This window comes from Lichenostomus cassidix, chromosome 3 (genome assembly GCF_008360975.1).
Source record: "Lichenostomus cassidix isolate B80296 chromosome 3, HeHo_3.0, whole genome shotgun sequence".
Taxonomy (NCBI): Eukaryota; Metazoa; Chordata; class Aves; order Passeriformes; family Meliphagidae; genus Lichenostomus; species Lichenostomus cassidix.
Window position 1 is genome coordinate 73,827,015 of NC_139483.1, and position 72,089 is coordinate 73,899,103.

General features: G+C 37.1%; 1 protein-coding gene and 2 long non-coding RNA genes across 6 annotated transcripts; all 3 read right to left on the reverse strand.

The window, feature by feature from the left end:
• Positions 1-13,638: 13,638 nt before the first annotated feature.
• On the reverse strand, positions 13,639-39,864 carry LOC146440003 (uncharacterized). 2 transcript variants are annotated; one of them, XR_014851003.1, is made up of 4 exons: positions 38,206-39,864; positions 37,289-37,494; positions 35,056-36,601; positions 13,639-16,186 (listed from the first exon to the last, which is right to left on the reverse strand). It is a non-coding gene; the product is annotated as an uncharacterized LOC146440003 (long non-coding RNA). The 2 variants fall into 2 exon arrangements; XR_014851004.1 differs by lacking the exon at positions 13,639-16,186 and adding an exon at positions 33,090-33,898 and having other exon boundaries at positions 36,560-36,601; positions 37,289-39,864.
• Positions 16,193-25,185, reverse strand: LOC146440004 (uncharacterized). Of its 2 annotated transcripts, XR_014851006.1 has the most exons (4): positions 24,019-25,185; positions 23,234-23,298; positions 19,191-19,367; positions 16,193-18,749 (listed from the first exon to the last, which is right to left on the reverse strand). It is a non-coding gene; the product is annotated as an uncharacterized LOC146440004 (long non-coding RNA). The 2 variants fall into 2 exon arrangements; XR_014851005.1 differs by having other exon boundaries at positions 19,191-23,298.
• Positions 39,865-51,498: 11,634 nt separating the features above from the next.
• MANEA (mannosidase endo-alpha) lies at positions 51,499-69,465 on the reverse strand. Of its 2 annotated transcripts, none has more exons than XM_085056320.1 (5): positions 69,384-69,465; positions 63,607-64,199; positions 60,092-60,201; positions 57,712-57,788; positions 51,499-56,433 (listed from the first exon to the last, which is right to left on the reverse strand). In XM_085056320.1, exons 2-5 carry the CDS (start codon positions 64,154-64,156, stop codon positions 55,797-55,799), a joined length of 1,374 nt encoding a protein of 457 aa, XP_084912446.1. In that variant the 5' UTR covers positions 64,157-64,199; positions 69,384-69,465; the 3' UTR covers positions 51,499-55,796. The 2 variants fall into 2 exon arrangements, with proteins under 2 accessions (XP_084912446.1, XP_084912447.1); XM_085056321.1 differs by lacking the exon at positions 69,384-69,465 and adding an exon at positions 67,710-68,681.
• Between the last annotated feature and the right edge of the window lie 2,624 nt (positions 69,466-72,089).

Consider the following 72,089-nt stretch of genomic DNA (forward strand, 5'->3'; position numbering starts at 1 on the left):
TTCCTGTGGAATTTGAAAGCCCTGTCAACTTGCTTGTCTTTCCTACTAAGTGTAAGTATTGATATTAATGTAAACATGGGCTGATTAGATATGTAATAGATGCATACAAAGAGACACCTAGATAGATATAAAGAGGTGGATCTACAGCTAGATTTTTATCTAGACTCTGTGAGAACTTCCTAAACCAGGAGTAGTCATTACTTTTATCATGTCTACACATTGTAGAACAAAAAGGTACAGTCCCTGCCTTCAACAGTTTTCTAAGTATGTGTAAGGTCAGGACAACAAACGAACCAGGCACTAAAAAACAGGAGTTAAAAAAATAACTCCAGATATAATCTTTTCTCAAAGTCAAAGGCAGTAATCTAAGTACTGTCAAGCTTGCAGTCACTGTGACAAAAAAAGGATAATAAACAGCTCTGCTGATGGTATGAGAAGTAAATCTCATACCATCAGCAGAGTTTGGATAAAAAGATCAAAGTTTGTGAGGTTTTTGGTTTTTTTGGTTTTTTGTCTGTTTGTTTGTTTTTGTGTTTGGTTTTCCGTTTTTTAAAGCCAAATGTTCGAGAAGCTGACTTCTCAAACTGACTGGAAGTGAGACCTGATATTTCAGCAATGAGTGAAGGCTTCATAGGTGAAGTGGAGATATCTGCAAAGGGCCTTGATGGTGAAGACCTGCAGCTTACCTTTGCTGGAAAACAGAAAAAGAATGATGTCTCAAGAGGGCTCGCATGGTTGCTGTGGTGGACTGAGAAAAATCCTGTCCATCAGAAAGCCAAGCAACGTGGAGAAGAAGCAGTTTCTTCTAGGCATCTTCTGGGACATTAACTATTTTATTGTTCTTTTCAACACTGTTCTTCACCAGTGCATCCAGCCCCTGTGAGGAATTTTGACATATTTAGATTTGTTTTTTTCTACCACTAGTTCCTAAAAGCATCCAAGATACCTGGAACAAATCGTAGCAAAGGATTAGAATAATCAATTTGTTTCTACAGACCTTGTCAAGTACAGAAAATGCTTGTATGAGCTTTCTTCAGCTCAAAATGTCTTCACTGAAATATCATTTTTTTCAGTCCTGGATGCTTGCAGCTTTACCCATTTTGACTCTGACCGTTCATTGTTTGACAAAAGCATTTATCTGAGTTGTTTGGATCTTTTTAAACAAGAGGGAAGGACATGGACCATGGGATTGGTGAGGTCTCAACAGATTCTGTGACTCAGAGTTTCTCTGGAAAATATATGAGGGGGTGGGGGTGATGGGGATGGGGTGGAGTATGGAAGTACAAGAAAGGAAGGTGTGAGGAGGTCACCAAGCCCTATATAAGATCTAAAACTTAAACCTTGAGTGGGGGAGAAAGAAAAAGTGTGAGTTAATAAATGTTGGTAAGTGCTCTGCAGAGAATGGTTTTACAAGGCTAAAAAGAATAAGGAAACTCAGAACCAAAGCAGGGGGAGCAAGGGGTATAATTCATACAAATAAGCTGGATGGTAGCTTCAGGAGAAAGGTAAAACCTTTATAAAATCTAATGATGTGTAAATACCACCTGCATTAATTATGCGGCACTGTTGAATGTTAAAAATCTGAAGCCTGGAGCTAGAATAATTAATCTGCCCTTGTGATTGCCTTGGAAGGGAGAGAAAGTTACTGTTTCAGCATTCAAGCTAGAGTTACAAATAAAGGAAAAGGGAAACTTATTGTGTTCAAGCTCTGCTTTTGACAACAAAAAGATTCTCAAGATAGTTTGCTGAAAGTCTAGGGAATAAAGATACTTTCCTTTAATTTTTTTTTTTTTTCCAAAGAACCTGAGCAATTTCAGCCTTAAATCCTTAAATCCTCAACTGACAGCAATTTTATTGGTGTTAGAGGTCTGATGAGCTGGGCTCCACACTCTCCAATAAACTTGCCCACAATCAAAACCAAATGTCTATGTTTATGGTATTCCATCACATCATGAAGGAAGTGCTATATTAAGTATATGTGGAAACAACAGGTTTCTGTTTTTATTGCTGGCCTAGAGAGCTTGTTTTCCTGTAATGTAATTTCTTTAAACAAGATCTTTTAAGCTGTGTATGCCAAAATGACATTTCAGTTTAGACTCAGTTGTTTACAATCTATCTTCCTGTCCTAAATATTCAGGAAATCAGAACAAATGGCTTTAGACATGGAGGCACTATTTGATGCAATTAATATGTGTCACCAAGAGCCAAAGGAAAAATCCCTCAGTTATTCAGAGGCATGTATATGAACAAGTTTATCACAATGAGAGATGTTCTGATTATCCTATTTTTTAATGTGAGAGTGAGAGAGAGAGATAAGCCCTGACTGCCACACCTGTAATTTCCTTAAAGTGACATTATTTTATGACATAGATTCATATTTTAAATAAGATGTAGCTTGGTTTTAAGGAGAAAAACTGTGATTTAGACTGTTTGGCCTTTCACAGAATCTAGTTTTTTGTTTTCAGGTACAGGTGCTCAAGGAATACAAAAGCAAAAATAAAGAAATGTGTTAATATAGATATAGAAATGACCTTTCTCCTCCTTATTTCATATAAGTCATAAAAGAATGCATGCCAGAGAGAAAATCCATCATCCATCTGCACCATACTGATACTCCTGTCTATGCACAGATTTATAAAATTTGTCTTCTTTATATGTTTTAAATAACAAGGAAGTTATGAACCCTTTGGGGAAAAAAATCAAATCAAGAATCCAGTGGGAAATGATCTTGCAGCTCTTGTCCACCTTTGACAACCTGGAAACATTGTAATTTTCTAGTATCCTGTCATATGAAGTATACCTGATTATTTTTTTAAATGGGAATGACATTTTCTGATAAAACATTTTCCAGTTCTTTTTTTTTTTTTTCTTTGTGGGAGGAATTGAAAATTAAATATTGATTCACTGCAGGAATAGATAGAAATAATGGGGCCTAGAATACGTATCAGGATGCTATTGCAGGAAGTTAATGCTATTACTTTTATTCTGGGGGAAATCTGTAGGGAATAAGGTCTAGCTGTCCAGGTTCAGATTAATAGACACTAATAGAAGTTTTCATAGATTAGTTTTGTAAAAAGTATATTGTTATCCAACACTAGGGACAGTGTATAGAAACGGTAAAGACATCTGGGTTTGTTTCTGACTGAAGCCTCTTTAATTATGAACTGTTGAGTTAATTTTCTACCCGTATCACTTGGTATATGCTTTTTTCCCCCCCTTGATTTATTTATCTTCTATCTCTAGAAACATATTTTTAATTAAATATATTATGTCTGTAAGAATCTGTGCATGTTTATGGTAAAGACAAATGTTGAAGCTATTAATACTGTAGGACACTAAATGACTATTGATCACAAAATCACTTTAAAATGTATTTATTCTTATTAATTTTCTTACCCTGAAATGGATATGACCTCACTCAAAAATCTCCTAACAGTTATGGAAGTTTCCCTTTGGTTCCTTATCCCTTGTCTGGGAGTGGCTATATCGTAAGATATCTTCAATGAGACATTTTATTTTCAAAATACCCATTTGAGGGTGAAATTGTAATTTCTCAGATGTTTAGACAAATAATTTATTGACCTTGAAAAGAAAAAATTAGAACAAGACTGGCATGTTAATAATGAGGAAAATATGGACTGAAATAAGATCTGTTATTTCAAATCTGTATCACAAACAGACTATTCCTTGAAAAGTGTGAGTTGTCTGGTCTGGCCTCAATCTGCTTGCATGGTCGCTAGCTTTCCTTTTCTCAAGGTTACATTTCTGTAACCAATGAGGAATGTGTAGGACTTCCCCACTCTCTCTGATGGTTGAATCATTTGAATATCTGTGAGAAATTCTGCTTCATATTTTTATTCTGCCAAAGGGAATATGAACCTGCCTCTTTCAGGTTACAGAGCCTCCAACAGGAGAGACTGAGGGAGTCTCTTCTCCTTTCAATATCTCCTAAACCAGTACCATAAGGTTCTTATAAAAACTGACTGCCCTTGAGCCTAAGTCCTTCTGTGTTTAGAGCTGAGACACATTTGAAATAAATTATCACACAGTAGTGACTGAGACATGAACCCATGGCCAATTTATTTATTATTCTCGAACTGTTCCACCTTGCATGGAATAATTGAAGATTAATTCAGATACAGAGAAAGAGAATCAGAAGAGCTGTCTGGGATGCTGCTCGAGGGATTTAAGTGAAGAGATAGCAAGTGAGAACACTTAGTTTCCAGTTGCTGATCAAAATAACTTGTAAATATTTTAGGCCAAATTGACCAGCCTGAAAGTAAAAGATGGAGAGCAGCCTACTCAGCTCTTTAGCAGCTGAGGCACCCTGCTTGGAAAGTTATATTCCCTAAGGCAGAGGAGAGAAATAAATTTGAGCTATATCTCTGGTTAGTGAGTGCCTTTGGGTAAAAAGTGAGGGACTTTTCTGTTTCTTTTTGTGTCTGGTTTTGGGGGGGAGGGGGGGGTTTGCTAAATATACCTCTTCATTTCCATTTCTTTGATCTGCTAAACTTACCTGAAATGAAATTGAAATATTTGGTCTTAGAATCACTTAAAGACATATTCCAGTTTTCAATTTTTACACAGGTTTTTTTGTTTTTTTTTTTTTTTAAGGGGAGGGGTAAGCTTATGTGATCATATTTTTGTTTCAGCCAACTCCTCAAAAAAAATAGTTTCACACAGACCACATTACTGACTGTTTTTCCTCCTTCTACTGTAAAATTTATTTCTCAGTATTCTTATGTAGTCAGGCTTCTACCAAAGTTCCCTAACTCAACTCATGCTACTAAAAAAAATTATGTATTAAACAATGGTCTTGTTAAATTTTCAACAACGTAGTAAACGGATCAAATGATTTAAATAATGTTTTTCTCGGATCTCTTCCAAATGAATCATTACAGTGCCTAAGACAGCATTAGAAAAAAATGAACAATTGTGGGAATAAACAAAACTTTCACATGGTGCTCAGGTAGATGAATACTTCAGACAATTAGGATATCAGTTGATAACTTAATTAGCACAATAAATCTTTGCACTGATTAGACTTTCTCAGTTAACTCTTCAATATTCAAGAGATTTTTGAAAGATTCAGCCAGAATTAAAAGGCATTACATCACTGGAGATTGCTGTGCAAATGCTGATTCAGGTGAGGATGCTCAAAAACCATCAAGGTCAAGGTTGGACTCTGTGCTAGATATTTTTTTTAGGCCTTCACCACATCGCTTTTGTTATACATCAGTCATTCCATTCTTCAGCAGCTGTATTTGTTTTCTGTTGTAGTCCAGCCCTACGAAAAACATCAAAATAATTAGTGATAAAATATTAAATTTCCATTACAAATTCACATTATGGCCTTTTGAATAAACACATGGGAACTTATTGCCAAGTTGCTACTGAAATAAGTTCAGGGTATTTTTTTTTCTTAAAAAACAGTTATGTATTTTTATTTATTCAAAAGTTAGTACTGTAGATTACAGTTTTAGGTGAGATCGAGGAACATAACATGTAGTTGATGTTTCCATAGTATGAGAAAACACATTTAGAATTATTATAAATTAAAGCTGTCATCACTCAAGAGTGAATACCTAGTAAATACTAAAGTGATTCTTTAATATATGCATCTATTCTATGGAGCCTCCCTATGAGCAGAATTTTGCAGATCCATAAGCAGCTGCTGAGTGTGATGCTCAGTTATTAATACTGTCTTCAATAATTCTGTCTTCCACCTGGCATGGATTCATTGTCTTCAATGCTCTCTTCATCTGATAAGTGTCTGTCTTCAGTACAGGTAACAGGGCTTGATCTGCTGCAATTCTTTCCTAGTAAAGTTGAGAATGGGCTTCAACTTGTTGCTCTCACATGCTACTTCTATTATGTGCAAGAGATTATGAGCAGAGTTTTGGCTTAGAGGGATAGATCTGATACTCCCTTTTGCCTCTGTGGATGAAAGGAAATCCTTAATGACAAAGTCATCCCTTGACTTTCAACACTAAGGTATACTCACCTTGAAATAAAATACACACTCTGGAAGGTTATAGGAAAGGAATGTACCCCATCCTGAAAATTTCTATCACTGTTGAGTGATGATTGCAGTCATAAATAAAAGTAGAGTTGAGGCATCTCCTTACCAAATTCTATGTACCCTAACACAGTTGCTCTACATTTCTCTGAAAACTACGCCTAATTCACTGCTCTGAGATTTTTTTCTTTCTTATTGCAACAGCTTTTCACACAACTCATTATATATTGTGCTACAGACACAGAACTAAATCAGATAATAATAACTGCTGTATTTTGTTACAAATCCTTAAGGCATATACTGCAGTGTGATTAAACATACTTATAAATAAAACCCTCAATTTAGTGAGCAAAAAAAGCTTGTGGAATCATATCTTTCAAAATAGTATCAAGTATCTATTTTAAATTTAACTTGAGCAAAAAGATCTTTTCAGATTCTAATTTCAGGGGATTTCGTGGAACAAACTTTATTTATTGGCCAAACTTTGCACACTTACACGAAGTAACCTTCCTGTCTTCAACACATAATGCCTGAAGTTGTTTTGTCATTCCTCTCTGTGTCTACATACTGCATACATGACTTTTAAAGTATGTTTCATTCAATGCATATATATCTAAAAGTCAGATTTTTTGTTTCAGGCATTGCACAAGCAATTAAAATGTGCTTGTGTTTATCGGACAACTAAATTCATAGCGGGAAAAGAGTCAAAATAAATGTGTAGAAAGACTCACCTGACCTTACAATGTAAATATAATCAACTCTATGTACATCCCCTAATAACATTTTGCAATTTTTGATTTGTTGAGCCACGGGTAAAATTTCAACTTTGTTCCTACAGTTGCTCATCTAGATTAGTTTCAGGATGCAAGTGGTCTCAATAATTTAATTGGAATACTGAAAGGCATATCAGGTGGTAACTTGATCCAGGATCTTGCATTGCATCATGGAAATTTGATTTAAGGGAAAGCACCAATGATTTAAAGACTGTCAGCACAAGCTGGTAAAAGCAACATTGCAAAGTTAAACAAGCAGTGAAAATAAGCAGAATAAGGTCTACTGTGTTGATGTTAAAATAAAAATGCATGGAAGAACACTGATAAGATAGAAAATTCCCTACCTCTGCAGGGGAGATATCCCATAAAGGACAGATTTATGCACATAAGGTGTAGATGGAACATTTGTGCCTAAATTCCAGACTGCAGAAGATAGGTATCTGTTTAACTCACTGGTGAGTCACCAAGATAGTATATAAAATGTGAGCAGCAGCAGCACAGGATAACATTGCTCATAAGTGAAGCCATGACTAGTCTGGCTTGTCCCTAGGTGCCTAAAATGTCATGCCTCTCAAAGAATAGATTCAGGACTCTATTAAGCAATTTATTTGTCTGTCTTTAAATAATCTACCAACCTTTTTTTTTTTTTTTCTCTTTATCTGCAACTCTTTGTGTCCAAATTTTACTGTAGTATCTTAGAAAATTTAAACATCAGGAATTAGAGTTTGGAAATAGGAGATCCAGATTGCTAGTTAGTACAGTGATTAGCCTAACTAGATGAACTGAAGTTTTCTTTATCACAAAGGTCTTTTTCCACAGCCTATGTCATCCTTTCATCTGGCTGACCTAGTTTCCTCCTCCCCTCTCAGGACTGTGTCTCTGTTTCCCTAGCTAACCACATGTACCATGTAGAGGGAAACTCCTGTCTGGTATACTGTTTGGCAGAAATTGTACCCATACTGTCATGCTATCACTGAAATGCTTAAATTTGCAAATCTAGGTTGTCTCTTTAATCATCATGTTATTTTTCATCCTGGCAATGTAGGAGCTGAAATAGCATGAACTTTGGTACATGAAATTCACATGTGGAAGGATATTTAATCTGTGGCTAAGGGCATTAGGTTGGTTAAATGCCATGATGTATTTTAACACTGAGGAATAAATGCCAGGAAGAATATCTTCTCAACCCTGGAACTTCTAATTGCTCCAGTGAGAAATCCAGCACATTTTATTTGTGCATCTGGATTAAATAAAAATACTTATGGAGAGACAAGTACCTCTAACCTACCATTATGCTGAATGTGCCGCTGCCTGGAACTAACTAGTTAAGAACAGCCTCACGAGGGCTCTTGTTTCTCATTACCCTACTCTGATTTGTTTGATAATAAATCAAATTAATTTTTTCCCAAGTCAGCTCTCTTTTGCCCGTGATGGAAATTGCTTACTGATCACTCCCTGTCCTTATCTAGCCCCATGAGCCTTTTGTTGTGTTTTTCCTCCCCTCTCCATCTTAGGAGAGGAGTGATAGAGCAGCTTTGGTGGGCAACTTTTGTCTGGGCTGGGTCAAACCCCCACAATGAGTTACCCAAAAGAGTTGAATGTATGTCTAAACAGAACAGAAAATACAATATATTCAATATATACATATATTCATCTATTACATGAATTTATGTCTTAACAGAACAGAAAATATTACACATAGTATATAGGCATATATTATTACATGAATTTATGTCTTAACAGAACAGAAAATATTACATGTATTATATACATATATATTCATATGTTATATTCTGCATTATGTTCTGCTGTCATTGATTTCACTATGTTAATGTGTGTGTTTATATGCATATATATAGCTGGCAGGCAAAGTGAGCTTGAACACTGAACCACCTGGGGCAATTACATATAAACTATCTCCCTGAAGTCAAAAGTAACAGGAACAGACATATATCATTGTCCCTGTAACAGCTCAAACTCAAGGATATTCAATTACTTAGTGACAGATGATGATTAGATTAGATATGTCCAGTAGAAAACTAAAGGTGAGAGAGGTTTTCATTATGAGAGAAATGCTCAGAAGCAATTTAATTTCTAATTATTTTTCCTGAATTATTATATTTTTCTTGTCTGAAAAGAGGGTGCTATGCATTATGGAAGGAATCGGACAATTACCATCATTTATTATCCACTGAGAAATGGGCCCATCTTTTCCTTGAAAAAACAATTATAGAAAGGGTTACTTTCATTCACTCTGATGGAAAGGGAGATCTGGAAAGATCATCTAGGTGAATGCATGACAACCACAGAAGCTAAATAACATCAGGAAGAGGCCAATAGCTTTAGTGCTTTGTGGTTTAATGAAAAACCAGCAGCAGGATGCTAAAGCTCTCTATGCTACATCTCAAAGAGAGCAGTAAATATGAACCATCTAAACCTTGAGTGAAAAAGCAGAAATAAAGGATTAAAAAATGGTCTGATTTTGATAAATATACCAAGTTGCAAAGACCTTTCCAAGTTGCCAACTGTATGACTGGTTCTAAAGATAAACTCTATTGTAAGTCATTTCTAGTTTAAGAGTACACACAAACTATACTTTGACAGTTTTCACGCCCTCTCAGAGTCTGAGTAGTTTTTGTGAGTGTCTGCCAAGGCAGTCAGATCATCATGTATGATATTTCTATTTCTTCTTAAAGAGGCAGAGACCAGACACAGTATGGTAACACCACAGCAGTCTTATTTCCATACTAATTCACTCTTGTTCTTATATCCCAGGTAAATCTTGCATCTAATGCCAGATATAAAGAGACATAAAAATTAGCAATTTCTTAAAGGATACTTTTATTCATGGATTATACAACAACAGTTTCTCCTGGATTGCTTAACTGAGTAACTGCCAGCTACAGTCAACACGAGATTATCAACAAATTAATTTTCATTTTTGAAACTCCAATGGATACGATAGGATTCAAAAAGAAAGCTGGAAGAAAGCCAGAATAGAAGTGTCACTGATGATTTCCATGTTCAAATACCTTGACTGAGTAAAAAGTCAGTCAGAGAAACCTTTGAAGGTCCAGGCCCATGAGCTTCTCCACAGAGTACCCTGGGAGAACTGGTTCATCAGCGAGGTGATCCAGTGATCACAAGAGGAACAGGGATACTCCTCCAGGATGATCTTTAAGGTCTCTTCCAACCCAAGCTATTCTATGATTCTATGAAACTCAAACACAATGGGACACAAGATTGAGGCAGACTCACTCCTACCTCATGTGCCTGAACTTCTGTATCTGAACTTTAGCTGCAGATCAGATGAGCTATGTAGCATAAGGTCTGGTTTCAAAACCAGGTGATGCTTCTGTTTCTGTGCAGTAATGTTACCATATCTTGCTGATCAAAGGAAAGGCTAAAAAAATATGTAGTCAGCAAGGAAGGTATTATATTACCAGCAAAACTGATATGTTGGTTCTTCAAAATGTCAGAATCATATTTCAACAGACCCAGCCAGGTGATGAATACGTGGTTATTGAGTAGTATTTAGGTAAACACAGGTACAACATGATACTTTCAGTCATCTTTAACACAGCTACCTTTTTTTTTCCTTGCAGTGAGGAGTAATCCCTGCCATTGGCATTTATTCACAAACATTAGTTTCTAAGAAATATTTTAAGACCTTTGTTAGTTAATGAAGCTGATTTTCTGTATGTTTTTTGCATTCTTTCATCTCTAGAAGGTTTTCCGTCTTTGGGAAAATATATGTTTACTATGGCCCAAAATTAAATTCTGTAAAAATTATACTTTCTCTATATTAAAATATCTCAGAACGCCTTAATAGACACTCAGTGCTCTGCTTCAGCCTCCCACACAAAACTTTGTGATTTGAAAATTTCTGTCTCAATATTCTGCTCTCTTATGGAACCACTGGGGTCTGAGGGTCTATACTGAAGGCTTTGGAAGTGAAGATTATTTCCCTAATTTGCTCTGATAAAACAATTCAATTTGTTTTTATCTGAAGTTTGCAGTCCACAAAGTATTTGCAATAGTACATACATGGAGTAGTGACTTCCAAAAGCATTGTTTTATGCACTTGTTCAGCCAGTGAGAGTTTTACTGAGGCAATAATGGCAGCAGATTGAGGGCATCAACAAATGTTTCTTCCAACTCGTTTTTCTTTTGAAAATCCCCAATACACAAGTAACAGCAGCCTTCTAAAGAATTCTCAGGTAACTTATTCCTGCAATATTTATATCATTGTGTGATACCATTCCCCTGCATTGCTACCTCTAGCCAAATAAAAGAACACACATTGTGCTTTAATCATGATGCCTGTTTTCTGTTTGTAATGAACATCCGTGAACTTCGCACATCAAGGAAAACAACAGCACAAAACTTTATTTATTTATCAAGGTATGTACTTTCCCCAGATGCATGAACAATTTCAAAAACCTCTCCTGCTAGTCAGATGGCATTATTAAAACCATGGAACCCAAAGGCTGGGAAACCTGATCTGTATTGTATTGTCATCCACACTTAGCAAAGGAAATGCTTTGAAGGAATATCTTGTCTTGAAGGATTCTGGTACTAATTTTATCAAGTATACTCAGATCAAAATTTTGTGTTTTATATGAAATTTACACTTCAATATCCAATTCTGGCTCTCCAGTGCAAGGGAGATACAGTCTTACTGGACTTAGCCCAGTGAAAGGCCAGTAAGACTATTAAGGGACTGGAGCATTTCACCTATGAGGAAAGGCTGAGAGAGGTGAGACTCTTCAGAATGGAGCAAAGTCAGGAGGATCTTATCAATGTACATAAACATCTGAAGGGAAGGAGCATGAAGGACAGGCCCTTTTCAGGGGTACCCAGTGACAGGGCCAAAGGCAGCAGGCACAGATGGAAACCCAAGAGGTTCCCTCTGACCATCAGGAAACACTCTTGTCACTGTGAGGATGACAGAGAATTGGTACAGGTTGGCTGGAGAAGTTGTGGAGTCTCCATCCTTGGCAATATTAAAAAACTGTCTGGGCATGGTCATGGGCACATCATTCTACGTGTCCCTGCCTTTGCAGAGGAGCTGGACCTGGGTATCTCCAGAGCTTTCTTCCAATTTCAACCAGTCTGTGATTTTGTGATTCTGTAAAGAAAGCCAGGGAAAATATGTAAGTGCATTTGTTCTTGTTAACCCGTAAATTTTTTGTCTGGCTCTTTACATTAGCAGTTTGCTCAGGTGACAGTATTCCCTGTCTTAGTTCCAGTTCTTTGGAACCTCTGCTCAGATCACCTGTAGCTCTGGCAACAATGCTGGTTTGATGGTCCCTCAGACATGACCACCCAGCATGGGTAATGCCATCAGCTACATCTGTGCCTTCAAAAACTACAAACGTGTTTCTCAGCTGGCTGCCTTTGTGTCACTAGATCAATGTCCAACAAGAATGAAAATACTGGTATTTCTGTTTCACATAAGAATAGAAAAAAAAAAGGAAAAATTTATTTTTTGTATTGATTACTCACAGCTTTTTCCCTCAAGAGTTCAAACAACTCTTCTAAAGTTGATATTCCACAATACTGCATTGGAAAATGATTGATTCTCTTATTAATCAAAAGACAGTGTTTCCAAGTAGCTTTTCCTTGTTCAGATTTTCTTCTTCCTATTTCTTTTGCAGCAGCTCTCTGTGTCAATCTTCTTCCCGGACTGAATCTGTCCACAGCCTCTATATTTCATTCAGTACAAGTAATTTAATCTTGATGTCTGTGTCCCACGCAAAAATCTAGCAGTAATGCAATGTTTTTCTGTCTTGCTTTAGGCCTCATGCTAGTAGAAAAATTTATAAGCCATGATTTATCATTGACTTTTTTTTTTCCATTTTGTAACTATATTAGAAGCTAAAAACTTTGTTGCAAGCAAAAAAAAGTCCAAATGGATATTTTATTTTCTCAGTCTTACTGCTGTGGTATCACATACCAAAAGGCTTGGAACTTTTTTCCCTGGTTGGAGACATATTATTGGAGGCCAAAAGTCAATGGACACATAATCAGGAATTTGTACTGGACATAAATGTTAGAAACAAACAAGAGTCCAAAAAGTTAAGAAAGCTTTGAGGCTACCCTTTAAAGTTTTGCCCTCTCCACACAGAAGATACAAGTAGCTGGTTTTCCTTCACATTTCAACTTTAATACACAGGGCTGCCATTCATGAATCAGGAATCATTGTGGGGTAGAAGTCTACAGCAGGGAACATTTCCACGTTTTGGTCAATAGTTTGCAGAAACGCATAGAGAAATACACAGTCCTGACAGCTCTGTGCTGAATGCACACTTTGTATCATCCAGTTACCCTAAAGCATTTCAAGCAAGGCTGCAACATATATCTTGTTTTTATCACTAAGCATGTGAACATCTGAATTAAAATAAAAATATTTTATCATTTTTCTCTCTTGATTTATATAGCAGAATCACATCTCAGATACCATGTTGATACTGTCTAGCCATCAAAAGTTGTAAAATGAATATCCTTATGCCTTCCAGAATCTGAGTATCAGTATTAACTGTTTCATAGAAAGACTGCAATTCTCACAAAGAGCTTGAACATCCCAGCTAAATTGAGACACACATTTAGGAAATGGAACAGCTGGTATAAGGAACTATTAGATTATCACTGGATATGGTTTATGTTTAGTTTAACTTATTGAAAAAATCCAATACAGTTGAGAGATGCAAGGGGGTAATCTGCCTTGTTCTCTCAAGGCCACTTTAATCCCAGTCTGATACTAATGTAAGAAGACCAGAACGTTTTCTTTTGTCAGTAGCTCATGCAGTCACAGAAATTCATGTGATTAATGAAAAGAAACAATTTTAAATTACAACATTGACATTTATTTGGCAGACATCATCACTGCTGATGAACTGAAATGCCTTTTCTGAGTGAAAACCATCAACAAGGTAATCATCTTGTACTGGAGTAAAAAATTCTTTCCATACATGTAGAGATGGGTCTCATACATGATTTTATGAAGCCTAACTTCAGCATTGATACATCTGCCCACTATCCTTGAGTAGATAATTCAACTAGATTCTTAGCACAGTTTACAAAAAGTAACATCTCAGATATGAAATTGCAGATGTTGCACAAGGTATTAATTTTGAGAATGAAGTGTGGAGATATATTCTAGAGGTCTCATGCTACCCCTACATCGTTATCTGTGTCAAACATACAGTTGCATTGTGCAGCTTTGGTTCAAAGTGGAGAAGGATAAAAGGCAGCTTTGGTGCTGGGACACAGAGAGCAGGCAGGTAGCCTGTTCTATCTTGTCTGACTGAGACAACACAATAGATCAGAATTTAAAATGTAATGTGATCCAGTCTGGGTTACTTTTGATAGAAGCAAGGAAGGATCTGTAACAGATTCTCCTTCTTTGGTCCATGAACTATAGTTAGAATGTCACCTCCGTTTGCTTTCTTCCCACTCTACACTGCTCTGGTGCAGTACAGTACTTCCTTGAGTACTGTCAGTTTTGGTTCTTCAATATAAGGAAAACACCAAACCATTTGAGTTTTTCCAGGGGAGGGCAGCAAAGATGGTGAAAGACCTTGAGGACAAACTTATGAGGAATGACTGAGGTAATTTGGCTTATTCAGCCTGGAGGAGAGAAGGCTGAGGGGTGACCTGATTGCAGTCACTGACTTTCTCAAGGGTGGAAATTGGAGTGGAGGTGTGCTGAGCTGCTCTCTCTGGTGACCACAGACAGGACAAGAGGAAATTAAATGAAGTTTCATTAGGGGAAGTTCAGGCTTGCCATTAAGTTCTTCACTGAAAGGGTGGTTGGTTTCTGGAACAGGCTCCCCAGGGAAGTGGTCACAACACCACTCTTGTCAGAATTCAGCGATTGTCTGGACAATGCTCATAGTCATAGGCTTTAGTTTTAGGTGAGAAACAGGGAGTTGGACTTGATGATTCTTATGGGTCCCTTCTAACTAGAGACGTTCTGTGATCCTGGATTTTTCTAGATCTGTATTACAAGCATTACAACCTTTCTTCAACACTGGAGACTTTTTTGGGAGAAACAACACTATGATGCTTCTTGGTCTCTGTTTAACCTTCCAAAAATTTACTAATGATGTTTCAGGCTCCAGTGCAATGAATGGCATCTGAGCACTGTGTTTCATTTACATAAGAGGGATGTTCCCCTGAGCTTAATGTCTTCCTGGGTCTGTAGACATTGTCCTAAGACAGGGCCATAGGAGTGAATTAAGCTCAAGTCAAGCTTCTGGAAGTTCAGGGCTCTGTCAGTTTCTCCAGTTAGTGAATAAACTGTAGTTTCTCTTCCATCTCTTTTAGTATTCAATGAACTTCACACTGATAGTTATTAACTTCTGGATAAATGTCAGATGCTTTCGTGGATTTCTTTATTCACAAGTGACTGTAGAAACTGTCATGACAAAATATTATCAATTTTCCAGTCCTAGCTAATGAATTTGATTAATCCTTCAGCATGAAAATTTACTGAGCACTGATTCAGAACTGAAAGTAGAGAATACTAGAACTTATCTGTACTTTAATACCAACTCCTGTCTGTAAATCAGGTCCTCGTAAAACTATGTGGCTATTTATTCCTTTTGGTTTGGCTGCTTTCAACTCTTTCTTTTGTAGCACAAGATAATCTATGTCAAATTTATCCTGGATAGAAAATAAATTTTCCTGGGTTGGTAGGGATAATATGAAGCATTACTTCAAATTGACCTCCAGTTTGTGATGGATATGGTTCATGGTTGAACCTTTTATTTAGCATCTTTCATTATACTTCCCAGACAGAGCTAGGTTTGCTGACTTCTTGTAAGTGGTTCTAGAAAAGAGATCATTTTTGGTGAATGCAAGTAATTCAGAGCTTTTGGTCTTTTAAAGCACTTGGAACCTGGATCATCCCTCTCACAGTATTATTTGCCTATTTTTTTCTTTTTGTTAATGTTTTGTTACAGAAGTGCTAACAACTTTAATGATAATGGACCTCAGCAAGAATAATCTGCTTTTCTGATGCAGTGGAGGACCTGTTTTTCATCTTCTTCATTGAAGCATTTCACATTTGTGCATTGTCACGTAGCATATTACATTTAATCAGCACTTTGCAAGACCCTTGTCCTTTCAAGTACTTTTTTCTCATGACAGATGACGCTTTCTGCCTCATTTGTTATAGATCCGCTTGAAATCTCTCGGTGAATTTCTAAAAGATGTTTTTCTTTTCAGTGTCATTGCTGTTTTGCATGTTTGACATAAAACCATCCCACAGCTTCTATTACAAACATTCTATAACATTTCCAGTGTTACTGGATCTATAGCATCTCACGCATAGTCACCAACAATCTTTATTCTTTAGTCAGACAAATTTAATATTTGTACTTTGAGCCTGAAATAAAAAATAAAGATATTGTAAAGCAGACCAAGGAAAAGAAAACAAAACAAAAAACCAACCCATCAGCACCATGGGAATGACAGTAGTGGTAGCAGATATGCAAATAAAAATGACACTGTGGGATACAATTTTCATTTTAGAGAACGTCTTTTGAAATTACTTATATGGAAAGGTCATTACATAAAACATATAGTAGAAATACAGATAAACTGGTATCATACAAATTTTGCTACTTCTAATGGTACCATTTATTTCCTCAGTTTGTGGACTAAATTACTTAGTTGATCTTTGTAATGGACAAAAGTCAAAAGAGAGAACAGATTGTGAAGTAGAGAAGAATATGCATAACAGCTGAAATTCCAAAACCTATGTACAATTTATCATAATGGGCCCCCAATTCTACACCACAAATGGGAAGAAATACACAGTTTATACAGATAGGTTTTTTTTTTAATTTCTATTTTATAGTACTCCAGTTCTGATGAATCTTTGTAACTTAGAAGGCCAAAATTATGTAGAAAATAAAGCCTGATGATGCAGTCAAATCAAATTTTTAATCAGGATATAAACCTACAAAACCAAATCCTTTGAATCATGTGATCTTGATAGCCAAAAAAAGACACAGCCTTGACCTCTCCACGTGGCATTTTGAGTAATTCTTTAGGCAGAATAAACCTTAATCTAATCCAGTATATCATAATTTGATCAGGTTTCTTTGTCCCCTAGAAATACTGCTCCCCACCAAAAGTTCAAAGTTTTAAACAACTCCCCAGAATTTTGGAATTTCTCAGTAAGGTGATGGTCCTGTTCTCAAGATTTACTTCATGCTTGACTACGCACTAGTATCCAGAATTACATAAAAATTGATGTAAAAATGAATTTTTGTGAAAGACATTTGGTGAGGCCAGAATGGGAGACAGGCTCACAAGTTAAGGAAGTCTGGCTAGTTAAAATGCAGCAGTTTCCCATTTTCTACAGAAAAGATTGTATTTGCCAATTCTGGAAAATTTACTCTTCTGTCATTGAACACGCAAGTGAGACTAGATAATTGCCAGAAAAGTTCAGAGAAAATGAATTTCAGGCTTTAACTTCACATTTATCCTGAGGCTGGTATTTAATGGGGAGGAGTAGGGGAGACTATAATTAATGCAAGGTGGTAGGAAGCCTGATCTCATTTTAATGAAAGATACAACGGGAAAAAGTAAGGGATGCAAGAAAAGATGGGAAGACCCTCTCAGACAAACAACTACTAGAAGGTGGCTTCTTTAGCCTCAAAGCAAGTCTGAGAGTGGGACAAATCCATACAAAACTTGTTGCTTTGTCTGGACATATCAAGAAGGTATCACAACTGGGGGAGAAATGCTTATCTAAACAAAGGAAATATTGGTGCAAGAAGAAGGTATATGTAAATCATATACTTAGAATGAAAATTAAAAAGACATATTCCTAGCCTAGGGTGAGATTCTGGAATTGCCTTCCAGTAGAAATAATATGATAAACTCCCATACATTTATTGTCATAACTAGATAGGTAGATTCTACCTGATCTCATTTGCAGCATTGGTCAGCCTTCCATCAAACTGCAACAGAATGAGATTTGGCAACTCGCTTTGCCCTCAAAAAAACCCCCCATTTTGATTTGCCTAAACAGGACTGGTTGAAAAACTAAATTCTCTCCCTAGTCAATATGCCAGGTATTGGATTGTTTTTATTGCAAAACAACAACAGTCAGAAACAATTAAGGGCTCTGTAACATTGAATTTATTTATGGTTTCTGATAGATATAGGCAAGCAAATGTCAAAGAATTCTCTTGATCTAAACTCCTAAGAACACTGGAATGAGAAAAATAATTAATATTATAAATGTTCCGCTCTTTGTAACTGGAGTGTAAGCTGAAGCTGGGACTCTTGAATTTCCAATCCAACACAAAAGAGAGCTGCAGAAGGAAGATAGATTGAAATATAGAAAATACTAGAATTCGTAGTTCTGTGGCAATTATTAAATTTTTCCATTTACAAACAAGAAATACTAAGAGTTAACAATTTTCCAAAATTCCCCATTTTGCCTTTTTCTGTTGTGGAGAAAGTAGAGAGGAGTTCATCTCTCTAAGGCTGGCTACTACTCTTAATATAAAGATATCTCAATCCCACCTTCTACAAGAGCTTATGTGACAGCACAACTGCAGTACATTCTCTGTATTATTTTTATGCCTGTGGGGAGACAAATTGTGCTGCTGGAGCAATAAATGTCCCCAACTGTCCAGAAAGCTCACATTCCTACTGGCCTCTTAACTATAAATTGCAGCAACATCCTAACTGGGCTTCACTGCATTGTGAAGCTGAAAATTTCTGCTGAAAATTTCCCCCAATAGAAGCTTGAGAAATAAGCAATAGTTGCATGGACTAACAAGGCAGGGAAAATATTTCCCTTTTCCAAGCTTTTATTCAATTTCCTTTCACTGTATTTACTACTAAATTTCAAGATGTGCTACTTCCTCCTGAATGTGGGAAAGAGGGCTCCTCTGCCTGGGCAGGACAGCAAGCCATGCTCTCCCAGTCTGCAACAGCGAGTATTTGCAAAAGTGAATGTCTAGGAAGCAGGTTATTGCAGCTAGTGTAAAAAAAAAAGATTTTTTTATTCTTCATACTGTCTGATGGGAGGATGTTAAGCACTGATATATTGGTATCAATAGACTCATAAATAAAGGCTGGAAATAAATAAAAAAATAAATAAATAAAAACAAACTAATAAATAAAGGCTGGAAAAGATTATCAAATCCAGCCATTAACCAAGCACTGTCAAGTCCACCACTAAAAAACTGTCCCTTAGCATTCTTTAAGTATTTCCAGGGATCACTTCCCTGGGGTGCCTGCTCTAATTCTTGACAACCCTTTTGGTAAAGACAGTTTCTCTAATATCCAATCGAAACTTCTCTTGCTTCCACGTGAGGCTGTTCTTTCTTATCAGTTGCCACCTGGGAAAAGAGAACAACACTCACCTCACTTCCACATCCTTTCAGGTAGTTTTAGAGAGCATGAGGTCCTGCTTCAGCCTCCTCTTGTCTGTGCTAAACAACCCCACCTCCCTCAGCTGCTCCTTATAACACTTGCTCTCCAAACCCCTCACCAACTCTGCTGCTCTTCTATGGGCATCATATAAAACAAGATAGATAGTACTACAAGAAAAAGGTGACATGGGGATATGTCCTGCTGGAACATTCTAGTCTGTGTTGTTTAATAAAGTTGCCTCTAGGTAACCTACCTGTTCAATGTCTTCTGTGCATTGCATTAAAAACTAAGGCAACCTCCCTCTTGCTCCTATGCTTTGAACAGCCATTTCCCTGATTTTGATCTACTAAACTGCATCTGAAGACAGTTTGAAATTCTAGTAAAAACCTTGTTATATTTTTCTCTTCATGCTGATTCTGTGAGAAGGCTTTTCATTATCCTTCTAATGCTTCTGATTGAATTGAAGCTCAAATATATTTTTTATCTTATTTCATTATGAAGCACAAAGTGCTCTGCAGCTTTCCAGTTAAAATTATTATAATAAGAAAGGGTAATACTAAAGGAGCTACACTGCAAGTGTGTGAGAGTATAAGTAAACCACACATGGTAAAAGATCACTGAAACATTGGATTAAAAAGATGTTAGATGGCCCAGGACAACTTCTTCCAGTGAGTATTTATGCATTGTTGCATAAAAACCAATTAATCTCATCATTTCCTCACTCATCTGCTAAGCCTGTAGCCAGAACTACAGACTCTTGTTCCTATGTTCTTGCATGGGATGCTGTGAACAAAACACTCACATGAAAAGTATAGAGAACACAAGGATGATGCTAGTTTGATAAGGATGCTGACAAAAGTAGGAATTTTGAAAATGATCATACGTATACTAAATAAGAGTCAACAAAAATGAGTCCTTTGGGGAAAGGCTAAACCTGGGTAGACTGACTGGGAGGAGAATATCACTGAAAAGGAAGAGAACTTGGAGTCAGGACTTTCTGAGTAAAGAGATCTAGACTCAGTCTGGTGGAACATTTATTATGGCACCTGTGGAGTTGTGCTGTCAGTTTTTCCACTTGTGTGATGTATGGTCATTTATGGAAAGATTGCTTTTGATGAGAAGTTTGATAAGATATGGAAGAGTACTTGAAAGCTCAGGAGAGTAGGGAGGGTGACAGAGGCAGAGAATATTCTGGATGAGTTTTCTTCCAGAATAGGTTGTACATATTTAATGATTTGATTACACAGAGTGCAGAATAGAAAAAGCTCAAGTCTAGTGCATTATTCAATTTTAAACCCAATATACATTGAAATTTGCTTAGCAAAATGTTTTGTCTATGGGAAGGTGTATGGTCAATGGGGTCTGTTCTATTATGTTTAGTTTATACCGTAGCAAGTCATGACAATATTCAGGTCTGATTTATTTGCTTGGAAGAGTACCTATTTTTGGTGACTATCATCTTTAGAATGATGAAGGTGGTTTTGTGAGTGCTCTTTGCGGACCAAATGCACTAGAGTATCTGTAAATCAGTACTTTTGGGGAGCGGATTTCTCTGAGGTAAGTATTCTGATCTTTGGTTATCTTATTTAATAATGCACAGCAAATAGATCACAGTGGTTTTGCTCACAGTAAACACCTAAACAAATATATTCTAGATTTTCATTTAGTGCACAAAATGGCATCCCTGACATTACTTGGATAAAAACACTCACCCACTGTGTATTAAAAAGAATTCACACATGCAATCGATGCAGGACATAAAAATACAGCTACCACTGGGAAAAACTTTTCCGCAGGCCAGCTAGTTTATCTTTGACAATTCAGTCCTGATACTCAGAGGAAGCTTAAAAAATACTTTCAAAATACAAACCTGGGAACTAAAACTCATAATTCTACCAGATACTTAAAGTCATAGAGCCAAAGAAATATAGTTTTGTCAATGCGATAAATAAAATTTCTTCCTTCTCTTCAGATCCTGAAGTAATTTCTCAATGTTTCTCATGATTTAGGTGATATTTCTTGCTCTTTTCCAAGACTGGGACCTAATGATCCTATCACCTATTCTCTTGCAAGCTGCATACTCTGCTCCACTTGTGCTTATCAGACAAGGGAAGTTCTTGCTTCTCATCTGGAGGAAAGGCTCAGGCTTTTTCCAAGCTCTGTCAACTGGTCTAATAAAATATATTATTTCTTTAATGCAAACTAGTCTTGTTCACATGTTTGGACAATTGTGGCTGTATCAGCTTTCTTCTTTATTGCCTATTATTAAATCATAACAATCTTCACATATACTAAATAACCCCGTGACCCAATTCATTATCCTGATAATTAGATTGTTAATGAATATACAGCAACCTTCTCATCCTTATAATATTCTAATTTTTCATGTTTTTATTTTCTCCTGGCTTTTTCCTTTCTCTGGAAACACTTTCAACTTTTTATCATGAAATACTTGTAACAAGAATTCAAGCTAACAAAGCCCACAAGCCTGGTTATAGCAGTGTCTTTCAGGAGCTCTGAGTTTTGCTGATGCTTGATTTAGTGCTGTGCCTTTTAGACTTGTTTAGAAACCAAGTCTTTGAATGGAGTACCAAAAAATACAGTACTCTTCCAGCACACCTGCCATCTTATCATTGACATGAACACACCTAAGACCACTCTAAGTTAGAGTTCTCTTTTTTCCCTCTAAACATGCAAAAATATTGTTACTATTTTTTTCCTTCCTTGACTGCTTCTCCGAATCCCAGATCACTTAATTTATCATTAGTTCCTATTTTCCTGAAATCTTCCTATGGGGAAAGGCCAAACTAATGAATTCTTCACTGGTTCAGGAATCTTTGGACAGAGAGATCATTACAGAATTAGAGCTTTGGGCCACGAATTTTAGGTACTTTAAGGTACTTTAAGGAATTTTAAGTACAAGCACCTCTGCAAAGACCTGCACTGAAGGATAGATTGCCTAGGACAGAACTGCTCAGAGATTTAATGGTTTTTACAGCGGCTGCCAGCTTAATGAAAAGAGGCTGATTGATAAACATCTGCCAAGAAAAGCTTGTAGGATAGAAATACAGCTCTATGAACCTCCAAAAACATTAGGCCAGCAAATGCAAAGCATGTCTGTGTTTCATAGTCAGAGGACATTTTTCAAAGGGAATATTGGATGGAATATTAGTGCTTTGCATCACTGGTGCTGTCAGCCAAGATGATTAGCACTTTGATCTGTATGCAATTATGACTACACATCTAATCAAGGGGATTTTTGTGCAGTAAGTGTGCTGAAAGTTGATTCTTTCTGTTTGCATGTAGAATGGAAGGTCCTTCTATTAAATCTCTTGTATATTAGGGCTTTACCTAATGATGGTAACAGTAACATAACTCTGAAGATTGAAATACAAAGAATGTTATGCCAAGACACAGGGTAAGGACGACACAAACTTCCTTGTCGTAACTCAGGAGAGATGCTGGAGCTGGGAAGGCAGCCTGATCTGCTCCCTGTGTAACAATGAGCACAACAAAGAAAAGGTAATGGGCAATAGTAGTTGGCAACTCTATTCCTAGAGGTGCAGAAGTGCCCATTTACTGATCTGGTGTGCCGTCTAGAGAGGAGTGCTGCTCACCAGGGGCTCATGTCAGTGTCATTCCTGAGACTGACGTGTTATACAGTCACTGATTATTATGTGCTGCTGTTGTTTCATGGGAGCACCAGGGATACTGCCAAGAGCACTCTGACAAGTATAAAAGATTACAGAGCCCTGAGAGCCGCAGAAAGGGACTCTGGAACACAGGCAGGTTTTCCATCAATCCTCCTAGTCAAAGGGAAATGGGTCTGAGAGGAGCAGTTGAGTCTGGCAAACCAAAAAATGGTTACAGGACTTGCACCACAGCCAGGGGTTCTGCTGCTTAGACCATGGGACTCATTTTGAGAAACCTGTTCTATATGGGGCTGATGGGGTCCATCTCTCAGAGAAGACAAAGTGTTATTTTCAGTCACAGACTTGCCAAGCTGGTCAAGAGGGCTTAAAACCAAAGTTACCAAGGGAGCGGAACCTCAATCCATTCCAATCCCAACAATGTGATGCCAGGGCCAGCAATAGATGCCTAGAGGATAGAGATCACAGGTCAGTGGGAGAGCTCCTGAAGAGTAGCACAGGAATTCAGAGAAGCACCAAATATTCTGAGCTACAAGAGACCCACAAGGATTGAGACCAACTCCTAAGTGAATTACCTATAAGGAGATCAATCCCAGGCCCTTGGAATTACTGGCACAATGCTCTAACCAAGTGACCTAATCTCAGGGTCATTCCAACCACTGCAATAATTCAGCTCCATTGGGGGCCTCTGTGTAAGCACACACAGCATGGGGAATAAACAAGAGGAGCTGCAGACATGCACATGCCTGCAGGGCTGTGATCTTACTGCCTTCAGGGAGATGTGGTGGGATGGCTGCTATGACTACAGTGTTGAAATAGAAGGATACAGACTCTTTAGGAAGGACAGCAGGGGAGACATGGGGAGTTGCACTTTATGTCACTGACCAGCTGGAGGGCATTTTCTTCTGGGAATGGATGAAGAGCTGACTGAGAGCTGTTGGCCAGGATTACAGGGAGGGCAGGGGTGGGTGACATCGCAGTGGGGATCTGCTACAGGCTGTCTGACCAGAAAAATTGAGTATATGAGGCCCTCTATGGGCAGACAGGAGCCCTGTCTTCACCTTCACATGCCCTGACCCTCATGGGGATCTTCAATCACCCCAATGTGTTGGAGGACAACACAGCAACACTTTTGCATCTTTTGACTTTGAGGACTTTTGACTTGTACCTTTTTGTCTGGAAATAGATTAGTCATTAACAGCCTTGTTCTCCAACTCAGGAGCCACTTAAAGATCCTTCTTGCTGCTTGCCAAAGAGTTTTGATTATTGCCTGCCAGAAGAGATTATTCTCTAGTGAGACTGCATTTAGTGTCACCACTCCCCCCAACAGCCCTTTCAGTGGGATGGAAAGCACATGCCTCCATTGCTAAGAACTCTGTAATTCTACTTCAATAACAAACTTGATGGCAGTTGTCAGCTCATTCCATGTACAGGCTGACTGTTGCCCTCCATTTGTGAGGTCACTCAGTGATAATGATTGTTAGGAAAGAAGCAAGTTAATTCTATCTATCAAGATAGCAAAAAATTCAAAAGCAATAATAGTAACAATGATAGTAATAATAAGAGAATTAAATTTATTTTACTAAATACTTAATTACAATTAACTGCCCCAAGAAATTGCAATGGAAAGATGTTTTATTAAATGTTGTTTCTGCCCCAATATTAGCTCTATTCAGTTGTTAGTCCAGTATCTTTCTATGGCAGTGTTTTTTAACTTTTTAAAACAAGGACAATGAATGCGAGCCAGATTCCTCTGCTCTCTAAACACTTTCCCACAGAGAATGCATCTTAAAGAACTGGCCAGGGGTTCTCTCAGCTTGTCAGAGTAGGGGAAGTTATTTCAGCAGATTCTCTCCAATGTTACTTTCTGGATATCAACCTTCTGTAGAGAGTAAGTTCTGTTGTAAGCGCATTAAAAATGTAGGTAGCTCAAAGGCTACCTAAATGGAAACATTTCCAATGCAACACGGGGAGTGGGCTAAGAAGAAAAAAGTTCTCTGAAAGCAGAATTTTTCTATTATACAAAATGGTTATTGGAGATAAAAAAGTTTCAACACCCTGAGTTTCCTTTCTCTTCCAATTGCTGACACTTGAATGAAACAATCTCTTCAGCACTGGACTTTACTTTCTCTATCTAGGATGAAGACATAATGTAAAACAAGCAGAGAGTGATGGCATGAAACATGACACATAGCATTCTACAAGAGAACAAGGTGTTTAAGGGTGCAATATCGACCTAATTTGTGTGATTCAAGGGATCCACCAGCAATTACTCTTCGTATTTCAAGGCTGGTCCTCCTCTGGAGATCTCCAAAGAGAATGAACCAGAATACTGTTATTTCGTCTTAGCAGGTGAGAATAGTTACTCTTGAAAGGTCAAGTGCACTTATATCACAGATAATGGAAGAGCCTGGTCAGCTGATTCCCATGTGCTTTTATAGAAAAACTGTCTGCAGGATGCTTGGGGAAAATGTAAAATTCCATGGCTCATATAAAGTCCATGAAAATTAACAGTAAGCTCAAGAACATAGTAGATAACAGAAAGATTTTCATTAGAATCTTGGTCAAGTGAAACTGTCCTGCTTTAAGCTAATGATGCCCAGCTCAAATCTATGCTTTTGATAATCTCCTTCCATGCTAAAACTTTATTTTGAAGTCTGTGCTGGAAGTGTATTAAGAGACAATGCTTTCTCTTGTTTGAAATTTATATCCTAATTTAACGTGGACTAGCTAATCCATCCAGGCATAAGGTGTATAAAACTAGCAAGGTAAGGCAAGGCACTGGGTTCCTAATTTATCAGCTTTTAAGTATTATCTTTTTAATGAATATTGGATATAGAAAAGACCGGTTGAATGTGTAGTCTGCATCTGTGGCTAAGGCAGAATCATGTGTCTTATATTCTGATCAGTGTTTTTTCCCATCTAGCTTCTGTCCTGTTAGAAGGCAAGGATTGTAGCCAGGTAGGGCACACCTACAGCCCTGATGAGAGTGGCTGTGGATGCTCCCGACTGTGGAGGTGGAAGAAATGACAAAACCCCTGTATGCTGGTTTTATCTACCTTCTTCAAATTTATTGTGCTTGCCTGTGATAGCCGGGATTATGGACTCAACCATGAAACTAAAAGAATCTCAGCACATAATCCTTATCTCTTTGCCCATTTATGCAGACAGCTCAAAGAAAAGTTGCTAATATTCAGACTTCCTCTAAGGAGCCCCATGCCACTGGAAAAAATATACCGGAGACTGAAAAAGTGACTAATCCAACCTAGATGGTTAATGAGGAATGACTTAGTACTTGACTGACTGGGAAACACCTATAAACTTCTCTATAAGTATTTCTCCATATTAGTGGATTTTGGTAAAATGACAAAGATTTTCAAAAAGGCATTTATGTTTTTGGTTTTGTTTATATTTCTATTGAAATGAAAAAAACTAAGAAGTTTCTTTTATATAAAAGAGTTAAAGATGTTAAATACAAACATGTACTAATAGAATATGTACAGTTCCTGTGTTTTTGGCATGGGAATGTCATTGCCTCTGGCCAGGCTGTCAAAGAGACAGAGGGCAAAACTACTACAGCCTCTGACAAAGCTTTCAGGTGGCTCCCTTCCTTTTTAAGCACCTAGATGCTTGGAAGTGTTCAGTATCAAGCAGTTCTGAAAGCATTTCTACAATGGCTGCTGCTGCCTAAGCACTTCTAAAAGTGTATTCATAAATTTAGGATTCATGGAAAGGAGAAAAAACTGAATTTTAGCTTTGAAAACACAGAAAAATGGACAAATGAGCTCTGACTGCTCATGAGATCACATCAACCACACAGAAATACACAGATAACTCTCAGAAATAGCATTATAAAGAAGGCATAGGAATAATTCTCATGGAGTCAGCAGAAGGTGAATATATTGAAAACAATCTGAAATCCTGGATGCCTTCCTCTTGTGGCTGAAGTAGCTTCAGCTGAGGGTAGCAAATACATGACAGAAAAAACCCTTCATCATTAATTTCATGTTCCTGTTATGTTAACCTATATGAATTATTATAATTTAATGAACCTGAACTATAATTAATTTGAATTGTGTTAATATACCTTTTCATATGACATACAGTCTATAAATTACATTCAGATAGTAGTTGTATTGTACAAAAAACTACCATTAATGATCAATTCACCTTGATAGTTTTATAAATCCCTGATGTAGCATGGGCTGGGAGGGCTGCACGAGTCGGCTCCCACCTGGTCCGGCATCCCTGGTCCGTGTAATCCCACCGGATCTGGGGCGCCCGGCCCCCGAGGTTCTGCGGCATGGCGTCAGTCTCCAAACCACGTCAATTCAAGCAGGAAATTAAGTAAGGTGAAGGAAGAACTGGACTCCATCTCTGTTCTGCTAGGGAGGTTTATTTGGGGTAACGGGGAAAAGGGGGTTGCAGGGAAGGAGAAGGGGGAAGGCAGACCGGGCAGGTAGCAGGTGCTAGCAGCTCAGAGATGGAAGACCTCGAGCTGATCTGGACATCGCCTTATAAAGGGAAAGGAAGGGGAGGGACTGTCTCCCCCAGAGCCAGTCCCGGGGAGTCTGAAGGGAAGACAGGCATAGGGAACCCACCAATAGATTTCAGGTACAGCAGAGCATATTTCAAGATGAACCAATGGTACACTGAGCGGGGAAACAAAGGGAGCACATGGAGATCTGAATATTGCATTACTACAAATCCCATTGGTATTATTGGTCCCAGTTTGTTTTATATGTTTGGGATTTATCCTTGGGCCTTGTGGAAATAGATGAGGTATAGGCTCTCCAACGTGAAGGAGCCTCTATGAGTTTTCTGTGTCTAGCAGTATGAATAGGTATATATTTATGATCATTAGGTCGACTGAATCTGAGCTCGCATATAACAGGCATATTTAGATTGTCCTTGATTTAATTATGTACAAACTAGGACACAGGATCCAGAAAAAAATGACCAGTCCCATCTAAAACTAAAGCTTGTTATTCTTTAAAATGGTGTATAGACACTGTCCTGTAATAACAATATTCCTTGACAGAAGAAATTAGTCATAACTTTATTTTTTCTATCGGGAGAAAAAAATCCCTGTTTACCATAATCTTAGTCTCATAAAAATTTTTTTGAATCAATGTGAGCCCCAGTTTGAGCTGACATTTCCTCTCTCACTGAGACACTTCCATAGTTTCTCAGTGCTATTGTAAACACTGAGAAACAGAGCTGCCAATACACCTGAAAAAAGAGATACCTACGGAACTATACAGCCAACTGCGATGCTGGTTCATATCACGTACCTATCATCCTTGAGAAAAAGAATTAACTATTCTTGGCTCAAACTCACTAGTTGTGTTCTTGGAAGGGGAAAAATAAGGTTTGGTTTATGGGCTTTTGTCCTTTTTTTTTTTTTTAAGAAGCTGTACAGAAGCTGTGACCCACAATTGACAGTAACCCTCCAGCAACTGGACCTCCAATTTGCCCATGAAATAAAACAGAAAAATAATACAGCAAAGTTGATGGAAACCCTCCATTAAGCTCCTGATATCTGAGACATTATTATTTAATTAGCTTTCAAAAAATTGGGACCTAAAACAATTCACCTGGAGAAATTAATTATCAAAGTGAGGAATTTGTGTCAAAAACAGGCTAGTGTCTGAGAGTCCTGGGAGATATAAACTTTGTGAAAAACTATCAGCAGGAAGGTATTGAGGCAATATTAAAAAAAAAAAAAAAAACAACAAAAAAACCCTGAAATCTTCAGATCTCAAGTAAGGGTAAAACTGCAGCCTTTACCTCAAAGATACAATTAGAAATTTTCTTAACATTTTGAAGGAACAATCTCTTCAGTCTCCATTGTAAACACACTGCTTTAAAAACAAGGTGATATTTCAGGAAGGTGAAAAAGCACATATAAATTAAAATACAGTTAGACTTTGACCCTGATTCAGAGCTGTGCTTAGCATATGTGTAAAACAGGTGGCCTAAAAGTGAAGCACACCACTCTGAGGGACAGCAGCTCCGTGTTGACATCTTATGGAGAAAACAAAAGGAAGGTGAAAAGCATCAGTTGACAGGTCTAAAGTATGGACTGTCGATGTATTTTCCAGTCAGTTTTGAGGCAATTTCTGTCTAAAAGTTGGGATTTATCATGTAAAATTCAGCAAATTTTATAATTCTAGTCTTGTGTGAAAATCTGAGTCAACTAACAACACCTACAAGTGGCTGAGGTAGGCAGGCACTTTAAACAGATGTTCTCAGAAGAATGCTCATAAGGAAGATGCCAGATGGACTTTGATATTGGATTCTCCTGAATGCTGAGGAAGAGTAGTTTGTAATTTCATAACACACCTATAGCAAAAAAAAAACAAAACACTGCACATCTCCACTGTTCTGGAAAGCCAGAAAACAGATTATTGGTAATTAATTGCAAATCTGCTTCTGTTTTGAGGAGGTGATGGAAAGCAGCAGCCTCAGTAACTTCCTTCACATCCAGCACAGCCATGAAGGAAAGCAGAGCTTCTTGTGTCACTTCTGCTCCAACTATTGACAGAAGGTAATATGTATGAAAGAGTTCCCAAAATTATGGCTTCAAAGGACATATTTAAACAAGACCATGCAGTGAAGGAGTAAAAGAAACACACTCCTCTCTTGGCCTAGGCTATATGATGTGCAGTCACAATCCTGTCCTTCCCTGCTAAATAGCTGAAAAATCTGACTCTATTTTTGTGAAGTTTATCTTGTAGCTTTGCCTGTGACCTTCCTACTTCTTCAGACCAGATAGCAGAAGTAATTAATATTTTTCCCCCACTTTTGTTAAGTGGCTGAAAACCCTTTACCAAGAAAAGTCAAAGATATGTTAGTGTTTTACTTGAAAGAATTTGTGAAAATCTAGAAACTCCTTTTATTGCTCTCCTTATTACTTAAAGGCATGTGATTTGAATGGATTTGAATATTTTCTGACAGTGTCTAGGAGACTATGACACATACTTGTAAATTGCTTCAGCACTTCTATTTTCTAGCTTTTTTGTCATACTGGTTTGACAGAGGGGTGTCAGGGGTTAATTTCCAGTAACAACCTCTAAATATTGTAGACCAGGGCATCTGCTCCATAACTTAGGCAAACATTATCACAAAAATTGACCCTATATATTCCAGGAGCACTTAAGATTCTCTACCTAGTTTATTAAGAGGTACAAAGGAAGAAGAAAATCTATGGCTAAAGTTAAAAATGCAGCTCTGTTTTTCTTCAATTTTTATGGTCTTGCTATTTGATGGTACATTATACATAATTCTCAGTAATAGAGGGTGGTTCTCAATGAGCATCCTTATGAAGAGGCTAAATTCTCTCTTAGGAAGCTGCAAACAATTTTGAATAGGGCATTGTAATGGAATGGTCTTCCTGTTTGCAAATTCTGCCCCTTTTGCCCTTTCTTTGATCACTTGGAGAACCAGAAGTTTTCATACACCATGGATTTGTGACTTCATATTGATCTTCTTGCTGCTTTTCAGATCTATTCTTTGTGTTATTTTGTTTTGCTTTTCCTGTGGATTTGAACACAATCTTGCATGTCTACATCATTCCCTATAATAGTAATTTTTCTCAAAGCATTCAATAAACTAATGATTGTGCAATTCTCTGCTCATTTTCCCCCTGCTTTTAATCAGCAAATTAATGTTGTATGAAACTACAATAAATTATATATATTTATACAAATTGCCTGTGTAAAAATTATTAATAGACCTCAGTATTGACACAAAATGAAAAATACTTTAAAATTGTGCTGTAAGTAAATTGTATTTGCACACTGTATTAGTCCTATATGGGTTGTGCTTGCAAAAACAATGAAGTACAGTGTGTGTTTAAATTCTGATTTTCTAAAAGCAAAGCAACTCAAATAGTCAATGAACTTTTAACATAACAATTGCATCTTGTTCTGAGGCCCCCAACATAGGAAAGACATGGAGCTGCTGTACGGCGTACAGAGAAGGACCACAACAATGATCACAGGGCTGGAGCACCTCTCCTATGGAGACAGGCTGAGAGAGCTGCTGCTGTTCAGCCTGAAAAAGACACCAGTGAGAACTTATGGAAGCCTTCCAGTACTCAAAGGGGTTTTAAAAGAAAGCTGGAGGGACTTCTTACAAGTGCATGTAGTAATAGGTTAAGGCTATCACTCTGTGTCCCTCAAAATGAACTTTCTTGAAACTGAAAGACAGCAGATGTGGATTAAATATTAGGAATTCTTTTCTGTGAGGGTGGTGAGGTAGTGGAACAAGTTGCCCAGAGAATTTGTGGATGCCCCATCCCTGAAAGTGTCCAAGGCCAGGACGGGCTTTGAGTGACCTGGTCCTGTGCAAAGTATCCCTGCCACAGCAGGGGGATTGGAACTAGATGACCTTTTAAATCCTTTACAGCTCCAGCCATTCTATGATTGATTCTATGATCCTGTGATTTCATAATTCTATGATTCCATGATCCTAAGATTCCATGATCCTATGAAATGTGGTCTTCCAAACAATTATAGACATTCTTATCTCTACATACAGGTAGAGTTTAATATTGTCATTGGCTTTACAGTCTTACTCAGGAGAAGTTAGCACCCACTCTACTTTCCTATGGAAACACTGTGGGAATCATTCTGGGATGCTCCAAAACACAGGGCCACTACAGTACTTTAAGGCACCCTCAGCAGTCTTTGTTTCTACTCTTTGTTGGGGCCCTGAGAGCATCAAAAGGCTCTGCAGTGTCTCTGCCCTTCCTGGGGTCTGGCTGTGGTCACTCAGCCCAGCTCTGAGGTGATGTGGCCAGGCTGTGTGAGCAAGAGCAGTGGGAAGCCAAGGTCTCTCCACCTGGGAGCTGTGCTGGAGTTGGAGCCTGTGCCTTCAGCTGCACTGAGGACAAACCAAGGATTGTGCCTGGCCCACGGACCTTGCTGATGTTTCATTCCTTGGCTTGGCCTTGGAGGTGTCTCAGCATGCTGCAGCAGCTGAGCAGGAGCAGGGCTGGCTCTCCAGGGATGGTCTGACCCACTGAGCACTGCCAGCATTTGGCCCCTCAGGTACATATGATGGTACCACCTCTTTTGTTCAGTTAAAAGCAAATATATTTACAAGGTTTTTACCTCCTGGAATATATCTCTTCTATTTTAAAATATGGTAAATAAACACATCTTGGATATGGGACTGTAGGGATGAAGCTTATAAGGTGGAGCAATTTTCCCATTGTAACAGGAGAATGAAAATAAGCAATACGTAAACTCCTCAAGGACAACATTTAATTATACTGCATACTAACAAGGACCCTCAATGCTACTGCATGATAGATGGCAAAGCTGAATGAGCTCATATTAGCTCTTATCTCTTAAGCAAATTTAGTGCAATGATTGGCAAAGCCCATTGTGTTGCTGGAAAAGATAGCAGATGAAATAATCTTGGATTTGTAAATTAAGCAGCACAAATTTTCAAAACAATAGCTCAGTGTTATGGTAACTGAAAGGATGTATTTGCTTAGCAATTATGACTTAACCAAACAGTGAACAGTAGATTCTAAAATAAATGCACATAAACAGTAGCGTGACAAACAGAAAATGGCCAGGGAACAGAAATTGTAAGAACTATGCTCCATTTAGTCAGAGTCCCACGATTTAAATGTTAGATAAGAACCTGTCACACTTGCTTTAAAGCAACTTATTGGGCATTAGGTTTGTGGGTTCACAGGCAGTACAAGGTAGGCACAGGAGGAAAAATTTAGTCCACAAATCATTTAAAGTCCAACTTTTCCAACAGCACTCCTGAGCCATGCGTAGATATTTCAGAGGATATAGTATGAGCTACTGTTTATTCAATTATTGAATTTCATTTGGATCAATGGTCTAGGAATTGGCTTTTTCTGAACAAATTTTTATAGAGAAAATAAAATCATTCATGTTCAGATCTCCCAACCATAGAGCGACAAAAAAAGAGATCGATGTTTGTCTCACTAGACTCAACTGAAAATTCTTATTTTGAATTGCTGGTAAATACAAATGGTGCTTCAGAGGTATTCAAATATACACACTGACTTAAAGGCTCTTTTCTGACAACATATGTTTTCATTAGGATCTATTTAATGAACTTTTCACTGTATTTGACTGTTCAAACTACTTGATCAAATACTTTATTACATATAAGTTCGTCAGCTGTTTACAAAATAAGATTCCAGGTTCCTGGGAAATATTGCAGAATGTGAATCCTACTGTTAGTTTGTGTGATAACATTTTCTTTCACAGGTTTTGTAAATTAATACAGAAATCAGATAATAAAGAGATTCAGGCAGAGATTTAAAATAGCCCTTCAGCCATTTGGATGATGGTTGCTGCAGACGAACTGATAGAGGGTAGAAGAAAGCAGTTGTTGGAAGTGTACTTAGTTTCCTTCCTAGGCTACTTGTTTTTAGTACAGCATTCTGTTTTTTTTAGTTGACAAAGCTTTAATATTTTTAGTGAAAAAAAACTGTGGATATTTTTTTTGCCACTCCCTGCAAGAAGGAGCATCTTTCCCTTTTGCTAATGAGAAGACATTAGATTCTTCTGCATCATTCGATTTATGTAAGAATCTCTGTGAGGTTGTAGCATCTTAGGGGGCTATGATAGAGACACAAAGACCTATTCATTGTATGTCACAGTAAAAAAGTGATTGCATACATATTCATTATGTTGTATTTTTTACATAAGGGGAAGAATTCCATCTGTCCCCCTTGCCGCAGTTTACTTTCCCTGTTTTATATTCACTATTTTAAGTGAATAGTGAAAGCAGCATGCCAACAGTATAACACTGCATAGATTGAAATGCAACTATGCTGCATAAACTAAACAAATGTAAAAGAGAGTGTTTAGAAATAGAATAGCATTGCTGTTCTCTCCTCCCTCAAGCAATTCATGCCGACATGGTAACATCAGCTGAATCCAAGTGCAAGATTTTATGCAGGCTCCTCAGAGCACACTGTTTTTCAATTTTTGAAATGTTCAAAGGTCTGACATGGCTGTCCCCTGAGTTTCCTGGTAGCTGTGTTCCTACAGAGACAATGAGGATTTTACACAAAGTTTAATACAGAGTTCAGAGAACTGCTGTGTGGCTGTGCTATAATTAGAGGAAGGGTTCACTTAAAATTAATACATGCAACAGAAGCCCTGAAGCACTAGACAGTTTGAAGGCCTCCTAAGAATGAACTTTGACTCAGCATAAAGGTAGCACTGGTAATCCCCACCGCACCAAAACAATCACAGACAAAATGCACTTTATGTTCTTGAAAAAATACTAAAAAAATCCAGCTGTTCCATATATCTTCCTTGGCTGCCTCAGAACAAGAACTAGAGTAAAAAAAAAAGCCAAAATCAACAAACCACACATTGGTTCATTTAGTTGTATTTGGCTGAAGATTGGTACCAAAGGCTAAAATTACTTTCCTTACAACTCGCTTTGTACCTGGAATAATTTAAAAGGCCTCTGACCTTTTATTAAGTTAAACAAAAGCTCAATTCCCTGATCACAGGCATCACCCACTTCCTTTGCTTGATCAGATGTCTGTAACATTTATCCTCCATGCTGTCTTTGACAAAATAACCAGTTATAGAAGCAAGGACCAGTAAATGGCATGGCTAAGAGGCTCCCTTGTCAAGGTTCTTCCTCTCCCTCTCTTAGATAATGAATCTTGATGCCTTTCTGGCACCATGATATAGCATTAAGAGGGAATGTAGAAAGTGTCCTTCGTTAATTTAAATAACTTGTAGCAAAGTACTAAGAAAGTCTTTCTAGAAAGAAGTAGGTTACAGGACAGCAGGTCTGCTTCTCCCACCTCCTTGGCAAATGTTTAGTAGGCTCTTTCCTGAAAGAGAGAGCAGTTTTCCCTCTAGCCTTGCCCTCAAAAGACAGCAGGTGCCATAACCATGTTTTTGAAGCAGGACAATTCCATTGTTTCAGGAATGCTCTGAGAAGACCTCTCTCTCCTTCTGATAAATCCCCATTGGAGACCACATCAGTCTAGGCACTGAACTACTTAGCTTTGCCAAGGTAGCTGTAAACCGGTCACATAAAAAATGGGAGAACTCTATTCACCAGAGAGACTTGGAGTTAAAAAATAAAACAAAATGCATTTATTGACCAAGCAGCTGCCCTTTGAGTGGAGGAAGAAGAAAGGAGATAAAATTGTAGTTTTGAATCTGGTGCTTACCTTTGACGTAAAAGCATGTGTACTGTTTCTGGATTTTATTCAAAACCTCTGTCCACATGACCTAATTTCAGGGGTGAAGACCCTGTAACCACAATTACATATGAAAAACCAGGCACCATCCCCAGCACTGGCACTGATCCAAAGCCAGCAAAAGCTCTTCTGCCTTTTTGTGCCTCTGACATAAACTAAGAAAACAAACAATCAGAAGTTCAGAGGAGATGTGGGAACAGCATGATGTCAGTTTGGTGGGATGAGCTTTTCACACTCTCAATCAATACAGCTGTCTGGGCTGGCAGCAGCTCTGTGGCACAGCCTCCTTTTCTGCTCTTGGTAGGCAAGATGATCTGAGCAGTGGCTCAGGACACAAAGCAGCCAGAACTGAATGGGTACAAGAAACAGTAGTGAAGTTTTTATGAAAATATTAAAGGAAAATATGACGAAGGAAGAACTGGCCATAGTGGGGTGCACTTCTGGTCATATTTAAGTGCCAAGATATACTGTTGTCCTGAACATTACATCTAAGAGCCAAGTGGAAAAGGAGGAAATCACGCTGTCATTCTGCCTCCGGGCAAACAGGATTTAGGAATCAGTGAAATTCAAATGCAAGAAAAATCCATTTCATGGTGTCCGCTACATGCATCAGAGGGTAGGAAGGGCAGAGAGAAAGATAGAAATCAAGACTGACACTTTGAAAATGTATTTGGGCCATGCAGGCAGTGTGAGGAGAGCTAAATGTTATCTTTAGCTAGAATTGCTTTGCAAGCTTAGCCTGAGCAGTAATTTCCAAACAGTGATCCATTAGCTGTCCCACCATCACAGACAAACACCTGCACACACACACATGGCTTGACAGTGAACATGAAAATAATTCATAACAGGGAGATGAAAACTGCCAGGTCATCCTAAATCCTACAGCTGTTCAAGAAGAGGTGCAAACTGTGAATTTCCATGATTGGAACAATGATCTTGGCCAGCAGTCCTGACATCTGCATTCTCTCACGCTACAGTGGGAAAAGAAGATACTGCATTTGAGCAGTGTGACTGGGACAAATGAGAAGTGACATGCTCTAGAGAATGTATGCATGTACAAACAAGGTCACCAGAGCACTCCTGCTTATCCTTCCTCAGAGCCTTGCCCCCAACAAAATTGGCTGCCCCCATATTCAAAAATGGTGAAAGGAACGTGCTTATATACAGCAGCACTAACTTGACTTTGAAGCAGAGTACGATGGTATTTGAAATGTAAGACTAAAAAAAGCATAAAGTAACTCAGGACCCAGCTTAAAATGTCTGGTGAATTCAAACCTTTGTGCTCTTTTATGCTTTATATACCACTAATTCCTGTGTTTAAAAAGATGCTCCCCTACATACATGTTGTAGTATTGTCATATTAGATTATTAGACTCTTACAATTCTACATTATATTGTAATTACAAATTATTACATTACAAGGAAGCTATACATGTACCCTTAGTATCTAGGACAGGCTGGATAAGCTACTCACATGAATTCATTTGCCTTTCTCCACATTTGTTCTGCATTTTGACTGTGTACAAAACAAGATTTTTTGCAAAGTGAAAACCAACAGTAGAAAATTAGTAAACAACTAAAAAGACCGAGTTCTATACTTTAGGTGCAAAAGTAGACCATTTTCATTAATACCTGCACACTAAAGTTGTCTTTCTCTTTTCCCTTTCCCTCCCCTCCCCACCCAACATTTGGCAGATATTGGTAAACTTCAAGGAAAAGCCCAGGTGTCATACTATTATATTTAAGTGTATTTCAGGATTCACCTCCTATAACACACAAATATTACTTTCATGCCATGCTATTTGCATTTGCAATACCCTTAAATGCCAAAGCTTCATTAAACATGATTCTGCAAATGTTGCTCAGCTTTTACTAAAGCCAAGAACAAGGCTAGGCATATACTTAAAACTAACAAAACTCATGAGGTTATACATAGAAGAGTTAACCTTCTTTGATGTAAAAGAGCATAAAAAGATTCAAAATGTTATCTGAATATTAACAAATTTATTAGTAGTCTCTGGAGATACCTCAGATTTCTTGCAAAGATAAGGGTTACTCTCAGAAACAAAAGTTTAAGTGAAAAAAAGCTGCAATATTGCAGCTAAGCTTGGGAAATGCTGAACATGGAGTGTCTGATTTGGTTATGCCATTTGCTGTCTCCATCTAATCACATTTCAGAAGATCAGGGTCCCTTGTACAGCACCTGAAACTGAAAGTTTTGTGGCCACACTTTGCCATGAAATTCAGTGGTCAATACACTTGCAAAGGGATTGTGGCTCTCCTTAGCTTGAGTTCTGCAGCCTGCAGCCACATTGCTGAACATTCTCACCACTGACAACAGGGGCACAGCCAAACTTCCATTTGGAAATTATCTGTTGAGGGTGCTGATGCTCAAACTGTACTCAGAGGCTGTTGAACACATGAAAAGGGCATTAGCATTGGCTAAAACTGTGACAGGTCCATCCTAAGACATCAACAGAATTAGTTAGCAGCAGCAGCACCTAGAAATGCTCCCTCATATCATTTATTTTACTTACACAACAAAAGCTTCAAGGGCAACTTGGACATGAGAGATTTCAGTATTTCTCCATTGTCTGTGGAGAGGGTGCAGGAAAATAAGGCTTAGTGAGGTGCCTGTTATAAAGAACTATGGATTTAGGCTTGGCTGCCTACCTTGGGACAGGGGGCAGCAGATCAGGACATTACAGTCCATGTGGGGCTTCTTAAGATGAAATACCAAAGAAATTTTGCTAGTCCAGACTGATTTTTTTTATTTCTGCTTATACTTAGAGTGGCCCAAGTCCCAAAAGGCCCAAGAACACCACACGCTTGGATTCAGTTCATGACTGTGCTTTGTCAGATTCAGAAACTACCTTCTACCAGTGATTGGATTTGGCAGATGTTTTCTGAAACTCTGTCGCATGCCCAACATGTCAACCCTGCTGGCAGGTGCTGTTTTCCCTCCAAGACAGGTTTTGCAGCTATGCAGAGCTCTGTGCCAAAGCAGCCAGCCTGCAGCCCTGTGACTGCAGCAGAGATACACCTCAGGGGAGCCACAGGTAAGATGCTTTCCTCCCCAGTCTCATCCATTTATTTTACTAGACAAATGGATTAACTAACTCTGAAGTACTAAAGGTCTCCTTGGGTAGCAAATTGCCCTTAACTTTGCTGGTTTCTATGTAAACTGACATTGCTCAGGAACTCCCCAGGTTTGTGCAGCACCTTGCAGTACTATGTCATAAAGGATTACCATGGGGGTGAATTGAATACAAACAAAGTGAGACCCGTGACATTAGAAAAATTCTATCTATGCAAATATGTCTTTTAAAGGTGTGACAGAAGAAAATGCAATCCATTACAAAATATGAGAGAAAATTAGACACCTTGCCTTGACATTCACTTCTGTCAGAAAGATCACACATGGGAAGAATAAATCTGTAGCTCGTATTAACTAAGCTATGAGCATTTTGTTAATTATAGAGGTGACCCTCCTCAGAGCTGCATCATCTTGAACACCTCCAGGGATGGGGAGTCCACAAACCCTTTGGGCAAATTATTCCAGTGCCTCACCACCCTTATATTATAGATTTTCTTCCTAATATCTAATCAAAATCTATTCCCCTTCAGCTTAGGCCATTCCACCTTGACCTATGACTACAAGCCCTTGTAAAAAGTCCCTCTCCAGCCTTCTTGTAAGCTCCCTTTAAGTACCACAATGATGCATTGTAAGATTCTCCCAGAAATTTCTCTCTGCCTCTGAGAGTGATCGACATAGCAAGATCTCATATATTTTTATTCCTTTCACAAGGTAAAACAGGACAGTTATTAGTGCAGTCTGAAGATTTATAAATCATATAATGATAGCTTGAGGAAGTTCCCCCTTTATCAGATAATAATAATTTTTTGGTCTAATTTCTGAGGCCAAAAGCCTCACTGTTTATCAGAGAAAGATAGGATTACTACTGTAAATTATCAAGAAGCAACCTCAAGCTATTACTAGGATGAAATTTTAATTAAATAATCAATTTCAAAGACATCAAAAAGATTTGCAAAAACAAGCCATCAGATTAGAAAGGAAAAGCTTAACACTTAGCTTAAAATCTAAGCCTATTTTTTTTTCTTATTTTCTGTTGTTCTTGTCCTATTTTCTTCACATTTTCTGTCTGCCTTTTCCTTTGCTTTTGTTCTCTTTATTCTATTCTCATTCCTCTACTTCTCAGCTGCAGCCAAGCCCTTTCTGGCCCAAGAAAATGCAATATATTTGGAATAGGATATTCATAGAATGTACTTCGTTCTAAACCTTCTTCTAAAGCGGTCTGCTTTCACCAGTAATCATGCAAAACATGCAATGAAGCTTTCTAGTTCCTTCATAACACCATTTTGGATACGTAAAATGAAAATTATGTGATTATTCCTTCATTATTTATCACCTGAGCTGGGACATAAAGGCTAGAAGATTTCCAAATAAGACAAAATACTACCAACAAAGGAACACATTTGCAAAGCATTGGTCACCTGTAGATCTCACACTGCTGTAAAAAGAAGAATCAATACTATTAGTCTCAAATGCCAGGCTGAAGCTGGAAGACCAAAGTGGGAACATTGGTTTCAAAAGCCATGCTGAAGACTGGTGACAGAGTCAGAACAGGGCACTTGACTAAATAATCAGGCTAATTCCTCATGTCCTATACCAAACAGCCTCTCCTAGCAAAGTGCTCCTTGCTCAGTAGAAATGCTTAATACAGGCAAATATGAGTTTTGTCTTTTCAAAAGCATGTTAAAAAAATTGAAGAATGGGTACCAAACATATACATATACATATACATACACATATACATATACATATACATATACATATACATACACATATACATATCCAACATATACATATACATATACACCATATACTTTTATGTGTTGTGTGTTATTTACTATTACGTGTTTCTCCCTTTCCCAAATATTTTGAGTATTCTTGATGAAAGGAGATTAAAGATCAGGAAATACCTCAGTATTGGGAACAAAGGTTACAGCCAAGTAATGAGGAATTTCAGTATTTCACAGGTATGAGATAGTATGCACTGAGTACATGCATTATACAAAGGCAGCATTACAGTGAAACATTGTGGCTAGCACAGGTCTTTCCCATGAGAATTCCTTTTGTGTTTTATAAATAAAGATAAAGTTTGGATGTTATTAAAAACAGTGTCCCAAGATCTGGACGGTGCAGGCCTGGCCAATCAGGCCTAGGGGGAGGTTTCTGACTGACCAATCTGGGTGACCTTTGAAAACTCTATATATATGATGAAATCAAAACAATAAAGCCTCTTTTTTCCTTCTTGCCACTGAGAACTGGATTCTTCTCTCTGCTAGCGGCTCAACAGCGACAAAACATCACCCATTCTCTAATCCCCTCTCACTCAGCTCTCCCTCCATATCCAAACATTACTTCAGGAAAAGCTGGTATAGGTGTGCAACACTATCTGTAGAACCTTTTGGTTTTGACTGTAGTGGACAATTCATTTAAATATTGATGATGATGCATTTAAACAGAAATAAATGTAGTTTATTTCTGTAATAGATTATACTTTTGTTTTGAATGTTTATTTGCCTCTTTGCTAATTTTCAAGTTTTAATCATGTGCAATGACACGCTATTTTGAAAGGTTCTGCTAAACTAAATTTATTTCCTTTTCTGCATTCTATTAAATGAAAAATACTAAGACATCTCTTGAAACATTTTTTTTTAGAAAAAATCAGTATGTTTTGCCTGTGGAATTATATTAACTAAGCTTCCCAAAGATTTTTAATAGTCCAAGTGTTGTCTTAACTTCTAAATAGCTCCTGTAATTTATACCATGGATACTTTTGCTTACTTGGGTGAACTTATAAACTACCTATGTTCTTGCAAATTATTATTATATAAATTAATAGAAAAAAGGAATATAAATCATTTAGCCAAAATATTGTAAATTATGGGGCAAAAATATATTAAATTAATGGAGTATTACGAAAACATTACATAAAATCCTCAAGGCATGGGATAATTTTTAAATAAATATTGCTGGCATTCCACTTAACTGGGGCAATTTAATACAATATATCTATGTTAAGTGCTAAATAGATTGCTGAGATTTGTACAGACTATAGCCTGAGACATTTATTGATTGCCATAAGAAATGAATTAATAAATGAAAATGTTATTGCAATCACCCTAGGAAGGATGTTGGAGCATTTTTTCTCCATCACAGCTGCCTTTCAGTTTGCAGTGGTTTCTATTCCTGTTCTGTACCTTCCTGTCCTAAGTCAGCTTTGGAGCCATTTTGCCTGAGGGTGCCTGCAGGAATTGTTCTGGAAGAGGAAATAACAGCACCTAGCTCCTAGATACCTTTTTTTCAGGGTCTCAGACCTTTCTCCTCTTGCACCCTTGGACCAGCAAAGAACTGGCATGTCCTGGCAGCTCTGGAGTTGCTGAATTCGTGTGGGTTGTGTGATGCTGCCAAAGTCTGGCTGTTGCCCTGCATGCCCTGGGCACATGCACTGCATTTGGTGCTTCCAGGGTACACAATCATTTTATTCCTCCTCCACCGATCAGCAATTAGCCCAATGCTTCCAACAGCTAACCAATTTATTGTTTGTATAAAAGTCCACTGCCTCATGAGTGTTCCTTTAACACTGGTATGTATTGACACAAAGCCACAGCTGCTCTGAGCATGTGCAGTGGACATCATATGGGACAAGATAAGCTGCAGTATGCAGTTCTCTCCTCTGTGAGAATGGGAGGTTACAAAATGAGCTACAGCTCCAGACTAAGCTTCATCTGAACTCAGTAACAAAATCTGCAGAGCTTGTAAACTCATCAAAATTATTTAAACACATTTAAAATAAAGAGAGTGAAAGGAAGCACTTGGCTATCATTAACAGGTGAATAAAGGGCTGCAAGGGATGCAAAGAATTAAATGCCTCTACATCTACAGAAAAAGTCTATGTGAGTAAGTATCTATGGGTGCATAAAGCTACTCTATACTTACATCTCAAAAACTCATTCATTTAAGAGTCCTATGAGAAAATCGAATCTGGTTACCCCACATACAATCAGTGAATGTCTTCTCACAGTATGGAAAAGAGATAAATGTGCTGAGGACACTGAAAACAGTACCCAACAACCAAGCCATTCATAACCTGTGCTAGAAAAGAAGAAATGTAGTTGAAACTGCAATAAAGGTTGCCCATTTCAGACAACTGCTCCTGTTTTTGTGCAATAGTTCTGACAGTAACAAGCAATCCACAGTGAGTCATCCATTTAGCAATCTGAGCAAAGAAGGCATAAAAGGCAATGGAAGTAGTCACATAAAATCATGTTCTCACTCAACTCTGTCAACCGCAAACTTCTAAGGAGGTTTTCCCAATTTTTGTCATGTTTTTCTTTACTCTCCATGGCACAAGCCTTGGCTGAACCCAGCTAACTCTTCGATACATGCACCCAGTAACTTGCCCAAGCAATGTTATTTTCACAAAAGGAACACCAGCTAGAGTGTAGCAGTACTTCTTGCTGTATTTGCTGCTTTTTCACTTTTCTGACAGTTTATGTCTCAACTTTATCCTACTCCCTTTAATATTCTTCCTTAGATCCTCACCACCCCTACTCTGACAGACTTTCTGAATTTCACTGCGCAATTTCTTGTCTGTAATGTATTTATCTGACTTGCTATCTTGGGAGCAAATCTTGTTCACACATTAAATGCCATCTGAAGATGTGGGAAGGACTCACATTCAGAACTTTGCCTTACTGGCAGGTTAATATCCATTCAGAAATTTAAAACCAGCAAACAACACTTTGGTTTTAAGATAGTTGTAGTTCAGGGTAATTTTCTGTTGAGCACTTGCAACTTGGATTTGTCAGTCAGCAAAGTGTTAGAGCACAACCTCTTACTTTAGATATTGGACCCACAGGACTTAGTTTTGTGGCTAAATATGTGGATGCCATGCTGCAGCTCAGCGCTGAGGTTACCCTCCCTGTACACCACTCTCAGTTCACACATTGCTGAATGCCCCTTTTCCACCAAAGAAAAGGAAAGATATTGAGTTTTTCTCAAAAATTTACTCTTTCACTCCAGCAGTCCCTCCCTTTTGCTTCTCACTGAATAAATCTTAGCTATTAGAAAACATAGAAAATCTTAAGTGCAGGTTAACCCTGAAGTTAGCAGGAGGCAGCAAACGTGGGAGTTGGCATGGGGCAGTGAGATAGGAATACCAAGTGCAAGAAGGACAGATGTCATAAACCCTGTGAATTATAGGAGCAGAGCATGAACCAGAAAAGTAAGAAAGAGGCAAGTTATTCAGTCACCTCAAATAGTTGCTCCAGTTCTAGAGGAAGTGATTCTGGGGCAACCTTTTCCTCATATGATCAGCACATGAAATTTGCAGCATTCCCTGAGGACCTCAGGGTCCCTCATTTCTTGCTGGTCTAAGGGAACTATTTTCATGTCATCCTCTCAACAACTCAGATGGTATAATTATAGTATATGATGATAAAACAATGCTTCTGATAATATCTGTTTTCTCCTACTTTAGGAAAAAAAAAGGTATTGTTAGATGACTATTATTCTTGTGCAGCTGCATCTAAAGCTAAACTTTAACTGCTCTACATAGGAAACGGAAACATAAGGCACCTCCCAGAAGAAAGCTCTGTCTGAGATTTCAGTTTATGAAGACAGTTTGTTTTAGCAGCATCTAGATAAGCATGTGACAGTGACAGGGTACCCTCTGTGCTCTGCACACAAATCGTCGTAAGCAACTGTCTTTGCCTGAAAAAAATGCTTTTGACAACTGAATAAATCAGACAGCTAGATCATAATAGATATGGAATATTACTTCTGTTTTACACACTGGGGACTAAGGCAATTGCCTGCAGCCAGAAAGTTACTGTAACACAGCTGGGAACTGAATCTTGTATCTTGAGTCCCATGCAAATTAAAAAAAAAAAAAATTACCCTTTCTCTCCGAAAGATATTATGTAGCTCTTTTTCTGCATCTGTGGTGCAATAAAATATACACCTGTAAAGATGGAGAGAGATGGGGAAGCGCTTATGGGGAACATTTATGAATAGCATAACATCTCTATAATGTCATGATTTGGGGTTAATAATAAAAAAACCCCAACATTTCAGAACTAGACTTAAAATTTTCCACACATCTTACACTGATACATCTCTGCTAGCATTAGATTCACATTACATATTGAGATTATTGACACCATATGTTCAATTTATCATTGTTCTCATTTAAAGTGCTTTTTAGCTGTTGCTGTCATGCTTTTATGTACACAGCATGTTAAGTATTCTTATCACACATCTGCTAGCTTCTCTATTATTTTAATAGATTTTGGGAAATCTGTTGAGGGCCTAAACCAAAGCTCAAAAATCACAAATAGGCCCTAACATTCTAATGCTCTGTACATGCTATGGATTAAAATTTTAATCTCAACTAAAGAAATATTGGTTGTGCAGGGCTGAGCACACAAATTCTGCATCATATGACAGTATTGCAGGTTTCAAGCACTGGCAGAAAAAAGGAACAAAACCCCCTATATTCTGCATTCTCTGCTTGTTCACTTTCTTATCATAGGTTTTTTAACTGATGGCTGAATTCTGGCCGAGGAAAAAACTTTTATAATCATGCTAAGTATGAAAAATTTGCAAGCTAGCTCTAATGGGTTTTTGATGTATTTCAATTTATCTTAGAATTAAAATTTTGATACATTTTTTCATCAATACAGACTTGGCACAGAAATGTACTTAAGATTTCAAATTACAAAAAGAGGTCTAAGTACCCGTGAACATAGAATCATATAATTTGTCAAAAATGTAGAGGACAATATAAATATAATTAAAAAGAGTAATTTTTTTCAGTATCATGAATTGTTTATGTGTTTACTGAACAGATTTGGTTGTACCATATTTAGTAGCACACTACTCTGGAGAAAATTTGTTTTAAGCATTACATTTTCAGAGAGATAAAAGTATGAATTAATCTGCATGAAATTATCAACAACCCTTTTATATCCCCCCTATACTCCTATGTATTTCACATATTCAGGATGCATCTATGGGACGTGCAATCCCTCTTTCCTTCCTGATACAAATAAAAGAAACTGTAGATCACTATAATGAACAAAGAAATATTTAAACTCAGGAGAACACACTTGCTAAATAGTAAATTGATAGCCTAATCATTAGGTTTTATAGATTAATTAAAAAGCCATTAGATTAATAAGAAGTATGGCTGAAAACATCCCATATTAAAAATTTGCTACTTCACAACACATTAATAGTCTCACATTGCTCGAGTAATGCTGTGCTCCAATGAAGACCTAACCTATTTCCACTCCCACTGAATTAATTCAATAGAGTTTGTCACCTCAAAAATAGCTGAAGAAAGTTTAAGTCATGTTTTATTTTACATTAAAATCTCCTAGAAGGGATTCCACAGTCACTTACCTAGCATTGTCGTAAGTGGTAACTAGCCATGAGCAGTCCAAAAAGTTCTGACATAATGATTAAAGAATCTATTTCCTCTTTTCATGAATTAGGAGTAGACACAGGCCAGTTTGCAGGTGAAATTCAATATATAAACATTAATGGGTATATAGGGAAAAAGGGTCATTAACTTGTACAAGGTTCCCCACTGCTAAACCGAAATTTAGGGGGTTATTACAAAGCAGATTACATATTTATCAAATTACAGTCTTCTGTGCTGAATGCCCTGGAAGCCCTATGATTAATGCTCTGATTCTCTCCTTCTTTACATCTATACTCTCTATTCAAAGGCCCCTAATGCCACAGAGTGTCTCTGCTAAGCTCCAAAACTTGCTGCAAACTGATCATCTGTAGCACCAGGCTAAAGAAGCTACACAGAGGCAGCCTGAACTTTTCTGCAGTATCTGGGGTCTATCTCCAGACCCTCTGGGGTTTATTTTTCATGACAGATAAGCAGCAACATCATAATCCTTTAATATCTTCAAGAATAAATGGCATTAGTTTGGCATAGCATGAAGGGTTACTACTATGATCTTCCAGAGTTTAAAGCCAGCAATATTCAACCATACAGAGAGAAGAAAACCCAGAAATATTAATTAGTTGCCACTAAATCAGTTTCTTGCTTTCAAATATGAACATCCTTCTCAATTTCAGAAACAGATGAAGACATTTCTGATTTTCATACATAAGTCAAAACAATATGGAAATCAAATTTATTTCCAAAAATACTTTCTGTCGCTTTCTGAACATCAGCTGTTTAGAGACTTTTTGAGGCAAACCTGGAATCTGCACCACCCTGCTAATGAAGTCTGACCAATGCTATTGTGATATTGTACCTATTACGCTTTCAATTTCCACAGTATCCCGTAGCAGTACATTTGAGAATTTTACTATAATGGTGAAAAAAAAAAACCTTCATTTTCTTTGTTTAAATGCGTTCTCTGAAAATTTGATTAGACACCCTACTTTGGTATAAGGAACAGAAAAAGGTTATTATTCTCTACTACATGCAATGATTTTAGTCTACCAGCACTTTCTGAAAGACAATTTTTCTTGAAGCCGAGTATTTTTAAAGTACATTTTCCTTGGTTCAAAGCTCTCTTACTCTGATTTCTGTAATCTTTCCATGTATCTTTTCAGGTCTTTTTTAAAAGAGAGGACAGATAACCAGTATTCTAGACACAAGCACAATGCACGTTTATGCAATGGTATAGCGATATTTACAATTTTCTTTCCTGATATTTGTTGTTTACCATTTTTTTGGTTACTATCTGTTGTTTACTACTTTTTTTTATAGTACTAACCAAATGAACAAACAAATCTCCATTTTAAGCAGTAGGAGACCACTATAAAGTAGTACAGGTTTGTGTATGCATAGTCTGTACTCATACCCATCTGTCAACGTTGTTTTTCCAGATCTTTTATCACCCAATTTGTTACTGTTACATAATTAGGCTTTTGATTTTGATTATCTTCAAAAATTGTTTAGCACTAGCAAATATATTTTTAAATGGCTTTCTCAACAGCACAAATGCCACAACAGATTTCTTTGGGACCTAACAACTACCTGTTTCTACAAAAGTTTAGTATTTCTATAATCTCTTTCTTAGCTTTTAATGGCAAGTAATCTATTGAAAATTCTTCCCTCCACTTATATAACAATTTAGCTTTTTCAAATCTTTTGAAGGCCAAGTACCTTGCTGGAAGATTTATCATCCTTGACCACATTTTTAATTACACTTTCAGAAATGTAATGGATTTGTGGTGCATGACATTGCTTTGGAAAATCTACATCAATATTGTTCAATACACCTATCTTAAATGTCTATTCTTACTATTATTTTGATCAAGGATGGATTTCAGACTTGTTTGCAGTTCCAACCATTCCTCCTCCAAGTCTTTTCAAAATTTATACATTTGTCCCCCTCCCTTCATTTGCCTACCCTTAATTTAAACAACAAAGTATTCACATTGTTAAGAATTTCATACTTGAGTTCCTTGAAAACCCCTGAATGAGTACTATTGAGACTGATTTATTGCTGTTTGTTTTATAGATCCAGTCAAAAGATCACTTGTATGAATTTCAGCTTAGGATATTCCTTGATTAATTACCAATACTGGATCCAGCATGGTAAACGCTAACCTGTTCTTTAATAAACAGAGATACAAAACACTTTAAACTTCTCTACTACAGCCTTATCAAAGACCCAAAGGATCTTTTAAAGATCTTTTTGCTGTTCTGCTATCTGCCAGCACTACTAGCATACTATGAGCTTTCTTCTGCTTGTGCTCTTTTAGAAATATTCATTAATGAAGACTCTAGTATGTAGGTCTTAGAAATCCTTTATTTTTTCCTTTATATTGTATTAAGTCTTGCCTAGCATGGTTTGCTATATTTACTTCTGACAGATGGCTGGGGGAAGTTTGTTTTTTTTAATTTTAGGTTTAGGAAGTTGTTCCTTTAAGTTTAGTAGGTTTTGTTTTTTTTTTTTAGCTTAAAAGTCAATGCCAGAACTTACCTATTTTCTGGTTTGATCATTTACACAGAATCTGCATTTGAAAGACACCTTTTCTTTCTAGTACTTTTTTTTCCTGTTGTTTAACTACACGAACTTCTTCCAGGCCTCTTAAAAATCTTGACTGGTGTAATAATCTCAATGTGGTTATATTGCCTGCATAAAGCTTCCAGACATTTTATAATTTTGACATCTCTTAACTACTTTCCTCCCTTCTATGCAACTTACCATTTTCAATGTCATGTTACTGCAATGGAATTTTAAAATTTTGATTTGTGCTTGTTCTCTACTGTTTTCATTTTAAAAAAATGCACCAATATATGCAACAAATTCCAAGTGTTGGTAGTAGATCAGAAAGTTGGTCAGCCAGAAGTTGGACCTAAATACCAAAGCATACGTACTTTTGGTATGCTAGGAGTACAACTAATACGATTTACCAGTTGTATTTCCAGAATTTATTTCATTTTTTCCAAAGCAGATTCTACACTCACCTGGAATAAAATTTGTATACTCACCAAGAATCATGTACATGAGACAAAATAAGGACTGCAGAACAACTTTTTTCTCCCCTGCAAAAATATTAGTATTGTTTCTCATTGATTAATATTGCTTTCTGAGGTTAATAGCTTCTTTAGAGCCATGGTGTTTCCCCTTTATAACAAGTATTCACCGTTCTTAAATAATTTTGATTAGTGGCAATGATATTATGGAATATTGTATTATTGAAATACATACAGCATATTTAAAATCATACTTATCAAACATTAACTGGCTATCTGATCTTAATGAACAATCAACCTTAGCTTTATGACAAAAGTATTTTCTACCATAGTATATAAGAATTTTCCAAGAAACTTCCATTAAAATCACAACAAACCAACAGCCTAATTTTCCACTAGTATTCTAAAAACCAACTAAAGTTATGGCTGGTTCTTTATTTGTTGAATCACACTGCAGTTTGAGAAATTAGTCTTGAGAGATTGTGCTGTGTTTCCATAGCAATGACTTCAAGTTATAAAACCAGCTTTGAAGACAAGGTCCTGCTGTCAGATACATAGTGCTCATTTCCATGTATTAAAAAAAAACAAACAAACCAACCAAAAACCAACACCCCTAAAAAAAAAAAACAAAACCACCTGTCATTGTGTTGGTTCTATGGAGAGCTAGCAATTCAGCTCTTCAAGGTTCTTTAAAACATCTATTCTAACTAAATAAAAATGTCTTAAATACCTTAACTAGAGAAGGGACTCAATTTAAAAACCAAACTTTTTTTCTAAAAGTGGTAAATCAGCTCTGAATGCAATAGCAGGCATCAAGATTATCTGATAAAACATTTATTTTTCTCCAAAATGGATTTTAGTCAGCTTGTGTATACTTTTGCTGTATTATAATCTATGTTGAAAAGTTTAATTTAACCATTTTTAAAATGTTCTGAATTTGAAAAATTCAGTAGATTTTTACCCATATTTTTAGATAAAAGACCATAGGAAATGAACTTGAATACTCTGATAACTTCTGACTATCCACACTTCTTAACTGCTAGGATCAGGAAGTGAGCCACTCTGGATCACTCCACAAACACTGACAAACACAAATCTGCAAATTGATTAAAACTGCACTAGAGTTTTCCGGCATTGCAATTGCATTTCTCACAAAGAAATGAGGAAAAAAAAGTTTGTGCTTATATTTGCACACATATATTCTAAGATCAAAATCAATCTTAAAAAACTTCCTCAGTTCTGAATGTGCTATGCCAGCTGTGAATAGTAGCAATAATGGAATATACTAATAAGAATTCTCATCACTCTCTGTCATATCATCAGTGTACAATAACGTGTTACTTCTTTCTTGACTCTACCTTAACAGACTGTACTTTTCTATTCGAAAAACACTGAAACAATTATGACAGCTACAACACACCTTTACTCCTAACCTATCACTAGATTGGATCAGCAAATTTAAAAAAAAAATATTGTAGTAACCTTCTGAATATTCCATTATTTTCACAGTTTACTTATGTCGTTTAAAAACATAACTAAACTGAAGTATAAAAATGAAAGCTATAGGTGCTTTTTGTTGTATCAGTTTCCTCCATCTACACTGCCCAGCTAAAGTAAACAAACATAAATGTAGCCTAGTCTTTCTTATTTATCATTCACATAAATAATGTATAGAATATACATCCCATTTACTGCACAGAAATTGATCAGATTAGATAAACAGGAGGCAACAAATACTTTTTCTTTGTTATCTTGTTCTTCTTTCTACTAAATTCACATAAAGTGGCATGAAATACCCTGTAAGATATTTTATCTACTAAAATGCAGAAGTTTCTCAGAAGTCTCCTAGTAAAGTATCCATTACAGGTATGTGCATAAGTTCAAATTTCAAATAGACTTTCTGCTGATTAACTTTTGCATTTCCTGAGACAGGAAATTTTCAACAAATTGTTGCATTGTAGAGCAAAATACCTTAACTATAGGAGAGAGTCACAATGTGATACACCAAAAGAAATACAAAATGATTATACATTTTAAAATATTTTTTACTCATGTACAGAAATACAATACTATGTGTGTGAATTAGCTTTAATTTCTTTCATACCAGTGTAATTAGTTTGCTGGAATAACACAACACATTTTTCAAACACCAAGGAGGTAATTTCACATTGCTGTGAAAAATAAAATGGCAACGCTTACCTTCCAGACTTTTTATATGTGAACAGCACAACATGCTATCAGAATGCAACAAATATTTCATTCACCCTTTTGTTGTAATCAGCTGTAAACCATTCTCCTGCAAAGCTAATTATTTGGGTGCATATCCGTCCTAAATCCCAGTAGGAACTGCAAACTTCAGTTTTACTTTGTCAACCTACACTTGTACCTCAGGACTCAAGACACTTGCAACACTCCGCAGTGTTGAACTCAGCAACCTAATAAGATGCAATATTAGGCCTGAAAACTTCAAGAGCATTGTCCATTTAAAAAAAATTGTGATAAGCCTGTTGTTTTCAGTCTAATTAAATTCTACATACACATAGTGATAGAAAAATAAAAATTAACTTTCAAAACTCGTATTATTAAAAGATCCCACTATCACACACTCCTTTAAAAGTCACAATTTTTGGACATATATTTATTGATCATGAAAGCAATCATAAGCAAAAAAGGGGTCTTCTGTAAGTATCATAGGGAATTAAAACCATTGCCTACTTAAAAGCAGCAGAATCTAGTTTGTAATTTTATTACAATGATCTAGTACTTTAAAAATAATGACTTCAAGTATATGCATATATCTAAATAGACATGCACACTTTTTTTTTATTTTTATGTAAGCAAATTCATCTTTGTCACAGCCATGTATGGTATTAAAAGAAATGTATTTTTTATTTGTGTTCAATGCATTTCAAAGATCACTATTCATTCACAACAAATTGACCTATACAATATCAAATTCACATTAGACTTTTCTGCCATGTCACTAATCTTGTAGATTCTCTTTACTGAATATTCCAATTATGCCATCTTGGAAATACAGTCACTTTAGAAATTTATAGGACATTTAACATGCTGGTCAAAAGTAGAAGACAAAAAGAAATGAAACATTGACACAATCTTAACCAAGTAGAAAGATGAAGACAAGTACTTGTAGATCTGGGAAAAAGACTTTCATCTTATATTAAGTGGCAAATAATTTGTTTATAAATTATTTATTTCCTCTTTTTAGGTTCCTAAGATTCAGAAAAAAGTGCCTTAAATCACAGTAAGTCCTTATCCATGTGCCCAGAGATTCATTTACTGGCAACATGGTGCTGAAAATACCCCTGTGCAATGTTTTCAACTGAATCCGAGAACCATGTGGGAAATGTGTTAATTCAAACTATGCAGAGCACATACATATCAAGTTTTATAACAAAAATGTTTTCACTGAAGAACCTTCTGCTTCAACAAACTCTTCAGAGACACATCGTTGGCCTCTCAAAAGAAATGCACTAGACAAATATGATGAACATCAGTACAGAAACCATATTCACAATAATCTACAGCTTGCCACTAAAATAGTAACAGCATCAGCACGTGTTTTCCCACAAAATTCAGTACAAGATTATATATCTGAGAAACATGCACTACTATACAAGATTTAATACATATTCTTATTTCAGAGTTGATGCATTAAGCTTCAGTTCTGAGACAGCTCACAAAACTAAAACAATTTACTTGATCATAACTGACAGAAGGAGAAATGAGCCTATAGATTTTCTTTTGAAAATATGTTCTCTTTTACTAAAAAGACTCACTACTTGTCTAGAAACCATTGACTCCCTGGGGATACTCAGTCAGTAGTATGTTATGGATTACTTCAGGTGTTTCTGTATTTGCAGGGGCATACCATGGCATGATCTCTTTTAAAACTTTATCATTCTATGAAATAACATAACAAGATGAGTCAAATGCATTTAATCAGTGTAAAAAATATTAAAAACAATCATTACAGTATTTTTTTCAGTTGGCCAAGAAGTAAAAGTGGTGTGACACCGAAGTGAAAGGAATATCTGGTGATTCCTTAAACCTGTTTCAAGCCTCAAAATCATTACAAATGTTCTTCCCTGCCTCTCAATTTTGGTTGCACACTGGAGTCCCCTTTTTTTACCCTACTGTAATATTACAGCTTGGAGCAACTACCTTTTTAAATACATTCACTTTTCTCCTCCCTTGCCCCAGTAACTGTGCCCTTGTAACAATATTATTCCTTTGCATTTGTACAAATCCTTTCCCCAGACCTATTTTCACTCAAATTTCAAATAAGTATCACAACTGCAGCAACAGTCCATAAGCAAAACTCTCCACTCCCTATAAAAAGAAGCAGCACACTGATTTGCTTTAAGTACAGAGAAAGTATGGGTCAGGCAGGTGGGGTTTCCTTTCCATCAGCTTTCCTTAGGATCATCAAATTAAATTCTCAACTCTGAAACATGATGTGAGGCTGCATATTCCTGTTTTCAAACACATCAAGCACATAAAAATACAGCAAGTGTTCAGGGGTGATGAATTTCTAGGCACTTAATTTTCATTCTTTTCTACAGAAATTCTGTAAATTCCTCCGAAGGTCCCATTAGACATCAGTGTGCCATGGCCCAAACCACTTCATGGCAAGGGCTAAAAGATACATTTACAGCAATTACAAAAGTCTTTCAGAGTAATGAAGATCCATTACATTGTTACCACAAATTCTATTTTAAACAAGACAGATCACCTCAGTTGTACAATATCCTACAACAAATTTCAAATGTTTCTATACACAGCAACAAAGGAGTGACTTTCATAGTCAAAAAGAAAATAAACTACCAATAGGAGAAAGTAAGGGCTGAAAGGTGAGTGCAAAGTTGTCAAGACCAGTAAAGTGCTCAGATAACTACAGTGAGAAAAGACCACTGGATGACAAAAGTTTAAGCAAAGGGAAAACAAAGAGACTTGTCCTTTCAAAAGGTTTGATTTCAGAAGATTTTTTTATAACATACGCAAAACATGTAATTGTTCCCTCACATTTAAAATAAATCTATGGACTCTGGGCTGTAAAAGCACAAAATACAAAGAATTATAAAAACCAGTTATGTACAGCTATTTAAGGGATTTATAGTAAAGTAAGTAGTATCAGATTCCTTAAAAAAGGAAGTATTTAACTTGGAAGTGGTAAAAGTCTAACAAGTGCTTCTTATGTCTCAGACACTATATTTTGACTGTGGCCATGCTTATATCTGTCAGTTTACCCACCTGAGTATAAGCAAAACAATATAAACATTAGTAAACACTTCTTTCAGAGGCATTTCAGACCTCACAGTAATGCAGTAGGAAAAGACAAAAAATATGAAGAGAGATTAATAAGACTCCAGTAACTCTAGAGGCACACTTCAACACACCAGGTTATTTATCTGCCATCCAATTTCTGTATTTTTTCAAGCAGCTGAGGGCATTAGATGACACCTCATTGCTTGAACAACTGCAGAGAAATGACAAGAAAACTAAACTGTAAATAAGTAAGAGATATAGCAACAAACCTTCTTCATACCACAAAAACACTAGAAAATTATAGTGGTAACTGGTTTATATTTATTTGGAATGACAAAGTTTTCTGGGAAAAAACATACTGGTTTGGTTTGTTTTAATGAAGTGCTCACATTCAGCTTACCAATTAATGGATGGATTACAGTGAGATCTGAGTAAAGACAGTAATTTTCATGGGTTCTGCTGAAATCAATGGAATTCTAATTGTTACTAGTGGTCACAACAATTTCAGCATATGGAATAAAACACAGGATCAGCACCTTATATATAGATTAAAAAAATAAAATAACTAAGAAAGAATTCAATTTGCTAGGATTAAACACTTGCTGCAAATAAACAAAACACTGCAATTTCTACTACTCCAAAGTTTAGGGCTTTGTTACAAAATTCTATGAAAATCCCAAAAAAAGTACTGATGAAGAGGTATGTCTGTGTGACTTGAACCATTCAAACCTCATAAAAAATGCCAGTTAAAAATCACAGCATTTGACAGGTGAGATTCTTAGGACTGAAAATACTCATTTCCAGCCACACCACAGTCTTACAGGAAGCATTGGTAAGGTGCTTATCTGAGTAACAGCAAGATTTTAGTATCTGCAGTTCAGAATCCTGGAATAACTAAATGGACTAGATGAAAAAGAGAAATCTCAGACTTCAAATTATACAAATGAGTAGTTGCTCTCATATCTACCAAACTAGGTTGCTCCTAAATCAGACAAAAAAAACGTATTTCCTACAATTATTGTAGAACTAGTAAGATACTTGGTTTAGAAACTTTAAACATTTAAAAAACCACACCAGATCTGTGTCTGCAGTCAATTAGCAGAAAATAAGTAGCAATGGAAGTTTTAATAATTTTTTTGCATCTTTAGGGATATTTTTCCCCTCCAAAAATATTTTCTAATTAAAATTTCTAATTTTTTAAATTCAAAGTAATAGAAGAAAATTGTTCCTGATCAGTATCCAGTAATCTGTAACAGTCTATACCATGTACCAAACAGAAAAAATGTAAGTAAACTAGAAATCTTTCAGCAGTTCTTTGGAACTTTCTTTCAAATGCTGGATTTTTTAAACAAAACCCAGCGGTGTTACATCACACATACCTCTTCAGTGCTTTAACCACAAGCTAATCATGTGTCAAGAACTCTGTGCAAAGCATTAGATTATTCCACACACTATAGACATGCATCCTGCAAGAAGCTATGAGGATAAAAAATTAAACTACATCATCAGTTTCATTAGAAACACAACAACAGGAATAAAGGAAGGAAGGAACTGTGCCAAAAATTTTGTTATGCTTTGGTCATGTAGAGTTATCCCATGCAGATGTTCTGAAAGCTCAGCATGCAAGTTGCGAAGTTAAAAAATAAACAAAACTGAACAAACAGATTTCCCTGAATATTTTTGAACTAAAATATCCAGTAAGACAGAATTGCCAATATTCTCATAATCTTTTTACTTTTCAAAATTAAAATTCAGTAGTAGTGCGTATACATTCAAAAGATATAATAAAGACATCTAATAACAGATTCTTCAGCTCTCAATTTCTTTCTCAATATAGTCAATGCATTAGGAAACGACAGCACTAGGGACAGCTCACATAAGCCACTGCTCTTGTTCTTTTCTGTACTTCTCAGACCACTTCTGAGTAAGCTCTAGGTAAACATTCGGTTTATGGGGTTTATAATCAAGGTAAACCACCTGTCCAGTCCGTTTAGGGACAGCTTTTTCAATCTGAGTCCCCTCATGCCATTCATTAAAAGATGTAATGGAAATAATTTCTGGTCTCACCAGAAGGGCTGCACTGAAGGCAGTCTCATAGTACTTCCCATTGACACGATTCCGGGTGTTGTGGTTGTTCCATGGTCGGATACTGGTATCAATATAACCTGGCCCCACACTTGGAATAAACATTAAGTTGTTACTGTCACAAAAGGCTTTTAAACTTGCCCAATTATGATGAGATGAGCCGAAGGAGAAGCCATTGGTGGCAAAGTACGTGTACATTCCATCAAAACCACTTCTGTGAATGTCATGTTTATGTCTTTCTTCTACAAGAAGTGCAATGAATAACGCATCATACGGAGTATTTCGAATACTCTGGGATCCAGAAACAGTTAACAGATTTGCCCATATTTCAGGAATCGTTACGTAAGAGTCATAAACATAAAATAAGGGAAGAAGTCTGCCTGTGCTGGTCTTATGCCTGTAAAAGGCTGGATGGCTTCCATATCTATAAAGCAAACAAGCATCGTTAAGACAAAATCTGTCATTTGGAAAATACTGTTGTACAATCTGAGCTGAACACTTTTCCTAAAAACTAATTAAAAAAGGGCAGGGACTTGGAAACACAGCAATTCATATCCACTTTCAGTCCAGTGTTTGCCACAGTGTCAAACAATCATGCTTCAAAGAACCTTTAAATTACTACAAATTAGTAACAGTCCTGGGTTTGGCAGGGACAGAGTTAATGCTAGTAGCTGGTACAGTGCTGTGTTTTTTTAAATTTAGCATGAGAATGACATTGATAACACACTGATGTTTTGCCTGATGCTAAGCAGTGCTTACCCTAAGTCAAGGACTATTCAGTGTCTCATGCTCTACCAGTTAGGAGCTGCACAAAAAGCTGGGAGGGAGCAAGGCCAGGGTAGCTGAACTGAACTGGTCAAAGATATTCCACACTTCAGAATGTCATGCCCATATATAAACTGAGGGAACTACCTGCAAGGGGGCTGAACATCGCTCAGGGCTGGGCTGGGTACTGCTCTGTAGGTGATGGGCAATTTGTCTTGGGTTCTGTTATCCTCTTTCCTTCTCCTTTCCATTAACATTCTTAATAATACTATTGGCATAATTACTATAATACCATTTTGTTTCAATCATTAAACTGCTCTTATCTCAACCCACAAAGTCTATCTTTTCTTTCTGATTCATTCCTCCGGTACTGGGGTGTGAGAGGGGAAATAATCAGCAGCTGGTGTACCTAGTTGCTGGCTGGGATTAACTGTGACAGTAACTTGGTGTCCAACTGTTCTACAGTTATTACTTTCCTCTGAAGGGCAGTTCTCTAATTCAGTACAAAATAAGACAGTCTAAGCAGCACTGATAAGCAAAACAACTAGTAGCTGTACAGAATTTGTCAAGATAAATTAAAATCATTAGAGGTCAACACAATAAAGCTCTGCTAGTTGGTCACTATCAAAATGTATATTTAATTTAATTTATACATTATTTAACTAATCTGAAGTATCTGCTTTAATCTAAAGTATAATTTGTGACATTAATGAATGTTGAAAGCAATTTATATTTGAGAATCCATGTAAAATTCACATTTTGGTATTTAAAAAACAGACTGAGTTTTGCACCACTGGAATATGAACAAAGTTCCTTTCAGGTCTCTTCAGTCTCAGCAGACATTCTTACATATACTTACAAACTTTAGATAATATACAGAAGTCCCCTAAACCAGCATGTAAGAAACCCCTAGGGAAACCATTCTGAAGGAACTCACTTGTCAATGATGTACTTGACATTGTGGTACATGCTGCGATCATCTCTATCTTTGTAAGGTTCGATATGAAAAGTGACCTGAAAGATGAAAATGTAAGAGCAACATGAATGTAAAATACCATTGAATACACAGGCACTGAGTATTATATGAAGCAAGTACCAGTCATAAAAAATATAATTCTTTATAGACCAAACATTTTATCAGTCTATACTGAGAATAATCCAACCCTAATACAACTCCTGCACTACTGAGATTAGAAGCTTCAGATCCTGGGAAGTTTGGTATTAAATACTTAGGTTTTTGTACATAAAAACAGAATGCTGTTTTTGTTTTCCCTAGGCTACAGTAAGTGGTAACCATGCTTCAGTAAACTTAAAAAGCTACAAAAACTAAAACTTAAAATCAAATATTATCTATTTGAATGTCAAAGAACTGGTAAACTAATGAAATATTTTAATATTTAATTTCTAACCAATGCATTGAATCTGCTAAACTTAATGCTCCAAGGATAGTTTTCAGTCAAAACAGATTTTAAGATACAGGATATGAAAACTTTAATTTAAAATTTTATAGATTTATAAACAGCAATAAGCTTTTGGAACTAAATCTAATACAATGTACTGCTACTGCTCTGAATGTCAAGCTTGCAGCTTATGGAATTGATTAACCAATACGCGTGAATTCCAATGTAAAAATGAATTCGTTTTCAAATATACAATCATGGAAGAGTACATTACATTAATCAAAGCAACAAGTTTTTCAGAAGCAATTTTAGAGCAGAATGCATTTAATAAAGTATTTGACAACTCTGAAACAGTAGAAAATTTCCACTGCAGAGCCAATCTCTCTCTCTCTATTAAGGAGAAACTATAGAAAAACAGTGTTAGACTAAATCACTATGACTGACAGTAGAGGTTGAAGAGTACTATAATTTCATCTTTAATTTCCAACTATCAAAACCAGGCAAATCAAAAGGGCATATCTTCTCCCAGACTTCTATTTAGAAGACATAATAGAAACGTATTTTGTATATTGGCTTTGGTCTACTGAGACTCCTAACACTTACTGTAATAACTTATTAGTGCAAGAATGCTTAAAAAAATTACAGTGAAGGTAGCATTTCCTGCAATATCTATACTGAATATCTGTATTCCAGTAATTCTTCCAAGTGGTAACAGCAGCTTCATCCATATTCCAATCATTACCATACTATTATACATTATTGTATTTTCCTTGGTAGCTTATTTCATTTGGCCTTGACTCATTTGAGACTTGAATGTTAACAAGTTCTTTTAGCTGAGCGCAAACTCCATTAGATGATCCAAAAATTTTGGGCAAGGACAATACCTTTTCTTTCTTTCTAATAATTTATAATTAGACAGTGCAAGCTACGTCATATAATGTAAATCACACAGTATTTTTAACAGTTTCAAAATTCTGTATCCAATTTAATCATCCTATTTTCCTCCTGCTTCCTAAGGAACCTGCAGTTACCCCCAGTGCCAGGAAATTTATCTTGAGAATCTGCAACTTGCATGATGAACTAAAACCCCAGCAGATGAACAAGCTGTGTTTTCAGTACACAGTACAGACAGCACACTCCAGAAATTAAACATATGCAGCTACCTGAAAACTCGAATTTATTACTTGGAGAGATTAAAATGAAATGCCCATTTTCATTATCACAAAAGGAAAATACGAGTTTTATTCTAAAAATAAACAAAACCAAACTACAATTTAAGATTTTACTGATCAATTCATGTAATCTTTAACTGACTTGATATTTCGCCTATTTTAAGAAGTCAGTAACTTAACCTTTCTATCCTGTCACGCCCTGGAATAACCCTAAAGTGTGAGCAGCATGTCTCTGGCTTTAACACTCCAAGGCAAGTGTTCCTCGTACCTTCTGGAATAAAGACATTCATTGAAACTAGATATTCTAAATCTTTCTTTATTACTCATAGATGCTTGCTCATGACTTCTATGATCAGGTACTAGCAAGTTATGAAATAATGAAAAATGAAGATAGCCTATCTCCCTTTTCAAAGCTCCTTAGTTTACAGCTCATTGTATTTCACAGTATTTTGGAACATGTAATACTTCCCTCAGCTCCTAAGACTCACTGGAAAACAACATTAATGTCTTATTTTAAAATCTGTTTCCTGAAAAGAAATTTAAAAAAAAAATCCACAACACTATGCCTTAGATTATGCAAGATAAAGCAGATTACAGTATTTATTTTACTTATTAGGGAATATTATTCAGGTTCGACCAAAGTTCAGTGCAATTCAAAGGCTTCCATGATCAAAAAGAAGTATAGCATAATAGCAAGGTTTACTTTCCTAATTGGTCCTATTTTATGCATCTAGAAACACTTTACCTTTAGATTATATTTGTGTGCATAGTCCAAAACAACTGGCACCAAATCATCAGTTGGTTCTCCATTTTCATCAGCCATACCCGGTGGGTACCACGAAAGCACAATTACACCTGAAAATACAAAACCTGAGCTTTAAATCATGTTGCTTAACATATTACATGTATACTGTAACATTGTCATGAGTTACAATTATTGATGTGACATCTACATAATATAAACCAGAATCTCATATCACTCTTTAATCAGCTACAAAATCTCAGTATTCTCAGAGTGGATTTCAACTCCTCTCTTTGTTTACAGGAGTACAAAACAAACAGTAGTTAGATCATTTGTCAAGGGAACAGATCTGTGCTCAACACCCTAAGCCTAGCACTTAAGAGCTGTTCCCTGCCACCCTTCAGCACAGCACTCCAACCCTCAAGTTGAACAAGAGGAAAAAAGTACTCCCCACTAAGGCATTAAAGCTATGCCACAATACAGCCAGAGAATAGCAAGATATATGGGTTATAGAACACTCAAGAGATGAGGGCTATGCATGTGATTAAAGAGATTCTTATCTTATGGAACTTTATTCCCCACCATATTTCCTCATTGTACCTCTGGCTCTACTACAAAACAAGCATTTGATACTAGAAGCAGTGACTACAATCCCACAACCTTCTTTCTTGCTGGTACAGTTCCTATGGTGTAATCCACCCTTCCAAGCATGTGAAATTAGTTTTTAAACTTATTATCTTCAGAAATGCTTGAGTAATTCTCAATAATTTAAGGATGTGACTAGTCCTGTGGAAAAAAAAAAACAAATACCATGTCTTCATATTCTAAATTTTTCTGATGGTCTCCAAGTAAGCAAAAGCACACATATCTCTTCATAAAGGCTAAAATTTTCCTTCTAAAATGGAATGCAGTCAGATAAATTAGATCTTTTAGATGTGCAGCTGGAAACAGTATCAAAAAGAAGCTAAATCTGAAAGAAATACATTAAATACTGATGTAGAAATATTTTCCTAACAATGCTATTTAAAACACATGGAAGAATAAGTCAATGTGGTTCTTTTTAACTAGGTAATGGTTTAAGCACATAAATAAGGTCACTGAGATAGGGAAGTATATATTCTAAATTCCATCTACTTTACTAACATTATTACATTTCTGAGTAACAATTTCCAACAAACAACTCCAAAATTAGGAATAAGAAATCATAAATTACAGTGAATACATGATCACCTTCTAATATCCAAACCAGAAATTTAAGCTCACTACAGACAGAAGGGAGTTCAACCACCCTTAGGCACATTCTATCCACATTTTATCAAAAAGAAAATCACAAATAACAGATTATCACAAGAGACAGCCTTCTCAGGGAAAGAAAAATGCAATATTTACTGCATTTTATCAGATTATCTTTCATTTCACACAAAAGAAAGGGACTAAATGCAAATGAATAAGTTATAAAGGACAAGCAGAACAGCAGCAACAAATCTGGGTATCTTGAATACATCTGACAAGACCTTCTTTTATAGGAAATACGTTAAAGATCAGGAGATGGAGTTGTTGATCAAGGAACTTAAATTCACATTTGCATTGGTCTTTTCCTGAGAAAGACTACTTAACATTTTCTTTCCTGTGGTTAAAAAATAGTTATGTACCACTTCAAGAGTCTAAAAAAAAAAAAGAAAAAAGATGGACTTTACACTGAAAACAGTGCCATGAATGTTATAACCAGAATAGTAACTAAAGACAAAAGTACAAAAGTGGACTACCACAAAAACAGGCTGGTGTAAAAAAATAAATTTCCCTAAGCAATCTCAATAATAATATTTACTGTACTAACCTGTAAAATATAAGGAAATTAATACTTAAGAATTGTAAAATATAAGAATACAAGAAAGCACTGCATGAGACTCGTGTTGCTCCCATCTTTTATATGTCTTCGATCATCAGACAATATTGGCTGAAAGAACTACTTACACTTTTTTCATAAGATCCTTGATAAAGCCTCAAAAATGGCTGGAAAAAAATATTATTTGACAGAATGTAAAATGCAGTCATGGATGAGACACTGGCTAAGAGAGAAAAAGAAGCAATGGTAAATGGTCAGCCTCACAGCACATAAAAGATGAACAAAGTATAATTCTTAAAAAAATAGGTATTTGAAGTAATGAGTTGAGGGCAAAAAGTTGATGATTTATGTTGGTCAAATCCACATGGAAGAGAACAAATTCAATTGTACTGAAATCTATCAATCAGACCAACAGCAGGAAAAAAGTGACTCTTTATAAATATCAGTAATGTTACAAAGAGTGTCACAGGAAGCCTGAACTACTCACTCACATTGCTGAGTTTTAAATGGAAAACTAACTGAAGTTACTAAGAAAACTGATAATGCAAAGCATTTTTCCTAGTAATTGGCACCTTTCCCACCACCAGTTCAGCTTTCTTAAACATCTGTATTAAGAGGATGAGAAACACCATAGATTCTTTTAAAGCTGTAAGTGCTCCTCTTGCCTTCATCACACTATCACACATTATTTTGCTTTAGGTAAGACTAAAACAGTGCTTATTTGCAATCTGTATCTGAGATTTCTCTGCAACAGTCTTGTTACTCTTGTTGATCGGGTTATACTACTGAAGAGAGTGAGAAATTTTCTGTTTGTATTAACCCTTGTACAAAATAAAGGTTAGGTTAAAAACCAGAAGATAACACAATCAAGAAGTAAACACTATACAAGTAAATACCACTAATCAAAATATAATAAACACATTAAACCTTAATGATTAGGTGAATGAAGGTGATTCAATACAAGGTGATTAGCAATGTCAATAATGCTATGAGCTCTGGTCATGTTGCTCTAACTACATTTACAGAAGCTGTTTAGAGTTTAATACTAGCCTATATGACTGCTTATTTTAAAGATGATTAACATAAAAAGGACTATGGACCAAAGACCAACAACAAGGAATGACACCAAAAATACATTGAATATTCTTATGTATACAGTTCATCTTATTTAGGAAAAGGGAACATAAATTTGTATTGAAAGCAAATACTTTTGGACATTAACTAATTAATACATAATTGGTATTGCACACACAGCATTCAGAGAAAAAAAACCCACTCATATTTGACCGACTGCTTCTTAACCATGTCAGCATGATTTACTGAAACCTGTTCTTTAAACTGAAGCATTTATCTCCAAAAATAAAATACATAGACAATATACTCTAGTAAAGGTTTCTGTATTTTTCATATATGTTATCAGTGTTTAGCAGTAAGTAATGAAAAACATGTACCTACAGGATTACACAGCAAAGTTTCTGGGCTGTTACACTCATCAGACACAGTTTTGAATATGTAGGTTTCACTTGGGGGTTAAAACTCAGAGATATATAGACATTTACTAATTTAAAACATTTCTTGAATTACATAGAAAAATAGAATAGCTCAGTTGTGCTCATTCACATATGTAAGGCTGGATAAATGAACAACATGCTGAAACATGAACATTCATTACCAGTTGAAGCTGAACGCATTTGTTTCATATGGGCTTCTATTACAGTAGGGTCTTTGGAACTGTAAGATCCAAGTTCTGGATAAAAGTTGGCCCCAATGTCTTCAGGAGGATTATGCCTTCCCTTTGGATAGTTGTTTGCAATTTTGGGATCCCAATGTGGCAACAACGGATGATTCCAGTGAATATATTTACCATCAAACTGTGGATTCCCGTACCAAGTATAGTAGAATATGTGAAAGTTGTAATTAGGAGAAGACAGCTCTTCGTCCAGCTTTTTTACTGGAGACATAGATGCTTTCATAGTATTGACAGTAATACTACGCAGATTACTGACACGTGTTACAGTATCTCCTTGAGCCCTATTTAGGGAATTCTGTTTACTGTCTAACAGCACGGTCCGTTGTTGAAGCTCTGGCAACAAACCAAGTCCAAATGGATCCCCAAAGCCAGCTCTGTCAGGTCTGAGAGTCTTCAAAGCCATCATTATGGAGCAAATAAACAAAATAAAAAGCAACAAAATGATGCACGTTCTTCTGCGAAATCTTGCCATGATGTCATAGTTCAGAATCTCAACAGAAGGATTTTGGCTGCAACTGAGCAAAAGACAAATATTTTCAAGTCAGATTTCTTATCACCTAATTCAACAATATGAAATGCTTCATAAAGTCTCTACATAATAGAAATAGCATGGAGACAAATGTGATGCATACGCTGACTGCATAACTATCAGACCTTTGTGGGGGGTGGGGTACATAAACAGAACCCCATTTCTTTATTTGAGAACATGCAAGATTCTGAGGTTCTATCACCAAGGACTCAAATATTTTATAAAGGATTTTACTTTTGAACTTCATTGTTATCCTAACCCAAATAAATCCCACGAAATGGAAATTCTGGTTACATTATTTCAGAATTATCATGTTTTGTAAGTACTATTCTAGTAGAAATAATAAAGAAAAGAAAATAAAAAAGCAGAAGCCATGAAAGGAGAATAACATAGCAGAACAAGAGTAAAAGACAAAATGGGGTATGACAAAACTACAGCTTATGTTCAGAATGCAGGTTTCATTTACTAACCTTTTTACTGGCTTCAGACCAACCACTTTGTGTGTAGTTAGCCAGTACATTAACAAAATACTCCAGCAAATTAAATTTGAAACCATAATGCTTTGCAGCTTTACAGATCTAAAATTCTATTTTTTTTTTTTGGAATCACATAAACAAAAAACAGCACAGCATTAAGGATATACCTCAAGCAGAAAGCCTGCAAGTTAGCTGCTGGCAGCCACTTAATACAATGTCACAGCTGCCTGACACTTCATGGAGTGTTCCGGTGCTAAATTCAAAACAAGACCAATGGTACACAGCAAGACTTGTGCCTTGAAAGTAAAGGGAAGAAAATAAGTCTCATGGAAGATCTGATTACTTTATTTATAACTTTAAGTCCTGTTCAACACTATCACAAGAGAACAAGAGAATAGGATTAAGAAAATTTAGGTTACCACAGAATTATGTGGAACAAGATTATGCATAAAACTGACAACACTAAACTGGAAAATCTAAGAATAAATTTCTGATTCAAGGGTCATTAGACATAGCATACCTGTGATCTGTATTCCTGTCACTGACCTCCAAATTTTAGAATCTTATTTTATTTTACTGAGATATACACACGTAATTTTAAAATACTTATAAATCATTTCACTTTAAGTTTCCTACCAATGTTATAGTGCATTAACATAGAGCTCAGTAGTCACAACATGCTGTTTGCTACTCCTATGATAATTTTATATAAGGAATTTTAGAATATGCTTTTTAACAATAGAGCCTGAATTGGATTTGCAGTATTCCACTGCTACAAAGCATACTTCTGCTTCCATTTCCAGTATTAATCCATTTATCCTATTGTCTGTTCCTACTTCTGGGATTCATTTGGTTTTCACAGTAAGGTCACTCATTTACTTTAAGAGCAAAACTCTGTTTACAATTCAAAAATAAACAACATGAAAATCCCAATGAACTTTTACCTTGCTGGAGAGTGGACTCAGCTGAATGAGTATCACAGCACTAAAGCCAACAAAGAACAGACGGAGGAAGGCAAGACTATGAAAACTGTGTCGTTCATTTTGCCCAACTGGATTGTGAAACCATATGTTTGGCTACTGTCATGGAAAATGGTTTTACAGCATAAATGCTTAGAGGATTTCACATTGCTTTACGTCAAATTACAGGGCTCTTTTTCTATGGCTAACAATCCATCCCATTATATTAGAATTCTGTCAGAGATTATCTGGAGCACAGAACATCTTACTTTAATACGAAATTAACTTTAAATACACTCAAACCACTCCTATTTTTCATTATCTTTTCAGTCTTTCTAGTATATTATGCTACCTCTACCTCATAATTTAACTCAATTTTCAGATTAGACAAACAGAAGTTTTCTGAAAGGTTAGGATTTCTTTTTAAGGAATGTTTTTTCATCTGGCTAATACATTAATGTATTCCATTTAATTTAACCCAGATGACAGTGATCTTCATTAAACAACATACAAGACTGCAAAGATAAACTATTTCTGCAATTATTTTATCTCTTCTGTGAAAAAGAATTAATGACTGCAATGTGTAAAATTAGAATGCTCATAAGATCTTTCATTTGGGTTTTCCTATTCCATATTGAAGAAACTTCCTTTTTATTCTTCGCTGACATGTCTGCTACTCAATTCCTCCTGTTTAGATAAAGATTTCACTGTCATTAAGTGATTTGTCTGAAGTGTCAGGAATTGATCTTGGTGCTTCATGTTATTATTTCAACAAGTATTTTTTCAACAGAATGTTCACCATTGAAGTATACTAAAAATGAGCAGCTTGTTTACTATCATTTGACTAGCACTGAGACAGACCCTGCTCTACCATGGCATGTTATGAACTTCTACTGTGCTTATACAGAGGCTAAGCATCAACGTGCAAAATTTCTAGAACAAGTAAGTGATATCTATGGTAAAAGCTTCTGTTTTGGTGACACGTCACTCTCAACAGGGATAACATAATTCAGACCTGGCATAGACACCTATACAGTAAAAGCTGCATCGAAGAGCTACAGGTTGGCAGTGCTTCATGTGTCATTTAATCTTTTCCAGATCTACTTTTCAGAGATGGTGACAGATAAATTACCCTCATCAAGGCAAGTGCCACAGCAGAACAGCAATATTGGGAAAACAGACTGAGCAAACATGCCCTGTGAAGCAGCTGCCTGACATTGTGTCTATCCTTGGGAGTGGAAAAACCTTAAGAATACGTTTCTGATTCAACAGTCATTAGACAAAGCATGGCTGTGATTTTGCATTTGTCATGGACATTCAAATTTTAAAGTCTGACTGTAATTTCCTGAAGTACATGTCACTCCTATAGACTTGGGCAGTATCTTGCCTTGGACTTTTTGGGTGCACTTGGATCTAACAAGCAATTGACTTTCTCAGAAGGAAAAAGTCAGCCCAAATAACTTCAGCTTTATGCAGGTTAAGATCTTATGCACAGTTACTCTGACTCAGAAGCTTTTGGATCCTAACTCCGTGTTTGTTGACACAAATAGGTCTACCAGCCAAAAATGGTAGCAGTTTGGGCTCTTTCTCTTGTCTACTCAATAAATTTAAAAAGAAGAAAAAACTCATCTGTAAAAGGTCAGAAGCAAGAATGAGTTGGTTTAGACATCTACTGGTTTCTCCTTTAATGAATACAGATACTAGTTTCCTTCATTACAAGAGAAAAATGTGAAGTTTTACCATGAAATGGTAGAATCTGTATTTCCTTAATATCCAGTTCCCTTCTCAAAAAAACCGACAAAGTTATTTTACTTTTTAGTTTGTAAGTTGCCATATAGAATTAAAAGCACAAAATCCATCTAAGTATATCCCACCATGATCATCTCTTTTTCAAATTTATTTGGTTTTTTTAGTAATAAATAACATGAAATTCATCACAATAGGCATAATCACCAGCTCTTATTCTTAAAACAACTCCTCAATGAAGAAAGAAAAGGGTCTATGAAAAAAGCTGAAGTATTAACTGCTCTCCAAACTTAATCAAATGTCTCAAGCTCTTACCTGACAATGATTCTTTTTTTTCTCCCTCACTACTGCTTTTTACATCCTTAAGTTATTGTGCAGGGAAACCTTCTGTTTGTCCTTTCCACTTTATGAAGAAAAAGATGTAGATTTTTCCTGACATGTTTCCACAAATAATGATGTTTCTTTGGTCAGAGAAGAAAAAACAATTTAAAAAAAAGTGGTTGAAAGAGATAGTGGTGGTTAATTAGAAAATTTTGGCCAGATAACTCAGGTTTCAATGCCCTGCCCAGTGGGTCTCTTTTTTCAGTTTTACTAATTGCAAAAGAGATATATGCAATGCCAAGAAAGTAGGTTCAGATAAAACAGATTTATCTAATTTAGTAAGAATCAGCAAATACTGTAATTTCTTTGCTCTGATGTTCCTTACTCATAACAAATGGAAATGCAATACAGAGGAGAGCTCTGAAAATCTGATTTTATTGATCAAAGGTAAGGTCATCCAGATGTCACTGAGGCTGGTAGCTCATGGAAGGGGTCAAAGCTTCTCAGCTAAGTAATCTATGTTTACCTTCTACTAAGTTTTCCCAGCTCAAAAAAACTGGAAACTCTGAACTGTCAGATCAGCTCTAAACAGAGCTGAAGCTTGAAGCCCTGATTCTGGAGCCACAGTGCAGATGTGCACCTAAAAACATTAACTTAGTTCCTAAGTGATTGACCAGGTGAGGTTTTGTAAACTGAAGGCTGATAAGGGTGTTTAAACCATGACATTTACATGGCACATTCTGACCTGGGCATCACAAATAATCAAAAGCCACACAGGCTGACCATATGTGTGAGAACCTCATGAGTCCTATCATTAAAAAAACATGACATTTCTCAAAAACTGTCTGTATATGAAAAGTCTTTTTTCAAAATCTTTTTTTTTAAATACCTTGAAAATCATCAAAGATAGAAGACGTTAGATATGGTATGCAGACACTTCATAGCTGTGCTTGCATGCTAAAAAGCTATCTTTTTAAACACTTCCAATGACAGCAGATTTCTTTTTTGGTCTACCCAACTTAGAAAGAGGTATTTGAGATCTGACAACCAGAAAACAGAAAACGTGATTTGAATTTAAGAAAGACAGCAGCGATAACAAAACACAATCCTTCTGGATTCTTTGCTGTAAAGGCGGTCAGAGGGCCTCCAGCAGTACACCCTATCCGAGCATTTGCCTTCAACATGCCAGCCTTGAAAGCACATGGAAACACACAGCTAACTTTAGAGGCTGCAGGCCATTAAAAGAGAGAGACCTTCATCCCGCGTCCTCGCCGGGAGCCACCCGGGGCAGCTCCCAGCACGGGCAGCGAGAGCCAGGCGGTTTGACAGGAGCCGAAAACACGGGAGGGCAGCGGAACGAGCCCGCCGCGCCGCTCCCATCCCTGAGCAAGCCACCGCGCTCCGAGCGCTCACACTGCCCCGTCACTCCGCGGAGCCAAGCGCCAGCCCCCGCCACCACAGGAGCATCAGCCGCGGGCGGGAGGGCGGCGAGGCTTCCGCAGGAGGGAGGAGGGACGGCACCGCCCGGGGGCCGCCGCGGCCCCTCCGACAGCGGCTGCGGACGGGGGCGGGCGCCGCCCCCTCCCGTGCCGGCCGCTCCCAGCCCCGAAGAGCTCCGAGCAGCCCCGAGCAGCCGCTGCCCAGCTCGGAGCCGCCGCCGTTACTCACCGGGAGGCAGGGCCGGGGCCGGCGGGCGGGAGGGCGCGCGGGGTTGCGCGCGGGGCAGCGGCGCGGGCCGGGCCGGGGCCGCGCGGGCTGCGCCGGGGCGGGGCGGCGGCGGCGCGTGCGCCAGCGGGGGCGCATGCGCGGGGCGGGCGGCGGCCCGGCATCGTTATCCCGCGGGGAGAGCCGGGCTGGGCTGCTGCCCCTGCCTCTGGGAGCGAGGCACCTGCGGGGCGGCTGAACGGGCCCGGGCCTCCGCTGGGCTGTAGAATTGCCTCTGTTGTTTGGTTGGGTTTTTTTTGTTTACCCGAAAGGCCTAAAAATCTTTCAGTTCTTTAAAAGCCTTTGCCGGGTTGTTGGTTGCTTCCCAGCTGCGAACTGGTAGTCACAGAATCAATATGGGATGGACATGACCCCTGAGATCATCGACTCCAAGCTATGGCCGAACACCACCCTGTCAATTAGACCATGGCACTGAGGGCAACATCCAGTCTTTCCGTACTCACCCTCAGGGATGGTGGCTCCACCGCCTCCCTGGGCAGCCCATTCCAGTGCCCAATCGCCCTTTCTGTGAAGAGATTCCTGCTAATGTCCAGCCTGAATCTCCCCTCGTGCAGCCTATGTCCTCTCATCCTGTCGCTGGTAGCCTGGGAGAAGAGGCTGACCTGCTTAGAGCCTCCTTTAACCCCTGTGCCTTCTTCCAGGCTAAACAACCCCAGCTCCCTCAGCTGCTCCTCATGGAACATGTGCTCCAGACCCTTTACCCGCTTCATTGTCCTTCTCTGGGCAGAGATGGGCAAATAATGGCTGTATAAAGCCTGGGGCGTGAATCTCTGTACAATCTTGTGTATTAAACATTAAACTCATATAACGCAACTTCCTCCAAGCCTTTTGGCACAGTAAGGAAATTATGTCCAGTTTATGGCACCTCTGCACCATAAGGGCAGTGTTTTAGATTAGAGTAGGTTGTCCAATACAGTGATGCATTGAGAATATTCCTGAGCTTGGGTATTTTCCCATCCTTATACCCTGTCAGCTCTATGGGAATAAATCAGGAAAAAAATGCATGGATATAAATTAAATAAATAATCTCTTTATACAGTTATTTTGTAGCTACATATAATTGCAATAATGTAAAAATGGTTTCACTGATCTTTCACACACTAACATTTCATGTGTGCTTTACTTTTTTTTCCAAGCAGTGAAAATGGGCTATGAATAAGTGCCATAATGAGATTAATAACCAATCAATGAAATACATTCTCATTGTCTACTGTAACATCAGAAATCTGTAAAGAAGAACATTTGTGTATGAACACCACAGACTGACTCAATACAAATTTTTGCACTAGGTAAACATCACAGTATTCCCATTTAATCAAAACATTTCTTCCCTCTGCTATATGAATAATTACCGTAATGAATTGGATCCCTGTGCTGTAGTTTGCCTGATTTTTTGTTGAGAATCTCTGTAAGTCATGAGAGAGAGTACAAACAGTAATCAGAATTGTGGTTTCATTGAAATCAATAGCAAAACTTATTGATTCAGCAGAGACAGTATTTCACCTCATATGTGAATAAGACTTGGAATGAATGTCTCATACTCATACTTGTAAACAAGTAAATTCAATAGCTCCTGTGGTTCTCCCTGAGTTCTGAGAAAATTGAAGGAATTGTTGCATGAGGTTTTCATTATGCTGTCTGAGTGATCTTATGAGAAAAGTATTTGCAGCAGTTCTAATTTCTAATATTTCTTGCATGTATCTGAATAATTTCATTAATGGAGTGTGTTGTAAGTGATTCAGAAATGTCATGCTTTAATCATAAATGAATTGGCATATAAATAGTCTGGAGATCAAACCTTGATATCTGTTCTATTTCCGCACAGTGTCACCAATTTTTTCTTTACTGTTTTCTATATTTTGTTGTCTTTTCCCCTTTTTTGTCTTCTTTCCTTCTTTGCTTCTCTCTTTCAAAAGAAAAGATATTGTAGGGGTGCTAATCACATCTATTTTATGGAGAACATAACTTTAATGTTCACTTTCTCTTTACCATGTGGAAGAACTTCTACTGGAACTAAGAAAATTTGTTTGATAATAAGATAATCAGAAAGTTTAAGAGTGTAAAAAGTAAATCTGAAGCATTTGATCATGTTCCATTAAGAGTACATATTTACTAGGCTAAAAGTATACTAATGTTAGAGAATAAGCAGAAAAAGAATTAATTTAATCAGAAGGAAGAATCCTAAAGTTTGTTGGTCTGGCATAGTTATATTATGTTAGAGGATTTTTGCTGATTAGACTGAATCTACTGGGTAAGATTTCAGAAAGCAACAAGAAGAAACCTAAAGGGGTCCCGGACCCCCAAACTCAGTTCGGGATTGGGTTGGCTGCTTAAGCGAAGCCCGGCGAGGCAGCCCACTCCCGGTTGGCAGCAGGGTAGCCCGGAGCTCGGCAGAGCTCCCGGAGGAGCGGTGCAAATCAGGGATCGAAAGCAGACACAGGAGATGCAGGCAGTCAGCCTGGCGGTCCAGGGGATTTATTAAAAGGTAAGGGGAGATGGAGGAGGGAAGGAAAAGGGCTGGATCGGCGAGCTCAAAGCGGGGTTTCTGCATTGCGTTGCAGCTAATATAGCAGGGGAAAAAGGGGAGGGGAGAAACCGAAAGAACCGACGGGGTACATAGAACTCTGGATTGACAATAACTTGATCTTA

What these genes read in the sequence shown, in the direction of transcription:
- MANEA (XM_085056320.1), bottom strand. Translation starts at nt 64,156, where the DNA reads ATGGCAAGATTTCGCAGAAGAACGTGCATCATTTTGTTGCTTTTTATT. An exon ending in AATGCGTTCAGCTTCAACTG is followed by an intron (nt 60,202 to 63,606) that starts GTAATGAATGTT and finishes TTGTATTTTCAG; the next exon opens with GTGTAATTGTGCTTTCGTGG. An exon ending in GTCAAGTACATCATTGACAA is followed by an intron (nt 56,434 to 57,711) that starts GTGAGTTCCTTC and finishes TTTGCTTTATAG; the next exon opens with ATATGGAAGCCATCCAGCCT.